Below are 65,592 nucleotides of genomic sequence, written 5' to 3' on the forward strand. Positions count from 1 at the left end.
GTTTCTGTTCTCAGATAAATTCAGCTCAACGTTTTCTTCAGACTGAAACAGTAGAGCTGGTCTGAGATCAGATATTGGTTCAAACCTTCCTGCTCAGCTGACCTGCAGCATTCTGGTTTCTTCTGAACCAAGAAGGTGAATTATTTAGCTCTTTACCACAGCTTGTTTTCTGCTAAACATATAAACTGATTATCTTTTTGTTACCCTGCAGCTGAGCTTTGAATCTGAAGATAACAGTTTATTTGTTTCACAAGATCAACTTTCGGCCGTCTTATTCAGATTAAAGTCTTCTTCACGTCTCTCAGAAGGTTTCAGGTGAGCTTGATCCACAACCAGAAGCTGTGAATGAGGTCAGGGCCGTGAGAAAACTGCAGCTGCTGCTTATTAAACATAAAACAAAGGAAGGGGTCTCTTCTGGTGAGAAATTTAAAGGCAAAAATAAAAAGAATCAAAATTTGTTTTCTTTCTGCTCAGTTTCATATCCAGACAAACCCAGAAAATAAAGCTGAAAGATGTAGATTCCTGCTTCTGAAAATCATCACAACCAAAACTGGTTATTAAAATATATAAATGTTTATTAAATGTATTCATAAAATATACAAAAAATAAATGAATCAATAAAACAGGAAAGTATGTTTAATATGTATAATAGAAAGGAAATAAATACATGACCAAAGAAATGCAATTCCAGCTTAAAATTTCAAAGCTGTAAAAAAACTTGGTTGAAATTTTGTTATAATTGACAACAAAGGTTTAAAACCTGGTTTTTAATCATAAATAAAGCTAAACTGATGCTATTTTTAAAGAAATCATTCATGTGAAAGATTAAAATTCCTGAAAACATTAAAACTGAACACGATCCTAAATATTGTGGAAATTCCTAAAGAAATGAAGTTCTGCTAGTTTAATCTGAATGAGACAGAAAATTAGGTAAAAGTTCTGTAAATTATTATTTACCGAACCATAATTATGTAAAGGTTGAAATCTGATTTACTGTCACTCAGTGGAACAAGTATTTGATCTACTCAGAACTGGGTGGAGAAACGCAGGACATGGCCCTGTCCATTGGCTCCTGAGCGTGAAAGTGTTATTGCATTGTTAGCAGAAAAATGACCTCAAGAATAATGCTTCCACCTCCATCCTTGACTGTGGAGATGGTGTGTTTCTGGTCAAACTGAACAGTTCTCTTCCTGTAAACTTGAGCTTGGTTTTGGTCTCATCTGACCAGAGCACTTTCTGCCAAAGCCTCCTTGGGTCACACCATCTAAAACAGGAAACCACTACCATATATGGATTATGAAGAGTTGTCTACAGTCTGGAGGTCACCCACAGTAATCCCAGAGCAGATAGTTTTCTTAGTGAATACATCTTTAATGGAAATATGTCGACAGGATGTCTAGAAGTTGGAAGATGCCAACTTTAGCATCATCAGTGGCTAACTGTTAGCCGGTTGCTGTATTCTTTATAACTGATGGAGGTTTCTTCTGTGCTTCTGTAACAGGTGTTAACAGGTGTACCCCCTTTTCCAAGTTTTGGCATCGTAAACCCAACATTTTCACTCTTTAGTCCAGTTTGTTTTCTGCCTCGTGCTTGCCTTTGTTTGTTTGTTTGTTTGTTTGTTTGTTTGTTTGTTTGTTTTACATATTTCTGTATTTTGACTTTTATTTAATTTGTTTTCCTGGACTTGTGGTTGATAATCTGTTGTTTTTTTTTTAAATGATCTCCTCAATAATGACTGTTGGGGGGGGGGGGGGGGGGCATACGTGCTGGACGTGCAGCTGATGCAACAATTGTTTGTTTGGACTGAAAGTAGGAGGAACAGGAGCAGGAGGAGGAGCAATATGCACACAAACTTATAAAAAGTCACCCAGAGGGAGGAGAGGAAAACAAACCCAGAGAAGAACCAGAACACGTCCAGACGGTCTGTGATTTCCCACCGTTTCTGAAGCATTCGAGGCGATCATGAGCCACGTCGACGTGAAGAACCTGAAGCTGTCCAAGTTTGAGGAGGAGCATTACGATGAGTATGACTGCTACAACCTGACAGACAAATATGCAGGTGAGGAGACGGGTTTCTTGTTTCTGCAGAACTTCACACGAATTATAACTAACGGTTTATCCCGTGCTTGTGTTGCAGAGGGTTCGGCCCGCAAAGGCAGAACCAAGAAGGAGGCTAGTGAGAACACGAACCGACAGAATCCTGCAGGACATGAGAGGAAAATCGTGGAAAAGCTGCAGAACAGCGAGAAAAAGGCCAAGGAGTGAACCCTGAGGTAGCGTTTCTACACCAAATAAATCTCAATAAACTGACTTTAAGTGGAATAAACCGACCCCGATGTACAAAGTGGTTTTTATATTAATGATCATTGAAGGTTGTGGGTTATAGAAGCTGAAATATTAACTGAAAAGAGTTGAAGCATTAATTTGACCCGCTTGTGACGAACATCTGGATCAGAACTCTGAGGACATAGGCGGGTCTGTTGTGACATTTGAGCCCTGCGCCTCCGTTCAGAACTCCTATAGGAATCTGCCGATTTAACCTCCGAGTTCCACTGAAGACTTTAATAATTAAGCAACGTTTTTTTTCTCTCAAACAATAATCTTTTTCCCTAATGCTAACACAAACATACAGATTTTAAAATGTTGTTTTTCAATTAAGTAAAGAAAATGTTTATTTGACTATTATATCAAATACTGGTGACTTAAAAACAACTGGGACTTTAAATGGACAGATGAGCAAGGAGATTTTGAGCATGAAAGTTTTAGGGTTGATTTCAGAGCAGAACCTGAGCTCTGGTTCTGTTGGTTATTTTCCCTTCCTCCACAGTGAAGTTGAGGCTGCCATGCTGCATCCAGACATATTAACCCTTTGAGATCTAAGATGCTCTAAATGTTCTGGTATTTTACAGAAAGTTTTTCTGAAATATTCAGATCACCCAAAAAGCTCCATCTTAAAACTTACTTTGAAACTTATTTACACATTATTTCTATAACTATAAGGTCTCTGAGGTTAAAAGCTTATCTTGATAAGAGGTTTCTGACCCGTTTGTGACAGTTTCATTCAGATTCACCACTTAAAAAGTCAGCGAAAGGCTCAGCAGACAGGTTTTGCTGTGCGTTATTAGATTTTCTCAACTTAACCAAATGTGTGTGTGTGTTTTAACCCAGGGCTGCTTGGATGGCTTTTCCCGGTGATGGACCACAGCCTCCTTGGCGACAGATTGAGACATGTGGATGGCAGGAGTTTATTGGAGCTCCTTTTGGGGCAGGTTTTAAATCTTTGCATGATGAGGAGCCTGCAGAGCCAGGCCTTCACCTTTTTGACGCCTGCAGGTGTTCAAGTGCTGACCTTTCTGTCGACTTGCACCAGAGTCCTGGCTCAGACCACAGCGGTGCAGCTGGGATGATGGGGTGGCAGCTTGGAGACTTTTTTTAATGCTCGTTTTTAATGTTTTATCATTAAAAAAAATTAAAAACAGTCTCTGTGTCTTCATTAGTTGCATCTAAAGTCTGCAGCAGCCATTTACTTTATATATTTTGTATCAATTACATATATAAAATAACCTGGTTGAGAATGTGTGTGTTCAAAATCTCAAACTTTAGTAAAGCCCTGCAGGGTGGCTTAGAGGCCACCAACATCTATAAATGCAGAGACTGAGTGATTATACCAGCTGGTGCACATCCATATGTGCACCTTCAAGGACTGTGCATATGTTCCCCAACCAAAACCCTGCTTTATTGGGGATATAAAACAATACCTTCAAGTCTGGAGTAGAGGGTGACACGGGTGTGGATTTTCTCTCCTGTCTCATCCCGCTTCCACAGAAAAATGTCTTGTCCCATCCTAATCCCAGGCCAGCATAACAAAAAAAATCCTGTCCCGTCCCACTCCTGGTAAATTGACTCCCACTCCCATCCCGCTCCCATTCAGAACGACTCCCACTCCTGTGCCACTCCCATTTTAGTTTTCTTCATTTAGTCTTTTGACAATTTGTTTCTTTGAAGGACCAGTTAGGTCCCTGTTTTTAGCTGTAGTAAAGGCCAGTTAAAGTAAAAAGAATAATAATGAAGAAATAATAAAATATTAAACAAGGAAACAGACCATGCCTATCTTAGTTGAATAAACAAAATGTACATAGTTGTATTTTACTTATTTATTAAGTGGTTGTTTCCTTTGAACAATGACATCATTTTTATGTTTCAAGTTGCTGAAATGAAAGAAAAATGTACCTAGTTAGAGAACTGTACTTGTTGAACAAAAGGCCAAAAAGGCATTACCTTCATAATTTAGAAACTGTACCTCAATGGTTCACAGCCCTGGTCCTCAGGGACCCCTTCCCTGCAGGTTTTAGATGTTTGTCTGCTCCAGAACCTGATTTACATTCTGACATGACCTCCTATACAGGCATCAAGAATGGAGAGTCAAACTGGACAAAATTAATACAATAAAATCATCATTAAATAAATAAATGTTGTGAATGTCCCATAAGTGAAGTAAATGTAACATGAAAGAAATGTAACATTAAATACACCCGTTTTGATATTTATTGAGTTTTATTTTGAAATCGGCCTTAAATAAAATTATCTTCAATCAGACTAAAAGACAGTTTTTATCCACAAGCTGTCAAACAAACTACTGAACTCTGGACCATAAAACTGCATGAAACCACATCTGTTATACTTTATTTCCTTATTACTGCTGCATGATGGGTACTTTTTTGTACACCATTAGTGTTTTTGTTTTTATCGTGATTTGAACGGTTCTTCTTATCCTAAACATTTAATCACATTGTTTACTGCGTGTTAACCTGCATATGACAAATAAACCATATCAATGACATATCAGTGTTTGTTTTATGAGCAGTTTATCATCTGTGCTGTTGCTCCAAAATGCTGAACGCAAAAGTATTGCGTGGAGACGCAAAATAAATAAATTTCCCCATGTCCCCTCACGGGCTTCCGTACCTTACCTCTTAAATCTTTAGCGCACATGGAGCAGTTTTGTTGGTCAGATGAGACTTGACACATGTTGGTACTTTTGGTTTGATGAATGAAGAGATGCAGGACTGATTTAATCCAGAATGTCCTTTAATCTCTGATGAACTTGATTACGACTAAACACGTTTTACAAGCAGCAGACTGCGTGTTAACATCAACTCTCCTGAAGTTCAGTAATATTTGCGACTTTCCTGTCAGCTCTATGAGTTTAATAGATAAGTCCTTATTTCTGACTTTACGTTACAAATCCAATTTTACCACGTCCAGTTCTCCACCTGCGTTTGCTCCCTCCATCCTGAACGCAGGTGGAAAACATCAACCAGAAGCACTGTTGGCTTGTGGGTCGTGTAGTTCATTTGACTCACATTATAGTATAGGCTTCTTGGAAAAAAATTACACAATGGCGGCGTCGATTCAGGTTTTTTTTTCTTAAAGTTTATAACAAAGTCTCAGTTTTACATTTCCAAGGACAATTGATCCTAGTTTATTTTCCCTCCTATTGATTAGCTCCCGCTCCCGTCTGCTCCAGTTCATGTTTTATCCTGTACCGTCCCAATCACGGGATCTTTACTGATGCTATCTCCCGTCCCGCGGGATTCCCGAAAAAATGTCAGCCTCTAGTCTGGAGACCAAGAGAGTCTGGTATGGGCTGCAGAAGGCCATCCTCCCAGAAACTTGAAAGTTAGTGCCTCAACCATAACATATGAATACATGGCAGGAAATTCAGTCTGTCATAAATTACAAAAGATCTATAACCAGAGATCTCCGAGAGGCTGAACACAGACCCACCTTCAAAAGCCTCTTGCAACCCCATGGACACTGCTTTACAGGTGACACATCCACAGGTCCTGAAGCCACTGAAGAAGTTGAACCCCCACAAGGTGGTGGTACCTAATGGAGTCTCTCCCAGAGTACTGAAGGCCTGTTGTGAACAACTAGCTGTGGTGTATGCTGATATCTTCAACCTGTCATTATTCCAGACTGCAGTCCCTTAGATATTCAAAATATCTACCATCATACCAGGCCTTAACAAAACTGACACATCCACCCTGAATGACTTTAGGCCAGTGGCACTCAGATCAGTAGCCATGAAGTGCCAAGAAAGAAAAATGTTTCTAGCACACATCAACCGTATTGTCCTGGACTCTGTTGTTGTTGAATTTTCTTATCAAAGTGGATAGAAGTTGACTCATAACAAGAGAAAATCCGGACTTTGTCTTTATAAGTTTTATTCAAAGGCATTCAGCGTTTGAAGACCCTGACACTGAGGTTAGTCAGTGAAACAGAGTCCTGATCAACATTTACACACAGTATTTATACCAGAACATGACAGTTTTATCTCAACTTAAAAGAGTCTGTGTTTTATGACCCCAGACCCTTCTCGGGTTCAGAGGTGACAAAGTTATCTGGGAACCCATCTGTCCTTCCCAACACATCATCCTAACTGTGGGTTTTAACCATTAAACTTCTGATAATGGCTTTTACAGCTTCCTCCTCTAACACAGATGTTCAGAGGAGTGAGGTAAACCAAAGGTCATACACTTTGGGACACTTACTGCAAGAATTTCCATTACACTCCCTTCTTCTGATTACAAGATAATCACAACTAAAGGAAAATTCTTCAAAACCATCACCCCTCTCAGCTAACAGATAATCCAAAGCCATTCTAGTTTGCAAACTCATCGTTCTAATAGCTTAGGCTCATTGAAGTATAAGTTGTGACTGTAGGTAGTAAATGAGCTAGATAACATACTCCAGACCAAGTAGCAGGCAGATACAGATATAATCTATTTCCACACATCCAACCCATGTTCTGAGGACATGAGAACCCATCTCTACTAGGAAAAGTAACAAGAATCCTGGTTAATTTACCTGCCATGCCATACAACTAACCTCCATCCGGTAAGGCTGTAAGATTAAGAATTAAGATTAACACAAAGGGATCTGGAGCCAAAGATTCTGAAATACTATAAGGATCAGTTCTGATAGGATATGACTCAAATTTATGTCTGTTGATTAAAGCACATAAAACAGATATAATAGTGTTGCAACCTTCTGTCTTTCCAAGGAAATAAGGTGTACTTTCCTCCAGTGTAATACAAATATCTGGATCTTTAATCGGATTTCTATTACCCCGAATTCTATAAAGAGTTCCCGTAGACGCACACGTTAAATTAATCTCACTAGAAAATCTACTAACATTTCTGCTTGCCCGTACAGTATAATTCCTCAGATTAGCCTTACATTGTCTTTGCTGTACCATTTCCCAAAATGAACACAAGAGTAATAAAAATACTTGCAATACCAATCATTAGCATCAGAACAGACCATCTTCCATATAGCTGCATCGTGACCTTGAAGTGGAATGTCCTTTCTTCTGGTACTGAAAGCAAACAGTTTTTTTCCAAAGAAAACAAATTATAAACACAACTCAAAAAAACAAAAATCCTGCTGTCTCTCCTGAGTGGCTTCAAGCTGCCCTGTTACCAGTCTGGTACAGGTGGGCGGTCGTAGGAAGCTCCTCTAGAAATATATTTAGAAACAGGAACTCTAACCTGCTGGAAGTTAAGCTTCCATAGTCCAACTAAACAACGGTGGAAATGAACACATTTCAAATTTGTACCATAATGATAAATATCAAGCAATAAACATGAAAGTTAGATAAAAACATCAGAGATTTCCTCCTCAGAGTCAGTCTCGCTGTCAAAGTGGGAGGAAAGAATCTCTCACTGTGGTGTGTGTGCAGTGAGGCAAATGACCTTATGATTTCTAACTTTCAGGCAATGCGATGGCCTTAAGTAGATTCTGAAATAACGTTGCACTGCCCAAGGGATTATTGTGCCCTTGTAAGAACAGTGTTCTTCAACTACCTCTTCAATCACTCGCCAGTGATCAGCTTACAGTTCTTTGTCTTGTGGTGGTCCGCTGTCCTCACACCTTTCAGCCGTGGATGATCCAGTTGGAAGATGACTTGTCTCCTGGAAGCCAGATGAAGCTGGAGGAGCTGGAGCTTTCCTGCAGCTTTCCTGGGTGACTAGTAGGATCTGATATGGGCCATTCCAGCACCTGGACTTCCTGTGTTTTCTCCTAAATTCTCTGACCAGAATCCAGTCGCCAGGAATAAAGGACTGGAGGGTGGAAGTGGCTGTTTCTGGTAATGCAGCCTTCACCGTCTGTGAAACTTGAGAAAACACAGTGGACAGGTTTTGACAGTAAAGCAACATCCTATCTTCACACTAAGATGTGGAAGAAAATGATCTTGGCAATAACCCCATGTCCAAATTAGGAGACCTGCCACACAGCACTTCAAAAGGACTGAGATTTACCTGTGTCCTTTGTCTCAATCTCATATAAGTGAGAACAATAGGTAGAGTCTTCACAACACTTGGCTAATTTTCAATTCAAAGTCCCATTCTCAAACCTAAGTGCTTAACTACATGAACTTCATCAAAACATCCAACAAAATCCAAAGAATTGATCTTCTGACTTCACCTGATATACTAGCAGTAACCATCAGCTAAATATTCTGAATATCAAAAATGTGACATGATGTTTGAGGAAGGTCTGATTACAGGTCAATATTTCCATAGTTTCAGAAAACCCAAAAAGAATTTCAAAAATGGTCTAATCTGTGGAGATGTAAAATTTCACAAAAGAATCAACACCATAATTTCAGAGAGGTTTTCATAATGTGGTCTTAGGGAGCTATGCACCATTTATAGAAACAAAGTACAACGTCTCTCTCGTATTGTCACTAAGTCCTCACTGGAGGTATGAGCTACCCTTTTTCCCATGAGTGCTAAAACTTTTGGAACCCCATGTTACTTTATTCTGACATTCCCCTCTTCTGATGCAGGGTCCAACCCATATTAGTGAACCTTAAACTGCAAAACTGTTAACATGAACCTACCTCAGAAACAAGCTGCTTCTTAACTCTCCTGAAAACTCAAAGTTTTAATCAATCTGGGATTTAGAAACATTATTCTAAACATCCATCCATCAACCATCCATCCATCCATCAACCATCAACCATCCATCCATCATCCATCCATCAACCATCCATCCACCCATCAACCATCCATCCATCCATCAACCATCAACCATCCATCCATCATCCATCCATCAACCATCCATCCACCCATCAACCATCCATCCATCCATCAACCATCCATCCATCATCCATCCATCAACCATCCATCCACCCATCAACCATCCATCCATCCATCAACCATCAACCATCCATCCATCCATCCATCCATCCATCAACCATCAACCATCCATCCATCCATCCATCCATCCATCCATCCATCCATCCATCCATCCATCCATCAACCATCCACCCATCCATCAACCATCCATCCATCCATCAACCATCAACCATCCATCCATCCATTCATCCATCCATCAACCATCCATCCACCCATCAACCATCCATCCATCCATCAACCATCCATCCATCCATCCATCCATCCATCCATCCATCCATCCATCAACCATCCATCCATCCATCCATCCATTTACCATCCATCCATCAACCATCCATCCATCCATCCATCCATCATCCATCCATCAACCATCCATCCACCCATCAACCATCAACCATCCATCCATCCATCCATCCATCCATCCATCCATCCATCAACCATCCATCCACCCATCAACCATCCATCCATCCATCAACCATCAACCATCCATCCATCCATCCATCCATCCATCCATCAACCATCCATCCACCCATCAACCATCCATCCATCCATCAACCATCAACCATCCATCCATCCATCCATCCATCCATCCATCCATCCATCAACCATCCATCCATCCATCCATCCATCCATCAACCATCCATCCATCAACCATCCATCCATCCATCCATCCATCATCCATCCATCAACCATCCATCCATCCATCAACCATCAACCATCCATCCATCCATCAACCATCAACCATCCACCCATCCATCAACCATCCATCCATCCATCAACCATCAACCATCCATCCATCCATTCATCCATCCATCAACCATCCATCCACCCATCAACCATCCATCCATCCATCAACCATCCATCCATCCATCCATCCATCCATCCATCCATCCATCCATCAACCATCCATCCATCCATCCATCCATTTACCATCCATCCATCAACCATCCATCCATCCATCCATCCATCATCCATCCATCAACCATCCATCCACCCATCAACCATCCATCCATCCATCAACCATCAACCATCCATCCATCAATCCATCAACCATCCATCCATCCATCAACCATCCATCAACCATCAACCATCCATCCATCAACCATCCATCAACCATCCATCCATCCATCAACCATCAACCATCCATCCATCAATCCATCAACCATCCATCCATCAATCCATCAACCATCCATCCATCCATCAACCATCCATCCATCCATCAACCATCAACCATCCATCCATCAATCCATCAACCATCCATCCATCCATCAACCATCAACCATCCATCCATCAACCATCAACCATCCATCCATCAACCATCAACCATCCATCCATCCATCCATCAACCATCCATCCATCCATCCATCAACCATCCATCCATCCATCCATCCATCATCCATCCATCAACCATCCATCCACCCATCAACCATCCATCCATCCATCAATTCATCAACCATCCTTCCATCCATCAACCATCCATCCATCCATCCATCAACCATCCATCCATCCATCCATCCATCAACCATCCATCCATCCATCCATCCATCCATCATCCATCCATCAACCATCCATCCACCCATCAACCATCAATCCATCCATCAATCCATCAACCATCCATCCATCCATCCATCCATCCATCAACCATCCATCCATCCATCCATCATCCATCCATCAACCATCCATCCACCCATCAACCATCCATCCACCCATCCATCCATCCATCAACCATCAACCATCCATCCACCCATCAACCATCCATCCATCCATCAACCATCCATCCATCCATCCATCCATCAACCATCCATCCATCAACCATCCATCCATCCATCCATCCATCATCCATCCATCAACCATCCATCCACCCATCAACCATCAACCATCCATCCATCCATCCATCCATCCATCCATCCATCCATCAACCATCCATCCATCCATCCATCCATCAACCATCCATCCATCAACCATCCATCCATCCATCCATCCATCATCCATCCATCAACCATCCATCCACCCATCAACCATCAACCATCCATCCATCCATCCATCCATCCATCCATCCATCCATCCATCAACCATCCATCCACCCATCAACCATCCATCCATCCATCAACCATCAACCATCCATCCATCCATCCATCCATCCATCCATCCATCCATCAACCATCCATCCATCCATCCATCCATCCATCAACCATCCATCCATCAACCATCCATCCATCCATCCATCCATCATCCATCCATCAACCATCCATCCATCCATCAACCATCAACCATCCATCCATCAATCCATCAACCATCCATCCATCCATCCATCCATCATCCATCCATCAACCATCCATCCACCCATCAACCATCCATCCATCCATCAACCATCAACCATCCATCCATCAATCCATCAACCATCCATCCATCCATCAACCATCCATCAACCATCAACCATCCATCCATCAACCATCCATCAACCATCCATCCATCCATCAACCATCAACCATCCATCCATCAATCCATCAACCATCCATCCATCAATCCATCAACCATCCATCCATCCATCAACCATCCATCCATCCATCAACCATCAACCATCCATCCATCAATCCATCAACCATCCATCCATCCATCAACCATCAACCATCCATCCATCAACCATCAACCATCCATCCATCAACCATCAACCATCCATCCATCCATCCATCAACCATCCATCCATCCATCCATCAACCATCCATCCATCCATCCATCCATCATCCATCCATCAACCATCCATCCACCCATCAACCATCCATCCATCCATCAATTCATCAACCATCCATCCATCCATCAACCATCCATCCATCCATCCATCAACCATCCATCCATCCATCCATCCATCAACCATCCATCCATCCATCCATCCATCCATCATCCATCCATCAACCATCCATCCACCCATCAACCATCCATCCATCCATCAATCCATCAACCATCCATCCATCCATCCATCCATCCATCAACCATCCATCCATCCATCCATCATCCATCCATCAACCATCCATCCACCCATCAACCATCCATCCACCCATCCATCCATCCATCAACCATCAACCATCCATCCATCAATCCATCAACCATCCATCCATCCATCCATCCATCCATCAACCATCCATCCATCCATCCATCATCCATCCATCAACCATCCATCCACCCATCAACCATCCATCCATCCATCAACCATCAACCATCCATCTATCAATCCATCAACCATCCATCCATCCATCCATCATCCATCCATCAACCATCCATCCACCCATCAACCATCCATCCATCCATCAACCATCAACCATCCATCCATCAATCCATCAACCATCCATCCATCCATCAACCATCCATCCATCCATCAACCATCCATCCATCCATCAACCATCAACCATCCATCCATCAATCCATCAACCATCCATCCATCAATCCATCAACCATCCATCCATCCATCAACCATCCATCCATCCATCAACCATGAACCATCCATCCATCAATCCATCAACCATCCATCCATCCATCAACCATCAACCATCCATCCATCAATCCATCAACCATCCATCCATCCATCAACCATCAACCATCCATCCATCAACCATCAACCATCCATCCGTCAACCATCAACCATCCATCCATCAACCATCAACCATCCATCCATCAATCCATCAACCATCCATCCATCCATCAACCATCAACCATCCATCCATCAACCATCAACCATCCATCCATCAATCCATCAACCATCCATCCATCCATCAACCATCAACCATCCATCCATCAATCCATCAACCATCCATCCATCCATCCATCCATCAACCATCCATCCATCCATCCATCCATCATCCATCCATCAACCATCCATCCACCCATCAACCATCCATCCATCAACCATCCATCCATCCATCAACCATCCATCAACCATCCATCCATCAACCATCCATCCATCCATCCATCCATCAACCATCCATCCATCCATCCATCATCCATCCATCAACCATCCATCCATCCATCAACCAACAATCCATCAACCATCCATCCATCCATCAACCATCCATCAACCATCCATCCATCAACCATCCATCCATCCATCATCCATCAACCATCCATCAACCATCCATCTATCAACCATCAATCAACCATCCATCAACCATCCATCCATCAACCATCCATCAACCATCCATCCATCCATCAAACATCCATCAACCATCCATCTATCAACCATCCATCAACCATCCATCCATCCATCAACCATCCATCCATCAACCATCCATCAACCATCCATCCATCCATCAACCATCCATCAACCATCCATCTATCAACCATCCATCAACCATCCATCCATTCATCAACCATCCATCCATTCATCAACCATTCATCAACCATCCATCCATCAACCATCCATCCATCCATCAACCATCCATCAACCATCCATCCATCCATCAACCATCCATCAACCATCCATCCATCCATCAACCATTCATCAACCATTCATCCATGCATCCAGCAATGTCTTTAATTCTGAGCTTTTATTGATTTATGCAGCTTTCTTTTTCCAGGATGTAACAATTATACATACAGGCTCAAATATATACATACGCCCCCCGCTAAAAGTCACGGTTGAAAATGAATCATAACTCAAAGCAAACCAGCATTAAGATCCAGGAACAGCCTTACCAAAACCAGAAGAAGAAAACATGTGAGAGAGGCTGCAGAGGGGCCTTCAGCAACATTAAAGCAATCACCTGTATGGTTACTTTGTCTGGTCTGTAGGGCAGCAGATCCTAAATGTTTTAGTCCATGCACGGCAGCCAGAACCTAGCCCTGAGAACTTGTGGGGTCACGTGAAGAGCCTGTCCAGACGTTCTCACTGTCTGACAGATTTGGATTGTTGTTTGAGTGTCATGATCTGCCTGTTAGGGTTTGCATTTGAGTTCCCTGCCTGTTTTCTCAACTACCCCAGTTTATTCTTGTGTTTAGATTGCCTTCTTGGGTTCCTGTGTTAAGATGTTTTAGTTTACAGGTCCTTCTCAAAATATTAGCATATTGTGATAAAGTTCATTATTTTCCATAATGTCATGATGAAAATTTAACATTCATATATTTTAGATTCATTGCACACTAACTGAAATATTTCAGGTCTTTTATTGTCTTAATACGGATGATTTTGGCATACAGCTCATGAAAACCCAAAATTCCTATCTCACAAAATTAGCATATAATTAAAAGGGTCTCTAAACGAGCTATGAACCTAATCATCTGAATCAACGAGTTAACTCTAAACACCTGCAAAAGATTCCTGAGGCCTTTAAAACTCCCAGCCTGGTTTATCACTCAAAACCCCAATCATGGGTAAGACTGCCGACCTGACTGCTGTCCAGAAGGCCACTATTGACACCCTCAAGCAAGAGGGTAAGACACAGAAAGACATTTCTGAACGAATAGGTTGTTCCCAGAGTGCTGTATCAAGGCACCTCAGTGCCAAAATGCCAGAAGTCCAGTGTCAAGTACCCACAGTCAGTGATGGTCTGGGGTGCCGTGTCAGCTGCTGGTGTTGGTCCACTGTGTTTTATCAAGGGCAGGGTCAATGCAGCTAGCTATCAGGAGATTTTGGAGCACTTCATGCTTCCATCTGCTGAAAAGCTTTATGGAGATGAAGATTTCATTTTTCAGCACGACCTGGCACCTGCTCACAGTGCCAAAACCACTGGTAAATGGTTTACTGACCATGGTATCACTGTGCTCAATAGGCCTGCCAACTCTCCTGACCTGAACCCCATAGAGAATCTGTGGGATATTGTGAAGAGAACGTTGAGAGACTCAAGACCCAACACTCTGGATGAGCTAAAGGCCGCTATCGAAGCATCCTGGGCCTCCATAAGACCTCAGCAGTGCCACAGGCTGATTGCCTCCATGCCACGCCGCACTGAAGCAGTCATTTCTGCAAAAGGATTCCCGACCAAGTATTGAGTGCATAACTGTACATGATTATTTGAAGGTTGACGTTTTTTGTGTTAAAAACACTTTTCTTTTATTGGTCGGATGAAATATGCTAATTTTGTGAGATAGGAATTTTGGGTTTTCATGAGCTGTATGCCAAAATCATCCGTATTAAGACAAAAAAAGACCTGAAATATTTCAGTTAGTGTGCAATGAATCTAAAATATATGAATGTTAAATTTTCATCATTACATTATGGAAAATAATGAACTTTATCACAATATGCTAATATTTTGAGAAGGACCTGTATGTGAAGGTGATTTCCTCTTCTGAAACAATCTATTGAAGACAAATCCAACAACAATGATGGGTAGACCCCAGCAATTTAAATACAAAGGCTTAATACAGGAATATATGATCACTGTGGGGAAGGTGGAACAATACAAGCTGTTTAATGAAATGTCAGAAATATGAGCAAGAAAGATTTCCGAGGAGAGATTTTGAAAAGATTAAAGAAAAGTTTAAATTTACCATCTTACCATAAAATGTTTAGGCAAATAGACGCGTTGCAACGAAACTAAGGCAGCAAACAATACAGATTCTAATACGATTTTTAAAAAACTACATTATTCAATAGAATTTAATGATAGTTTACATAGTAATACATGACGAAACACACTCCATACCAGTTGGTGGCGGTAATGCGCACCTTCATTTTTGCCAATAAACATTTGAAAAAGAAGAAGAAGAAGCGAAGTTGATGCTAATTTTGTGGCTCGTAAACACAGAAGTGACCCTGTTTGGTGAGCCTTTTTCTTAGCTTGCATCAAATAAACTGCAGATATATTTGTGTTATTATATTTTCACATTGAAATGATGTTTATTTAGAATCAGCGCAGGCGGGATTATTCAGGAGCCGCTAACCGCATCAACGGTTCTACGCTTTAAGTTTTCAACATTTACGACCTTTATTCGGCCTCTAAGTCCAGGACTGAGAGTAGAGTGGAGGCTTGGATGGATGTTGGGTCTGTGGCAGGAGACTCTAGAAGGTTAGCTGAGATGATGCAGTGGAGGAAGGTGGACAGATTGTGTGTTCAGAAGACCAGGTGGAAAGGCAGCAAGTCTAGGAGCTTAGGAGCAGGAGTCAAGCTGTTCCATCATGGTGGAGGAGAAGAGAAACGATGTAGGAGTTATCTTGAAGGAAGAGATTATCAGGAAGGTTCTGGAGGAGAGAACAGTGGTAGGATGTGTGCTAGAGCGAGGTCGATGAGGTGATGCAGAATATCTCCAGAGATGAGAGAGTGGTGGTTGGTGCAGATCTCAATGGACATGTTGGAGCAGGAGGCAGAGATGGTGAGGAAGTGATGGCAGGGTTGGTGTCCGGAACAGGAATCCAGAAGGACAGTTGGTGGTAGACATCTCAAAGAGGATGCAAGAGGCTGTAGTGAATACTTTCTTCTAGAAGAGACAGGAACACAGGACATGGCCTACAGGAGCAGAGGTAGGAGCACACAGGTGGATTTCATCTTGTGTAGAAGATGTCATCTGCTGGTAGTGGAAGGTGAGAGTGTTGCCAGACAGCACAGGATGGTGGTGTGTAGAATGACTGATGAGGAAGATGAAGAAGAGCAGAGGACAAAATGGTGGACGCTGGTAAAGGAAGAAGGTTCTGTGGTTTTCAAGGAGGAATTAGACAGGTTCTGGCCAGGAGGACCTTCCAGATGACTGGAGGTTTCATCTCCAGACTAAAATATGAAATTACTGTTTTCTTCAAACGTTTCTGTTTTTATCCTGAGAAAAAAACGAATAAATATTTTTATTAATGACTATTTCTATATGTATGCTCATAGTGACATCATTAATATTTGACCACCTAGTGTACAAAAGTATCTAGAAGTACTTTTACCTCAGTAGACTGGATGTTCTGGCTGTCTTCCTGTTGGAGAACTTTCTGGCTCCAGCTTCTCTAAGCATCATTTAGCTTCATTGTATCGTTTGGCGTCATTTCCAGTTCTGACCCGCTGATTCTCATCTGGACCAATTCTAGTTTTACTGCCTATAGTAATATAATGGAAGCAATGTGTTCTTTAATCCAGGCAGCGTTGTGTTCCTCTGTCCCTGAGCTTCACGTGGTTTTTGTTCAAATTAGAAAGAAGGTCCATGCTGTTTATGGACCAAAAACTGGTGAAAGTTCTTAGTTTTCATGCATTAAATGAATGACATCAGCTGTTCTAGTATTGGACCTGCTGAACACCAAACAGATGAGACCAGAGGAAGGTGTCAGATACTAGTGCTTAATCTGGTCCAGTGGTCCAGAAGAGCTGTTTGGTTCTGTCAGGATTTGAAGGAATCTGTCTCCACTGTAGAACAACCCAGGCCTGGTTGGACCAGAGCAAGCTGTTCTGTTTCCCATCTGATGTTAAGTTGGTATAAAAATGAATCCCTAATCTGTCTTCCACTCATTAATGTCAGAATGGTGACCTTTGACCTGCGTTGATTTTTACTCTGAACTGTGAGCAAAGATCTGCAAGATTATTGAAATCTTGGTATTTCTCTGTGATCCCAGAAGAAACATGTCGGCTGATACAAAGATCGCAGAGCTGCTCACTGAGCTCCATCAGCTCATCAAACAGACACAGGTGAGTTTAGTCAGCCAGGATCCTGCTCACCTGTCAGGTGTTTGGAGAACGAATGAACTCCATGTTTCCTGTTTCAGGAGGAGAGGTCTCGCAGCGAACACAATCTGCTCAACATCCAGAAGACACACGAGAGGATGCAGACAGAGAACAAGAGTCAGTCATACGTTTAACACACTTTTTACGTTTTTAACTCCACGGAACATAAAGTCAATTTGATCTGGGGATAAAGATGGAGACCATTAGGAAATAAATGAATGAATAAATAAATAAAAGGTGTTTCATTCATTCATTTCCTGTCAGTCCCTGATTTCTTTTCTGTTTTGTCTCGACTGTCAATCAACCAGAGTTGAGGTCTGTCCATTGCCAAATTTCAGGCGACACACATTCCAACTGAAGTTTTTCCCTCCCCCTAATTTTCCTATCCCTTCCCCAAACACGCCTTTGGAATGTGGTTTTCCATTATCATGGAGAAGATGTGGTCCTGAAGGAAGCAGATGTTGCTCTGCTGGACCTTTCGGCATCACAGAGGAGGAAATGATCCAAGCCCATATCATGATAAAACCTCCTACCTCACAGAGCCTGGCTGCAGGCTGGATGCTCCTTTTCCAACAAACATCTGGAGAACGTTCAGGATGTTCTGCTTTGTAGAGGGAGACACGTGTGGTTCTGTGAGGAACTTTGGTTTTTAATAACTTCAATAATTTTGATCCTCCTGATCTTTTGACATTCCTCCATCCTGCTGATTCCAAGTCATAAAGTTTCCTGGTCCCAACTTTTCTTGGAAAGTGTTGCCGCCTGAAAGGAGGGAAAATGAATTCTGTGGACCTGTGAGGTTCTGTGAGTTTTCATGCGAACAACAGGTGGAAACATCTCGTCAGTGTTTGTTCTTCTGTCTCCTTCAGCGTCTCCATATTACCGCACCAAACTGAGGGGCCTGTACACCACAGCTAAAGCAGACGCAGAGGCCGAATGCAGGTGATCTCATGTTCTTCTGTGAACACCTGATGATCTCCTGGATCCTTCCTGCTTTATTTCCTGTTTTCCTCTGTTTCCCTGCCTTTAGCATCCTGCGTCATGCTCTGGATAAAATAGCAGAAATCAAGTCTCTGCTGGAGGAGAGGAGGATCGGTAGGTTTGGAGGAATTCATCTCATTTTAAATTTCACGTCATTTTGTGTCTTTGCCTCAAGTGAAGTTTTGCTCTTCAGCTGCTAAGATGGCGGGAGTTTACAGCGACAGCGACCCTCCCAGGAAGACGATGAGACGCGGCGTCCTGATGACGCTGCTGCAGCAGTCGGCCATGACGCTCCCGCTTTGGATCGGCAAACCTGGAGAGAGGTACCTCCTCCAACACTTCATGATGGATCCTGGTACCTTCAGACTCTTGATCCAGCCCATAGTTCAGTTTTGTTCCTGCTGTGATCCAGATGTTCCTGTCATGTTTTAAAGAACTTCTGATGAAAAGGTTCCGTATTGAGTCCAGAACCCGATCATTTAGAACCTGATCATCTTATTCTATTATAAATTATATTTTTGTTGATTTCTATATATGAATATTTTCTCTGTTGCTGCTTCTTCTGAACTTGTGGAAATCCTCTCAGTCATTCTTCAGAAGAACTTCTAGACCCGATTCTTCTCTGATGATGACCACTTCCTGTAACTCTCAGCTTTTTTTCTCCAGATGTTCCAAAACAGTCTTCTGCTGCTGTCCATCCTTGTTCTCCCTGCAGACCTTCAGTCTGTCCTTCATGCTTTTCTTGGACAGAAGAAGCTTCTTTGTTCCCCTTGTTGTTTGCCTGCTGTGCTCTGAGATGCACCCTCCCTGCTTTTGGATTCAAGCTCTGCACTGGTGGCCCACTCAGGAGAAGCTGGTCATGAAGCTCTCAGCTTGGAGTTCTTGATGCTCCAGAAATCTGCTCCTCCTGGTGTAATGTTCTCAGCAGCAGTTTCCTGCTGAGGCTGTTTGGATGTAGTGATGATGCTGCAGCTTCTCTTTAGAGGGAACCTTTGCTAACAGAAGGAGACAAAGATCTCAGAACATCTGATCTGATGGAGTGATTTCATCTGGACTCTCCCCAGCTTCATCTGTTCTGTTTTTGTTGATGTTTGAGATCCTTCCTGCCTCTTTGTGGCTAAAATGTCTGCATTCTCTGGCAGCCCTCCTCCTCTGTGTGGAGCAATCTCGGCCAGCAGCGACTACGTGGCCAAGCAGGGCGACAAGGTGGCGGCGAGGGTGAAGGCCGTTGACGGAGACGAGCAGTGGATCCTGGCCGAGGTGGTCAGCTACAACCACTCCACCAACAAGTGAGGCCGAGGCTCGGTTCAGACAGAGAGGATGAAGATCCTTTAAACATCTGAGGTCCTGATGTTTCTGTTCTCTCTCTGCAGATATGAAGTAGACGACATCGATGAAGAAGGCAAGGAGTGAGTAGATGTTCTCTCTGACAAACTTTGTTCAGTTTCTGAAACTGTTGTAGCTGAGGAGCTGCTGGCGGGTTTTTGTGGTTCTGAAAACGGGACTAGAAGAATCTGGTTTTGTTTCGGTTAACAAACATCTTCTTTTAGAAAAAAACTCTCACAGGTTAGAAAGGAACGGAACCCAGAATGTGTTCCCAACTGGACCAGAAACTTAAAACCTGAAACAGTGGAGAAGCTCAGAGGAGCTGCTGCAGGCAGGAATGATCCAATCTGAGTGCAGACTCTGATTCTGGTTCCGGTTTCTATTAGGAGACACACTCTGAGCCGGCGGAGAATAATCCCTCTGCCTCAGTGGAAAGCCAACCCAGAGACGGACCCTGAGGCCCTGTTCAGTAAGGACCAGCTGGTTCTGGCCCTCTACCCACAGACCACCTGCTTCTACCGGGCCCTGATCCACACACCACCACACAGGGTGAGGTTCTCTGCTCGACTCCTAGAGTTTTATGTTGAAACCAAAGCTCCTGACTCCATATTTAAAAGGTTCTGTCCGGTTATGGGATATTTGTGGTAGTAAATGAAAGCTCCAGAACCCTGCAGAACTATTTCTGCTTCGTTTTTGTCATTGTGTTAAACATCAAACTCCACAGGGTCACTGGGATTTCTGTGACAGAACCAAGACAAAGTAGTCTATAACTGTAAAAATCTGAAAAGTGTGGCGTGCCATTTTTCAGCCTCCCTTTACTTTGACCTAAACATTAACTGGGAGAACGTGCAGACCAGACCAGGATTCAAACCCAGGACCTTCTGTCTGCCAGGCAGCAGTTCTACCAACAGCACCACTCTGAAGCCCATTCTGTGATTTTAATTTAAAATAATTAAAACATTTGTGGACTGTAACTAATTTCAGTTTTACAGTTTTGTGAAGCGTGGCATAAAGTTCAGAGGTCAGTGGTTTAGGTCGAAGCATCCTCATGTGTTACAATGGCCTAGTCAAAGTCCAGACTGAGCTTGAGCTGTTTTACAAAGAAGAGGTCAGTCTGTAGATGTTCAAAGCTGCAGTCAGAAGTTTCTGCAGATTATTGACTGAAGGGCTGAAAATGATCACATGCTGCACTTTTCAGGTTCTTATTAGTAAAAACGTTGAAGATCATAAATTATTCTCCATCCAGGTCAGAGGTCACAGATCTGCTCTGCTTTGTGCAGCTATAAATAAGCCTGCCTTTGTGTCGGTCTGTCACATAAAGTTCCAATAAAATACAAGAACGTTTGAGGTTGGAATGGGAATACTTCTTTAAGACGCTCTGGACCAGGGGGGCTCAAGTCCAGTCCTGGACATTTGTTGACCTGCAGATTTTTGGATGCATCTCTTCTCCAACACACCTGAATTCCTTTATCAGCATTCAGTCCTTCAGCTCTGCGGAGGCCTGGTACCAATCCATTCATCTGGTTCCGGTGTGTTGGAGCAGGGACGCATCGAAAAGCTGCAGGACGGTAGCTCCCCGGGACTGGACCTGGGTTCTGTGGAACTACAGAGGATGGGAGGTTCTAACTGCTACCCAACAGCAGCAGCTCAGTCGAGCCGTTTCCATGGCAACCAGCTTCCTGGTTTCACGTGAGATGAAAGTGTTTTTTGTGCTTTGACCCACTGAGCTCAGTTCTGATGATTCCAGGAGTCAAGGATGTGACAGAGAACCTTCTGTTCTTCTCCCGGTTCTGACTCTGAGTGGGAGTCTGATCCAACTGACCTCGGTGTGTGTGTGTTTGCAGCCTCAGGACGATTACTCGGTGCTGTTTGAGGACACATCGTACGCTGACGGCTACTCTCCTCCACTCAACGTGGCCCAGCGGTACGTGGTGGCCTGCAAGGAGAACAAGAAGAAGTGAGGAACGGCTGGAGACCGACTGAAGCCTTCATCTGCTGGATCAACCCATTTCTCTCTGCTCTGGTTGTTTCTGTGAGCATGTTGATTGATAAACTGAGTCCACTGGTCTAAGAATGTTCTGGTCAAACCTGAAACATTTTCATGGAGGATCGCCTGCTGGTCACAGGAGGAACTGCAGGAATGAGATCTTCATTGACGGCCCAAACTGTTTTATTTCCAGGTAGATTGTTGTTTTGTGGCATAAAGTTTCCTGATGAAACTGTTCATGTGTTTTCCTTTTAAAACAAACAGTAAAATAAAGGATGCATCAGCATGAGAGCAGAGGACGCTTTTAAGGAAGTAGGAAATCAAAAGCAAACTTTGCTTTTATGCGTTTCTAGGTTTCCATGGAAACAGTGATTTACACCACAGGATTTCTAGCAGGACATAAATTTACCTGGCATCTCCAGAAATTACAAAAACAGCTGAATGTTTCCTTAATTCAGTTCAAAAACTGAAACTTATGAAGAGTTTTAAAGGTTCTGAAGCAAAGCTCAAGAGTTCTGGTGAGATTCACCGAGTTTGGACTGCAGCTGGAGTTAGAACCCCAAGCTCCACCACACAGACGTATCGAGGACATGAAATAGAACTGTTGGTCCCAGTCCTGAAGCAATTCAATTCAGTTTATTTATATAACTTCAATTCACAACACACGTCGTCTCAAGGTTCTTCACAAAGTCAGGTTCATACATTCCAATTAATCGTAACCATTGAACAGTGCAGTCAGATTCAGTTATTTATTCAAATTGGATAAAAAGTTTTTCTATCTAAGGAAACCCAGCAGATTACATCCAGTCAGTGACTTGCAGCATTCACTCCTCCTGGATGAACATGTAGAGACAGTGGACAGTCACTGGCGTTGACTTTGCAGCAATCCCTCATACTGAGCATGCATGTAGCGACAGTGGAGAGGAAAAACTCCCTTTTAACAGGAAGAAACCTCCAGCAGAACCAGAACCAGGCTCAGTGTGAGCGGCCATCTGCCACGACCGACTGGAGGTTTGAGAGAACAGAGCAGAGACACAAAGAGAACAAAGAAGCACTGATCCAGGAGTACTTTCTATGGGAAGGAAAAGTAAATGTTAATGGATGTAGCTCCTTTAGTCGTTTCATCTAGAAAGAAAGAACAGATAAACTCTGAGCCAGTTTTCAAGGTTAGAGTCTGAAAGAGAGAACATAGAGTTAGTCACAGTAGAAGCTCAGTCAGTAGCCATGTCTAGGAGAGAGAAAGGGTTAAACACTGAAAGACAGGGTCATGTGGATCATTGGTAGAAGGTGAGCATTAAGTTGTTGCCCGCAGAAGCTTGGACGATGCCCCTCTCCAGAAAGGTGTCACTGGTAGACACAGAGTCAGGCCAGGTGTAGCTTCTAGAAAGAGAAAAGAGAGATCAAAGTTAAAAACTGAAATAACAGCAAACAATGCAAAACTGGAGAGTAGTGTGAGAATGTAGCGAAGAGGGTGAAAGTGGTCATTATGTCCTCCAGCAGCCTAAGCCTATAGCAGCATAACTACAGAGATAGCTCAGGATAAACTAAGCCACTCTAACTATAAGCTTTATCAAAAAGGAAAGTTTTAAGCCTAGCCTTAAAAGTAGACAGGGTGTCTGCCTCACGGACTAAAACTGGGAGCTGGTTCCACAGGAGAGGAGCCTGATAACTAAAGGATCTGCCTCCCATTCTACTTCTAGAGACTCTAGGAACCACCAGTAAACCTGCAGTCTGAGAACAAAGTGCTCTGTTAGGAACATATGGACCAATCAGATCTCTGATGTATGATGGAGCTAGATCATTAAGGGCTTTATATGTGAGGAGGAGAATTTTAAATTCTATTCTGGATTTAACAGGGAGCCAATGAAGGGAAGCTAAAATAGGAGAAATATGATCTCTCTTTTTAATTTTCATCAGAACTCTTGCTGCAGCATTTTGAATCAGCTGAAGGCTTTTAACTGCATTTTGTGGACATCCTGATAGTAAAGAATTACAATAGTCCAGCCTTGAAGTAACAAATGCATGGACTAGTTTTTCAGTGTCACTCCTGGACAGGATATTTCTAATTTTGGCAATGTTCTGGAGATGAAAGAAGGAAATCCTAGAAACCTGTTTAATATGGGATTTAAATGACATGTCCTAGTCAAAGATAACACCAAGGTTTTTTACTTTATTATCAGAGGTCAATTTAATACCATCCAGGTTAAGTGATTGACTAAGCAGTTTCTTTTTTAAAGACTCCGGTCCAAAGACGACAACTTCTGTCTTGTCTGAATTTAGAAGCAGAAAATTTAAAGTCATCCAAGTTTTTATATCTTCAAGACATGCTTGTAGTCTATTTAACTGGTTGGGCTCATCAGGATTTATGGATAAGTAAAGCTGAGTATCATCAGCGTAACAGTGAAAATGTATCCTATGCTGCCTGATAATTTGACCTATTGGAGGCATATATATAGTAAAGAGAATTGGCCCAAGTACTGAACCCTGTGGTACTCCACAATTAACCCTGGAGTTTAAAGATGATTTATCATTTACATGAACAAACTGGAATCTGTCAGACAGATAAGATTTAAACCAGCCTAGCGCTGTTCCCCTGATCCCTACAACATATTCCAGCCTTTTTAAGAGAATATTATGATCGACTGGATCAAATGCAGCACTGAGATCTAACAGAACCAGAACAGACACAAGTCCATTATCTGAGGCCATAAGAATATCATTAGTGACTTTCAGCAGAGCTGTTTCAGTGCTATGATGAGCTCTGAAACCTGACTGAAACTCTTCAAACAGGTCATTGCTGTATAAATGTTCACACATTTGATTAGCAACTATTTTCTCAAGAATTTTAGATAAGAATGGAAGATTGGATATAGGTCTGTAATTTATTAAATCATCTCGATCAAGTGAAGGTTTCTTAAGTAAAGGTTTAATTACAGCTAACTTAAAAGCCTGTGGTTCTGATCCATTTACTAAAGATAGATTAATCATATCTAAAATGGGGCTGGTAATCAGAGGGAACACTTCCTTAAATAATTTGGTTGGGATTGGGTCTAACATACAAGTTGAAGGTTTAGATGAAGCTAATATTTCTGGTAACTCAGGAAGCTCCACAGGATCAGAACAGTCCAAACACAAATCAGGTTCTACAGTTATTTCCAATGTTGTCTCACTAGATGAGGATGAAGTAATCATCTTCAGGAGTATGTCAAAGATTTTATTTTTAATAGAATCAATTTTATTTAAGAATAATCCCATAAAGTCATGACTGCTAAGAGCTAAGGGAATGGATGGTTCAACAGAGCTATGACTCTGTGTAAGTTTAGCAACTGTACTAAAGAGAAACCTAGGATTATTCTTGTTCTCTTCTATTAATGATGAGAAATAAGCTGTTCTAACTTGGTGAAGTGTCTTTTTATACAACAGTAGGTTATTTTTCCAGATTAAGTAGGAATCCTCTAGGTGTGTAGAGCGCCATTTTCTCTCCAATTTTCTAACATTGTGCTTTAAAGTACCACAGACACTGTCAGAAGTGTAGTTCCTGGGCTGAGGAGAAACGGAACCAGGCTGTTGAAATCAAGGTCCCCGAGTCTGGAGGAAGACTGGAGAAGAACAGAATCCACGTTGCTGGAAGTCCAGTGTGATGTTTCCACAATCAGTGATGATCATCTTCTGGTCCACTGGGTTTTCTCAAGTCCACAGTCACTGTGGCCATCTACCAGGACATTTTGGAGAACTCCATACTTAGGAGTTATCCAAAGGAGGACAGCAGGCAAGGAGGATAATACCCTCCTTGCCTGCTGATGGTGGTCAGAGGGCCCGGTGGCTCTGATTGTATGGCAGCCTCACTCCTGTCGGTGTGCCCCAGGGTAGCTGGCTCTCAGCCAGCAGCCATGGTGACACTCCAACCCTTCTCCTCTCTCTGTTGAAGAAGCCCAAGCACATCATCTGCACCCCCAGCCTTGGTGTCTATGAAGCAGAGAGCAGGCAGCAGGTTCTTGTCCAGCAGGTAAGAAGGTCTTAATGGAATGAGTCATTCAGATCCCAGTGGGATTCCGTCTCAGCAGACATAGATCTCTCTCTGGTGGATCAAAGATGACTTGTTGGTGTCGGTCTTGGAAGGTTCCCCAGATGGAGATAACGGATCAGGGTCTCTGTCAGAGTCCCACAGATGCAGCTCTTCTCTGAAGACTTCTAGAAAATTAGGTTTCAGTAGGATGAGAAGATTTCAGCAGTCCTACCAGAACGTCTGGACTGACCTCGAGAGTAAAGAAAATGCTGCATGGACTTCCCGAACACCTCAGCAGGTGGAAGCCAGCATCGTCAAACTCAAAAGAAGTCCCTAAAATATTTCACTGCGTCTAATAAAGTTACTGAAATAAAGTTACTTCTCGATAGCATTTTAATCTAGATAGATGAGCCTGTGTAGTCAGTCCCTGAAAGCAACACTCACCCGGGGAAGTCCCTGAAGTAGTCATAATCCTCGACAGTCCGTGAAGGCAGCACCGGCACGCAGAGGAGAAGCAAACATGGCGGACGCGGTGAGTGACATACGTCCTGCTACCTTTATCGCTTTTAAACCCTTTACAGATAAACCTAGTCCTTCTCAGGAGGCGCTGTCGAGATTAAATGAGACCCTCTAGAAGTTAGAGGATATAACTGGAGGCGGGAAGCTTTAGAAATGAGAGAAAACTGCTTAAATGGTGAAAATCTGAACGTTAGCGGCGCTAAAATGAGTCAGGGCTCTTCAAAATAAAAGTCAGTCTGTGGTTAACAGCTCAGTCAGCAGTAAAATCTGCTGCATTTATTTCATTTCTAACCAGCTGGTGTTTTTTGTCACTTTCTATCACGTTAAGATCATTTCAGACACATTTGATTTCTTAACGGTAAAAAGTTTGATCCATAGAAAGACTTACTTTGGATCCATGATCATTGAAGCAACTTCTAAAATAAAAGTGTTGTTGTTTAAACTCAGCTAAATGTAACCTGGTTGTTACTGTCAGGGTTTAAATAGAAATAAAAGTCACCATCCACCAATCAGAGCCCATCATGGTTCCTGATTAGCCGTCACGGTGTTGCTTTCTAAGCCAATTAGAAGCTGTTGTTGATCGAAAACCCACTGGAGATTTAACCAGAATTATCTCAAACAAAGAGCAACGATGAAACTAAGTACACCCCATTTCTCCTGTCCACTTATCTCTCAAACGTTGCCTCAGGTTCCTGCACAGCTCTCTGCAGGTCCAAGAACAGCATTCAGAACCAGATTGAACATTGGTTCTTTCAGCAGATCTGCTGATGTGTTTGGGATCATTCTTCTGTTGGTGACCCAGATTGGACCAAGCTTCAGCTGCTGGACTCCCCTTTAACTCAGAACCACTTTGGTCTACAAAGGAGTTCATGGTCCACTCAAAGACTGCAAGGTCCTGTAGCTCCAAAAAGCCCATATAATCACCCCTCCACCACCGTGCTTGGCAGCTGGATATTGAGAACTGTCCTGAATGTTTTCCACTTGGGATGGAGTTCAGGTAGTTTGGAGATGACCTTTTAATCCTTTCCAGATAGATAGAGTTGCTTCCTTAGGGTCTTCTCTTTAAAACGCAGCAGAATCAGGATAAAGCTGGATTTAACCACGGATAAAATTAGAACAAAAACCTGGAGAAACCTCAATAAAAGCTGGAGAGAAAAAGAATGGAATGTGGCCAAAAGCGAATAAAAATAGAATAAAAGCAGAATCAAATTCAATTACAATGAAACTGAGACAAAAAGGGGATATAATCTGGTTAAAAGCAGGAGGATATAAGGATAATGGGAGGAAACCTGATTAAAATGAAGTTGAAACCAAGATAATCTGGGAAAATCTCCATGAAATCAAAGCTAAACCAAGAGAAACAAGAATAAACCTCAAACTTAAAATACAATAAAATCAGGATGAAAGGATGAAAAAAAACCAAAACCTGTAAAATGTAACCTGAGTTAAATCAGTTTAACCAATAGAATTTCAGAATAAAATGTAAAAAAAATAAGAGCAAAAGGGTGAAAGCAGGAGATCAACACACACCGATCTGCTCCTGAGCAGCAAACTAGCAAAACTCCTGCAGTCCTGGAGGTTCTCACTCTGATGAGGACCAGCAGCTCCCAGCTGATACGGTCTAGTTAATCTCAGTGGAAGCTGCAGGTTGGATGCTGGAATTTGTTCTGGGTTGTTGAATCCTGCAGAGGATCTGAACTCTGACCTCCTCTGATTGGTGCTTCACCCCTCAGTGCAGCTCATGTCTCTGTTCTCAGGTGTCCAGCAGTGACCTTCAGGCTATGAAACCTCCATCCAAACGTAGACGCATCCTCAACCCTTCGGCGATCGTCCCCGTCCCCGTCTACTCCAGCAGGGTAGAGAAGATTCCTGCTCTGCCCTGTTTCTGACCTCTGAGAGCTTCTCCTGACAGATTCCTGCAGCTCTCATGATGTTTGTTTGTCCAGGTGAGCAGCAGCCTGCAGCTGAAGCCCACAGCAGCAATGTTCACTGAGAAGAACCGCTCAGGTAAGATCTGAGGAGCTGCAGTGATGCTGAGCAGCAGGTGCTCCATCTCTCTTAGCTGCGTGTTGTTTCCATCTCCAACCAGATGATGGTGCAGATGACAGCATGTGGGAGGAGTTTTCCTCACGAAAACCCCTGGTGCCGTTCGTTGAGCTCAGTGACTCTGAGGATGAATCAGAACCTCACCAGCACCAGTCAGGACCTTCAAAGAAACAAGTGTAAGTTGGAGAAGCATCTGGTTCCTCACATTCAGACACAGCATCTCAAAACTTCTCTGTTTGTTCCAGAGAAAACCCTCGCTGTCCTTCTCCTCCTCCACCTGTGAGTCCGGTCCAGAAACAGTCCAACAAGGCCAAACAGAAGATCAAGTAAGCCCAGTTCAAAGTGTCTGTGTCCTCTCTTGTCCCTGTCTGACCTCCACCCCCACCTGTCTCCCCCAGTGAGCTCAACAGGAAGCTCCGAGCCGTCAGCTCCACCCTGTCCCCGATGCCTCGGAACCGGAGGACCAGACAGTGCCGGACCCAGGCGTCACACCCAGATGATGACGATGATGATGTCATCTTCGTGAGCCCAATGTACAGCTCCGACTCGCTTCGTGAGATTCCCCTGAAGATCCGCTGCCGAACAGACGTTCACAAAGTTCTGGTTCTGCCGGTACGTTTGATCCCGTCTCCTCCAGTGAGATGTTTTCCTGCTGTTTTTCTTTTTCCGCTTTTTCAGACTCCATCTTCCCTGGTCCTGATGGGAACCAAGCGAGCGGGGAAGTTGTGGAACGAAGCTTTTCCATCCATGTATTCAGATTTTATTCCCGCCTCAGAATGGATCTCAGCAGGATTGAGGTCGGTGGTTTGGGAAGACCATTCCTGAAGCTTAATGTTAGCCTGCTTTATGCTCCAGAACCAGTTGGGATCTGTGTTTGGGATCATCATTCTCCTGGAACACCCCAATGGGTCCGAGTTTTAAGCATGGCGCTGATTGGACGTGAGGTCGAAGAATGTGGGAGTAGACCTGGTTCTTCATTGTTCTATCCAGTGCTCTGCACCAGCACCACTGAGAGCCCATCAGCCCCGCAGCATGAAGCTTCTGTCTGGATCAGCACCCCTCAGTCCTCAGTGATGTTAAACTGGCTTCAGAGTGAACTGAGGCACTAGTGTTCCCGCAGTTTCCAGTTGATGGCAGGTTGGAGCCATGGTGGTTCCCGGGTTGGTCCTGATCGTCCCACCCAGTGTCTTTTCATCTGTGGAGGACAGTTTGGGTCAGATGGTTGAAGCTTTGAGTGGCTCAGTTTGTTCCTGTTCTGTTTCAGTCAACTCGGCTCAGTGACGTTGTGAGTCAGCTGTCCATCATCCTGAAGGTCCCGCCCCCTCGCCTCCTCCTGCTGAAGGAGGAGCTGGAGCTTCCCACAGACTCCTCGGTTGGCCAGCTGGGCCTCAGCATCGCAGACATTATAGGTGAGTCACATGACCTCTGTAGGTTGTTGCTGGTTTCCTGTGTGGAACCAGTCTGAGGGTAGAAAGACCAAAGCTGCTGAAGCTTGGAGGGAGTTTTGATGTTAGAAGTGATGTTTGGTGTCTCTGAATTCTGCTGGTCCTGCTGTGGATACACACTGAGCTCTTGAAGATGATCATCCTGCAGGGATTTGGGTCTGATTCCCAGTTTCTGAGCTACATCTCCATATACTCCATGATTCCATACGCACAGAAACCAGCCGGACGCCTTCCTCCACCCAGACGTTCAGATCAATGATGACCTGACCCTGGAAATGCAGCTCCGTGGATGACCTCTGTAGTGACACCTAGAGGTTCTGCTGCAAAGCTGCTGATGTGAAAACAAGCTTAGTTCATTTATCTACGGGTTTGCAGTTCTGATTACAGGCAAGAACAAGGTTAACAACACTTATTTATTATATTCATCAGTAATTATGGGAGGAGGAGGAGACAGCCTCATCAGCTGGTTTTGGTTCTCAGAAGTGTGACCCGTCTTTAGGGTCCGAACTGTGTTCTGCCCGTATCTATTCAGCTGTTGACCCCACCAGGATGCCTAACTCCAGGAGGGGCCTAACAGGCCCGTCAGAACCAGCCATTCACAGATGTCTGATTTTAAACTTTAAACATAAGAATTCTGTATTTTCCCGCATCTCATTGAAGAACGTCTCCAACTCACTTCCCATTCAGTTCCTCCTCTTCCTGTGAGAAGACCTGATGGTGCAGCCAGGAGAATCACATGGGTTTGTTTACATGTGTTTCATATGTAAATGGAGGCGTGTCGAGGGAGGGTCTAGTAATCCCACATGTTGGCTCAGTTCCTCATTGATTAGGATGTAGGAAGGAAATACTCCTGGATCCAACAGTTCCCTTCATCTGGATCATCTGACAGCTTTTAGTAGCAAATCCACACAAGTATTCGTATACGAGGACCCTGGTTCCTCCAAACCTGTCCATCATCCGTCCATCTACGCCCCCTTCAAGGTGAAGAAAGCCTGGTTTCACTGATAAATTCCTCCTTTAACTTGAAGTCAGAAAGAAAACTTTACCACTATTAGCTGAATGTCAGCTTAAATGTTTTGTTTCAGACTCTTCCTGCAGGTTCCAGTAGGACATCTCCATGGTCTAGATGTCTTCTAGTGTATTAAGTTAATGTGGAGCTCTGCAGAGCTCTTCCTCCATGTGATGAAGTTCTGACGTAAGAATAGATCTCAGAGTTTCTTTCAGAGTGATGCATCTGTACATATAAGCAGTCTTTATCTCACATTAAAGCTCCTGTTAAACAGCTGCTGCGTTTAAATGAGTTGATGCTGGAAATGTTTCCAGAACACAAACTGGACCCAGCTGGAGCTGTTGGTCTGAACTGGTCCTTGAACCAGTCTCTGAACTGGTCCTTGTTCCAGTCTGAACTGGTCCTTGAACCAGTCTCTGAACTGGTCCTTGAACCAGTCTCTGAACTGGTCCTTGTTCCAGTCTGAACTGGTCCTTGAACCAGTCTCTGAACTGGTCCTTGTTCCAGTCTGAACTGGTCCTTGAACCAGTCTCTGAACTGGTCCTTGAACCAGTCTCTAAAGTGGTCTTTGAACCAGTCTCTAAAGTGGTCTTTGAACCAGTCTCTGAACTGGTCCTTGAACCAGTCTCTAAAGTGGTCTTTGAACCAGTCTCTAAAGTGGTCTTTGAACCAGTCTCTGAACTGGTCCTTGAACCAGTCTCTGAAGTGGTCTTTGAACCAGTCTCTGAAGTGGTCTTTGAACCAGTCTCTGAAGTGGTCTTTGAACCAGTCTCTGAACTGGTCCTTGTTCCAGTCTGAATTGGTCCTTGAACCAGTCTCTGAACTGGTCCTTGAACCAGTCTCTAAAGTGGTCTTTGAACCAGTCTCTGAACTGGTCCTTGAACCAGTCTCTGAAGTGGTCTTTGAACCAGTCTCTGAAGTGGTCTTTGAACCAGTCTCTAAAGTGGTCTTTGAACCAGTCTCTGAACTGGTCCTTGAACCAGTCTCTGAAGTGGTCTTTGAACCAGTCTCTGAAGTGGTCTTTGAACCAGTCTCTGAACTGGTCTTTGAACCAGTCTCTAAAGTGGTCTTTGAACCAGTCTCTGAACTGGTCCTTGAACCAGTCTCTGAAGTGGTCTTTGAACCAGTCTGAACTGGTCCTTGTTCCGGTCTGAACTGGTCTTTGAACCAGTCTCTAAAGTGGTCTTTGAACCAGTCTCTGAAGTGGTCTTTGAACCAGTCTCTAAAGTGGTCTTTGAACCAGTCTCTGAACTGGTCCTTGAACCAGTCTCTGAAGTGGTCTTTGAACCAGTCTGAACTGGTCCTTGTTCCGGTCTGAACTGGTCTTTGAACCAGTCTCTGAACTGGTCTTTGAACCAGTGTCTGAACTGGTCCTTGAACCAGTGTCTGAACTGGTCCTTGAACCAGTCTCTGAACTGGTCCTTGAACCAGTCTCTGAACTGGTCCGTGAACCAGTCTCTGAACTGGTCCGTGAACCAGTGTCTGAACTGGTCCGTGAACCAGTCTCTGAACTGGTCCTTGAACCAGTGTCTGAACTGGTTCTTGAACCAGTGTCTGAACTGGTCCTTGAACCAGTCTCTGAACTGGTCCTTGAACCAGTCTCTGAACTGGTCCTTGAACCAGTGTCTGAACTGGTCCTTGAACCAGTGTCTGAACTGGTCCTTGAACCAGTGTCTGAACTGGTCCTTGAGCCAGTGTCTGAACTGGTCCTTGAGCCAGTGTCTGAACTGGTCCTTGAACCAGTCTCTGAACTGGTCCTTGAACCAGTGTCTGAACTGGTCCTTGAACCAGTCTCTGAACTGGTCCTTGAACCAGTCTCTGAACTGGTCCTTGAACCAGTCTCTGAACTGGTCCTTGAACCAGTGTCTGAACTGGTCCTTGAACCAGTGTCTGAACTGGTCTTTGAACCAGTCTCTGAACTGGTCCTTGAACCAGTCTCTGAAGTGGTCTTTGAACCAGTCTTTGAACTGGTCCTTGAACCAGTGTCTGAACTGGTCCTTGAACCAGTCTCTGAACTGGTCCTTGAACCAGTGTCTGAACTGGTCCTTGAACCAGTCTCTGAACTGGTCCTTGAACCAGTCTCTGAACTGGTCTTTGAACCAGTGTCTGAACTGGTCCTTGAACCAGTGTCTGAACTGGTCCTTGAACCAGTGTCTGAACTGGTCCTTGAACCAGTGTCTGAACTGGTCCTTGAACCAGTGTCTGAACTGGTCCTTGAACCAGTCTCTGAACTGGTCCTTGGACCAGTCTCTGAACTGGTCTTTGAACCAGTGTCTGAACTGGTCTTTGAACCAGTGTCTGAACTGGTCCTTGAACCAGTCTCTGAACTGGTCTTTGAACCAGTCTGAACTGGTCCTTGTTCCGGTCTGAACTGTTCCTTGAACCAGTCTCTGAAGTGGTCTTTGAACCAGTCTGAACTGGTCCTTGTTCCGGTCTGAACTGGTCCTTGAACCAGTCTCTAAAGTGGTCTTTGAACCAGTCTGAACTGGTCTTTGAACCAGTCTGAACTGGTCTTTGAACCAGTCTGAACTGGTCCTTGTTCCGGTCTGAACTGGTCCTTGAACCAGTCTCTGAACTGGTCCTTGAACCAGTGTCTGAACTGGTCCTTGAACCAGTCTCTGAAGTGGTCTTTGAACCAGTCTGAACTGGTCCTTGTTCCGGTCTGAACTGGTCCTTGAACCAGTCTCTAAAGTGGTCTTTGAACCAGTCTGAACTGGTCCTTGTTCCGGTCTGAACTGGTCCTTGAACCAGTCTCTGAACTGGTCCTTGAACCAGTCTCTGAACTGGTCCTTGAACCAGTCTCTAAAGTGGTCTTTGAACCAGTGTCTGAACTGGTCTTTGAACCGGTCTGAACTGGTCCTCGATCTGGTCTGACTTGCTGTATCGGGCTCACCTGAACCCTCTGTGTGCCTCCTGAGCAGAATGCATCGTGACACCAGCAGAAGATCCCAGCAGCAGCATCACTGTGAAGCTGCAGAGCAAAGACAGAGACTCCTGCCAGGAGTTCTCCATCCACAGGGTTTGTAGCTCTTCATCCTCTCTCCTTCTTCTTCATCATCTTGTGCTTTAGCATCATAACAGAGTAATGCCTCCACTCTTCAACAGGAGGTGCCGCTGAGCTCCATCTTCTCCCAGTACCTGTCAAAACTACCTGCCAGGGCTCACAGGAAGGTCCGATTCCATTTTGACGGCTCCAAGGTGACGGGCTGCCAGACGCCGGCTCAGCTGGACCTGGAGGACGGAGACATCATTGAAGTTTGGACCTAAGAGCAAAAGCAGTGTCCCTGAGTTGGTTCTTCTGAACAGTTCTAGTACAGTTTTTCTGTAAGCAGGGTTCTGACTCTGAAGCTGCTTTTTCTTTGTTTGTAGTGATAATAAATGTAGTTATTGGGCCGGAGAAGACGGGTTCCGGTCTTTCTTCACATGTTTGGCCACAAAATAATTAGTTTGTGTTTGTGAATAAAGATTATTGACATTAAATGAACTGAATCTGTGGAAACTTTAGGAACAGAAACCAACGAGTAATTTCACCCAAGTCCTTACACCTCAACCTAATTGGTCAGCGACTGACTAAACTGGCCAATCAGAACAGAGATCATCCAGGGACTAACGGGTCATCTATAAATTTAACTGCCATCCTCTGTTTGATTTGATCTGACCCAGAACCGGTCAGTCAGGCAATCTGACCAGAACCACCTTATCTACCAACAACATCCCTCAGTTAAAGGAAACTTTCCAAGACCAGAACATCCACTCAGCCCTTGGTTGTAGCTCCTCTGGGTTCCTAACAGTTTAGCTTCTTTGAGGACTTCACTGGTGGAAAAGCAACCTTCATCAATCAGGGTCCAACATGTTCTGACCCAGCAGCTCTGCCGGTTTGTCACGCCCCAGGTCTCTCTGTAGGTTTCCAGCAGGACGGAGATCCAGACAGGTTGCTGCTCACATCATGCTTTGTTTCCTTAAGAGAAGTTGGAATGCTCTTCATTCAGAGGAAAGATGCATCTTCATCACCAGCAGCAGAAATACAGGGGTTGGAGAATGAAACTGAAACACCTGGTTTTAGACCACAATCATTTATTAGTATGGTGTAGGGCCTCCTTTTCAGAATCAGAAAAGCTTTATTGCCAAGTACGTTTTTGGACATACAAGGAATTTGTTTTGGCGTAGTCGGTGCAATACAATACAAATGAAACAGTATAAACATATCTACAATATAATATAAATATATGTGCACAGTTTTAAGTGAGTGAGAGTAAATGTAGAGCAGTATAAGATGCAAGAGCAATACAACAGTGCAGGTGATCATTGTGTAAGTAAAGCAGGAGTCCAAGCTGAGCGTTAATGTAACTCATAGAGTTACAGGTTACAGGTGTCCTGTCAGCAAAAAAAGGAGAGTGTCAGGGTGGTTTCTGGGCTTTGTTAACCAGGCTGGTGGCAGATGGGAAAAAACTGTTCTTGTGGCGTGAGGTTTTGGTCCGGATGGACCGCAGCCTCCTGCCAGAGGGGAGAGTCTCAAAGAGTCTGTGACCGGGGTGGGAGGGATCAGCCAGAATCTTCCCTGCCCGCTTCAGGGTCCTGGAGGTGTACAGTTCCTGGAGCGACAGTAGACTGCAGCCAATCACCTTCTCAGCAGACCGAATGACACGCTGCAGCCTGCCCTTATCCTTGGCTGTAGCAGCGGCGTACCAGATGGTGATGGAGGAGGTGAGGATGGACTCAATGATGGCTGTGTAGAAGTGCACCATCATAGTCTTTGGCAGGTTGAATTTCTTCAGCTGCCGCAGGAAGAACATCCTCTGCTGGGCTTTCTTGATGAGGGAGCTGATGTTTGGCTCCCACTTGAGATCCTGGGAGATGATGGTTCCCAGGAAGCGGAAAGATTCCACAGTGTCAATTGTGGAGTCACAGAGGGTGATGGGGGCAGGTGGGGCTGGGTTCTGCCTGAAGTTCACAACCATCTCCACTGTCTTTAGAGCGTTGAGCTCAAGGCTGTTCTGGTTGCACCAGTCCAACAGATGGTCCACCTCCCATCTGTACGCAGACTCGTCACCATCAGAGATGAGTCCGATCAGGGTGGTGTCGTCCGCAAACTTCAGAAGCTGGACAGACTGGTGACTGGAGGTGCAGCTGTTGGTGTACAGGGAGAAGAGCAGAGGAGAGAGAACACAGCCTTGGGGCTTTTGCAGCCAATACAGCATCAATTCGTCTTGGGAATGACATATACAAGTCCTGCACAGTGGTCAGAGGGATTTTAAGCCATTCTTCTTGCAGGATAGTGGCCAGGTCACTACGTGATACTGGTGGAGGAAAACGTTTCCTGACTCGCTCCTCCAAAACACCCCAAAGTGGCTCAATAATATTTAGATCTGGTGACTGTGCAGGCCATGGGAGATGTTCAACTTCACTTTCATGTTCATCAAACCAATCTTTCACCAGTCTTGCTGTGTGTATTGGTGCATTGTCATCCTGATACACGGCACCGCCTTCAGGATACAATGTTTAAACCATTGGATGCACATGGTCCTCAAGAATGGTTCGGTAGTCCTTGGCAGTGACGCGTCCATCTAGCGCAAGTATTGGGCCAAGGGAATGCCATGATATGGTAGCCCAAACCATCACTGATCCACCCCCATGCTTCACTCTGGGCATGCAACAGTCTGGGTGGTACACTTCTTTGGGGCTTCTCCACACCGTAACTCTCCTGGATGTGGGGAAAACAGTAAAGGTGGACTCATCAGAGAACAATACATGTTTCACATTGTCCACAGCCCAAGATTTGCACTCCTTGCACCATTGAAACCGACGTTTGGCATTGGCATGAGTGACCAAAGGTTTGGCTATAGCAGCCCAGCCGTGTATATTGACCCTGTGGAGCTCCTGACGGACAGTTCTGGTGGAAACAGGAGAGTTGAGGTGCACATTTAATTCTGCCGTGATTTGGGCAGCCGTGGTTTTATGTTTTTTGGATACAATCCAGGTTAGCACCTGAACATCTCTTTCAGACAGCTTCCTCTTGCGTCCACAGTTAATCCTGTTGGATGTGGTTCATCCTTCTTGGTGGTATGCTGACATTACCCTGGATACCGTGGCTCTTGATACATCACAAAGACTTGCTGTCTTGGTCACAGATGCGCCAGCAAGACGTGCACCAACAATTTGTCCTCTTTTGAACTCTGGTATGTCACCCATAATGTTGTGTGCATTTCAATATTTTGACCAAAACTGTGCTCTTACCCTGCTAATTGAACCTTCACACTCTGCTCTTACTGGTGCAATGTGCAATCAATGAAGACTGGCTACCAGGCTGGTCCAATTTATTCATGAAACCTCCCACACTAAAATGACAGGTGTTTCAGTTTTATTGTCCAACCTCTGTATGTTCTTACAATGAAACAGAAACATCAAAACCTCTCATTTCATGTTCCAAACATCCAGTGTTTGTACCTCTCCTAAAACCACATTGATACTGTGATAAATGTATTGGTACCATTAAGGCTTCTTTCCAGCGCTGTGGTCATTTCAAACTTTATTGTAAAGTTCCAGTAAGACGTGTTAAAAGGGAGTTTTTCCTCTCCACTGTCGCTACATGCATGCTCAGTATGAGGGATTGCTGCAAAGTCAACGCCAGCAACTGAACTGAACAATATTTTGTCTCAAGGCGCTTCACAAAATCCATTTAATCCAATCATCTAGATTTCAAGTCATTAATTAATGAATCCTAACTATCAAACAATCAGATTCAGTTATTTATTAAATTTGGATAAAAAGTTTTTCTATCTAAGGAAACCCAGCAGATTGCATCCAGTCAGTGACTTGCAGCATTCACTCCTCCTGGATGAGTGACTGCGAGTATTGTGAATTGGAGCTATATAAATAAAACTGAATTGAATTTTACTCACAGCTCTACCTATTACATCCGAAGCTATATTTGATGCCGCCGTTTTCAGATGGGGTTTTGCAATAGCAAATCATTTTTTTAATCGGGGGGGATACAAAGCGAAATTATTTAGAAAATAATGATCTGATTCCACGTCCGCACATGACCGGGGCCCCATAAAACCTGAGCAGATTATTGCCTGTTTGGCTTACATACTAATGTACAAAGCGATTAGGATCACATCTTTGCACTTAATGGGCCATTGCTTGGATCTGAAGGATGATACTGGTTGAAAGTGGAGTTTTACACTTGTTCTTCTATGTACAAAGTTCACAGAGTCTGTCTTAATCTGGCTGCTAATAGTTTGAAAATAACTTTTTGACAGGTTTGTAGTGAATAGTTTTATATCTTTGCCCAACAACGTTACCAAATCTCCCTTTGATGTTCACGACAGCCAGCAAAGATGAGAAACGTTTTCCGACTGTTTGATAATGAATGATGTCTGTAAAGATGAACAGATTATATAATCCTGTTAGGAGATCACAGGGGTAGGCGGAGGTTTGCTTGGACACGAGCCACCATTCATCAACTTTCACATCGAGTATGTAGGCCAGAGGTGAAGGCCTTCAAGGTGTATATTTCATATTGTTCTTCGCCAACAAAATGAAGACACTTGGTTATGTTGTTGAATGACATATCACAGCTCGAGTCACATTGCCATAGGGTTGGGAAAATGTGATCCCCAAGCTCTTTAGGTTGTTCATAATATCCTCCTCGACTGAATTTTACACGGACAGGTAATTCATCTTCCTCATACTCAATGGTACTCTTCATATTGTCATAAGTCGATTGTTGTTTAGAGTGATAACCGCCTTAAATGCGTTTTAAGTCATCCTCCTGATGCTCACTGGTATTCTTCACATCGTAATAAGCCGAGTGTAATGTTATAACAAGTGTATTGAATTTCACATAAACCAACCACCTACTCTATGCTACGTTCAATGGCCCTGGCCAGTTCGGTTGTGAAATTAGAAGTTGGGTTCTTTTTAAACACTTCTTTGCTAGCGTTCGAGGGAAGGGTGACGTTAAAACCATCATTCTCTACCTTGCGGTCCATGATGCTGTTTCAACTGTAAGCTTTAGCGCCGACCTCGTTCAAACTTCATCAAACCTGATCCAACTGTTGAATTTCTCGGACCAGTTTTTCCAGCGTACAAAAACCTGTTTGACACCCTTGACTGTGCGTCGGTTTGATATTTTTCGACTTGATACATCTTGTCGTTAAATAGTTTTGCTTTTTGAAGTTTCTCTGCGTAAAAAGAACCCTGGATAGGTTCTCTGTCCAAATCTTTGAGTTTGTGTACAGGAGGAGATCAGGGTATCGGCTCATACATGATAAACACTTCATCCGTAAAACTGTTCGGATTTTTTTGTCAAACGCACCACGTACCTTGGATATTATGACAAGATCCCCTTGTTTAAACGTTGTCACTGAGTCCCTGCAACATCTGTTGGAGGTAACATCGTACAGATTCTGCAACACTGGAAAGGCATTTTCTGAGGTCACTTCCATAGGGCTCATTAAAATGCTGAAGTGGTAGCTGGGGTTGTAGCTTCTTGCTAGGTTTTGCAGGACATCAATGTCCAGTAAGACATCAGGTCTCTAGATGACACACACCTGCTCTTTCACTGGTTTTAACTTGGATTTCTGAAGTGCTCAGCTGAACTCTGATTTTGTAAAAGGTACATTTATTTAGTAAATTATTGATGTTGTGACGCTGGTGGGTCAGATCCACCATGAGCTTTACTTGTCTGGGGTTTGAGTCCCAGTTTGCTGCACATCCTCCAGTTCTCTCTCCAGCCTCTTTCCTGTTAAATTCCTGGTCAATAAAGGTCACTAGTGCCTAAAAGGTATTTCCATCCTCCTCTAATATCTCTCTATTCTCTGACATTTATTTCTTCTCCTTTTCCCTCTACAGTAGTATTATCTGGACTACCATTTTTCATCTTTTACTGCAGTAATTGTAGCATCACTTGGATAAACATCTGCTCTTTTAATCCCATTCATTCTTCCTAAGATGATCCATACTTTGTTCATCTCTGTTTCTCTTCCTACTGATGATAAAGTAGACATTTTTCACACGTTGTGCTTGTAGCTCCACAGCTGTTATCATATGACATTCCATCAACAAAGATGATTTTTATTGTCCATTAACACTTTAATTACTTATCCATTTTGATCCTTATTAAGATAAGATAAGATTTTATTTGTCATGTTTCTAGAGAATAACAAAATTGCTGTGCTACCCTCAGTAATAAAATAAAAGCTTATATATGTTGCTGAATCTCAATTTGTCCTTAAGGTGCAGCAAATGGGTGTGAGTGTGTCTGCAGGGGGGCAGAGGAGATGGAAGGTGGACAGATGGATTTAACAGCTCTTGAGAAAAAGCTGTTCCCTAGTCGAGTGGTCGTAGTCTTTATACATCTGTATCGTTTCCCAGAATGCAATGGTACAAACAATTTGTATCTTGGGTGGGTGGGATCAACAGCAATACAACTGGCCTTCCTTTGCAGTCTGCCAGTGTAAATTGAGTCCAGGTTTGGTAACTGACCCCCCACAATCCACTGGGCAGTTTTCATCACCCAGGCCAAGTCATTTCTATCCTGGACTGTGCAGTGGCTGTACCACACGGTCATACTGAGGCAGAGGATGCTCTCAATCCCAGCTATATAGAAATTTTGGAGCAACTGAGCACGAAGTCCAATCCTTTTCAGTTTCCTGAAGAAGAAGAGTCTTTGTTGGGCCTTCCTCGTCAGAAAGAGGTGTTCAGTGACCAGGTCAGAGGTGATGTGGATACCCAGGAAGTTGATATTGTCCACATGCTCCACTATCTCCTGTCAAAATAAAGTGAGATCTTTCCATGTAATCCATGCAATATTTAGTAACTGCTCACAGTTAACTCCATAAAAACTACAATAAATATCCTTATGTGTAATCCATGCAATAATTATTAAAGCACACAGTTGAAGCAGTGAGGAGTAAAACAATCATTTGTAAAGCATGAATAAAAAGAATGAAGTGATGGTTTTGTAATTGTGTTTTAAAGTGAATGCTGAAAGCTGAAGAATGAAATGTGTAATACTGTGTAAAGTTTAAAACTGAGCAGATTAGGGAAAGAACTGGAGGATGACTAGGAGTGACGAGAGCCAGCTGCATGCTGACAGCGATGGGAGGATGTGACTACAGACCAGCGTGGCTATTTTTAGCATCTCCAAGGCTGAGAAACAGAATCAGTAGGTCTCAGTGACCATGACTAAAGTATTGAGCAATAATCAAGAAGCTGAGCTGAATAGGTTGCACAATAACTAAGAAACCTAATAAGGGCCTGACCGGTGAAGGCATCAAGCGCTATAAAAACAATGATGAGAGCAGAAACGGGGTTGTTTCCTCGCAGAAGACCAGCGAACAAGATCTGATGGAGAAAATAAGCTTAGATGGAAAAGGAACAGAGACACAGCCCCACTGATCAACTGCATTAATAAGAGGATCAACCCGTGAGCCCAGAAAGGACTGTTCCTCAAAATTAAGAATCTGATTTCATCTAAAGTCTTTTTATCCAGACAACAGAAGTGAACTTGATCAGTGAACAGCTGATTACTCTAAGTTTCAGGCTTCTGGAAGTCCTGAATCAACCTCATTTATGTCTCCGGGTTTCCTTCAACTCTTCAGCCTCTAGAAACTACTGTCTTCAGAGACATATAACAACAAAGATCCTGTTTAACCATCAAAGCCTGGAGCACTTAAAGGAAGAAAACTGAAGATTCCCTTCAAGAAACCACTAGTTGTTACCAGAAGAAACTTCTCCATCAGGTGGATGGATGAGCCTCCATCTTCAAAGCCTCTCCAAACTCACTGGTTTCAGCATCAGAGAAAGACAGGTTGAGTTGATTGATTTGTTTCTATTATTGAAATGATTTTGTGTTGCTGAATTGAAGCTGTTACTGACCCCTGCTAAATCGTTACTAATTAAAGAAAGCATAAAAAATTCTAGTTAAATCGTGGACATTCAATTATTTGAGTCACCGTATTGTTGGTTTTTCATTGGTGGTAAAAAGTCTTGTTGCCTGGTTCTAAGATATTTTAGGAGGTTTTTATAGGTTGCCTTAGTCAAGTTTGTTAAAACAGCGCCATTGGGGCTCATGCTGAGCTACTAAAATTAACCTAGCCCATATACCAAGAACCAGTTGTAAATTAGGGAATGAGCAGCTGTGAACAAAAGTGACTGTTGAAGGTGTGGATGACTGCAAGAGGCTACTCGGTCGTCCAGACCTCCAGTTGAAGAAGGGCGAGACTTTTGGATGAAGGCTGTCAGAGGCTAGGCGAGTCATTTCCTGACACCAGCTTAAACAGAACTTTCAGTAAACCTGCTTAGTAAGATCTTTCAGGTTTAGGGAAGTCCGGACCCGTTAAATGGAGAGCTGGATTGAACAATCCCTTTAGACATGGGGAAGTAGGAGGGAGGGGTTAGCTCATCGGGCAACAAAACTCCCCTTGAATGGTAACAGGTGCGTGCACTGTCTTCTTGGACCTCCTATAATCCACTATGACTTCCTTGGTCTTACTGGTGTTGAGCACCAGGTTGTTCAATGAACACCTCTGGGACAGGTCCTCTCTGTAGGTCTCATCATTGTTCTTTATCAGACCCACTACGGTGGTATCATCAGCAAACTTTAGGACCCTGTTAGAGGAGTGGATGGCTGTGCAGTCGAGGGTGAACAGTGTGAAGAGAGCTGGACTAAGCACACAACCCAGAGTGGATGATGTTCGGTTCCCTATTCTCAACACCTGAGGTCGGTTGGTGAGAAAGTCCCAGATCCAAAGACACATTGATGATGAAAGTCCCAGGTCATGTAGCTTCACTATCAGCTTCTCCTGGATGATGGTATTAAATGCTGAACTGAAGTCGACAAATAACATCCTAAGTGTCAGGATGCTTGTTGGAATAATTGTATATAGTTTTTATCTTATATTTTCTCCTATTTATTAACTTGACTATTTGATTTTATAACCTTTCATGATGTTTGTGTGAGTAAAGATGTGATGAGTTTGTCTGCAGGCAAAGATCATAAATGGAGCTGAGAAAGAAGCAGTCGCAGTTGAGGAGGTCATAAAGATGAAGGCTGATTGCGCTGAACAGAAGACACTGATCCTAAGATGGAGGAGACAGTGGAAGTGTGTTGTTAAAAGATAATGGTGTTTATAACTTGTTTACGATGCAGCTGTTTTTCCCATCCTTTAGAGAGCAACGTTCTTTATAATTAGGGACCCCCGAAAGATAATAAAAAGAGAGGGTCGGACAGATGGTTTTCAGAGCGGGAGGAGATTTGTAACTGAAAGCACATCTCTGTCTGTTCTCCTCGCTGCGAGTAAATAAACTAATTCTTTGTCTTTTTCTTCTTTTTGTGATGTTATAAGTATTTTAGGTTGTTTAAACCTGACAATGCTGCAGCTGTGTCAGGGCTGTATGTAGTGCAATGGAGACAGCACCTCTGTGGACCGGTTCCTCCTATAGGCAAACTGATGCTTGTCCAGGCCAGCAGGAAGGCTATCCTTGATGTGCTTCAGAATGATCTTCTCAAAGCATTTCATTATGACTGGGGTTAGTGCGACTGGGCGGTAATCATTCAAATCAGTCACAGCAGATCTCTTTGGTAAAGGCACAATGATGGAGGACTTAAGGCAGACAGGGACAGATTGAAAATGTCTAAAAAGACCCCTGCCAGCTGATCAACACATGACCTCAGAGTCCTTCCTGACACCTTGTCCTGTCCTGCGGCTTTGTTGAGGTTAATTTTCTTCAGAGAATAAGTCACCTGGTTGAGCTGTAGAATTAGAGGCTGATATTGTTCCTCTAGTTTAACAGGTGCATTATTTTCTCTGCTGCTAGGGATGTCTAGAAAAAAAACAGTTCAATGTTTTAGGAGGAGAGGGATCATCACTGATCTGCTGCCTGCTGCTCTTGTAGTCTGCCATAGTCTTGAGTCCTCTCCACATGTTCTGTGGGTCATTGGTGTTGTAAATATGAATCTGAGAATATTATTTAATATTAATATTTTACAAAATAATATTCCGGTCTGTTAAGGATTGTCCTGTGAATACCAGCCCCATTACGGCGATGGTATTAGAACAGAATAGAAAGGTGTGAGACGAGCTCTAACATTATTGAACAGCATAAACTCTGTACATATATGGAATAAATTCACACAATTTCTTAAAATACAAGAATTTATGAACAAAAATAAGTCAACTCAAAGTCAAACATATTTCAATCAATAAACTCTTTACTTTGCTAAAACAATCCAACTAAACTACCAAGCAGAATTAAAGAATAATGACAACTAATGGACTATGTACAATATAAACAAGTTGATTAAAGATGATTAGAAATTATGACCAAAAGAGTGATGCAACATTACCATGCAATGTTTATGTTTGAGAACCAAGGATTATCTTGAAGAATCTGGAAATGAAGTTAAGTTAGTCTTGGAACCAACTTAGAAAATAATCAGCAACCTTTAGACAACCATTCACAATGTAAGATCAGATAAAATATTATTTTAATAAAATAATGTTTTAAATAATGATCTGCTGAATAAAACCAACCTCCTGGATGACTAATTCTCAACGGTGTCTAATTAACTGCCTTCATTTATTAAAATAATATTTGAAGAAATATTTTGAGTATTTTGGAAAAGAGCCAAATCTTTCTGGAGAAATGGGTTTAATGGTGTTTACTTAGTTATCAACTTTAGTAAATGATGTTCAGGGATTATTATTCACTAGCTTGAAAACTAACAACCTTTCTGTTGACTAGCCTTGATGCTAGCACACGTGTTCTTACCGGCTGGCCGTTGGGCTAACAAAGAAGCTAGCTAAAGTGCTAAGCTAGAGATAGCTTAGCGCCAGAATCAACACATACCTTTAAAATACCAGGTTAATAAAAGGGTTAAAATGCATAAGCGCTGACGGCGCGTTATGAGCAATGTTCTGGTTAAAACCACCCTTTAAATAAAGTTTATCTTAGCTTTAAAACATACAAAGAACCCGAACCGGCCTCGGTGCTACAGGTAGCCTGCTAGCACCAAGATAGCCGAGTTCCACAAAACAAACTTCATAACATGAAAACGTTTAGATCATTTCATCCTAAACCAATCTGTTAATCTGCCCAAAACCCAACCTCTGAAGCTGTTGAGGGAATGTCGTCCCAAGGCGAAGTTTGAAGAAGATATCCGTCGTGAACAAAGAGTTAGCTTCCCGCTAACTTCCTCAGTTTCTCCCGATCAGAAGGTGACCAGCTGTTCGTTACCGTAAACACGGTTGCGGCCGTCGTCTTTCCTCCAGACTCGGCTTGTCGAAACAGCTTCTCTCGGAACACCGTTTGCTTCTGCGGGGCCTCGAAGAGAAAATGTAAGCAACTCTTACACCTTAATTTCTCCGTTCATGAATGAAAATACCGGATATACAGACAGTATTTCATTCTACTTAACTTTTGCATATGATCGGTCCTTGGATCCAGTTGAATTTATGTCCTTTTGCCAGCAAAAGACATTCAGCGCGCTGTGTTCCCTCCTGACCCGATGGTCATCGGTGTGGAAGAGAAAGACTTGTGGAAAGGTGGGGCTTTTATTTGGGTATTGGCGCCACAGGAAGTCCGCAGTTACCCCATTTCCTGGCTGTGCTGGAAGAAGGTTAATGCACTTTATTTTGAAAGGTTCCAGGAAAGTATGTACCGGAGTTTTAGTGTTGAACACCCATGGCTGTGTGGTCCCAACATTGGTATTGAACTGTACCTCAATGCGTCTCCTGTACTTCTGCTTTGCCAGTTGTATTCCTTTTTTCAGCTCTCTTCGGGCATTACTGTAAGCCAGCCTGTCAGATGACCTGTAGGCAGCATCACGGGCTCTGAGCAGCGTCAGTACAGCTGATGTGTAGCCCTCGAGATCTGATCTCTCTTTGAAAACCTCCCATTGAGTGATCTCGAAGCAGTCCCAGAGCGATGAGGTGGCCTCCTCAGTCCAGACCTGAACAGTTTTGATGATGGGCTTTGATCTGCAGGTCAGGGGTCTGACAGGGATGAGTTGAGCAGTGATGTGGTCAGACAGGCCCAGATGTGGACCAGCAGCAGCCTCGAATGCCCCTTTGATGTTGCAATAGACCTGATCCAGGATATTTTTATCTCTCGTTGGAAAATTTATGAATTTGGGGAATTTGGGGAGAACAGTCTTGAGTTCTGCGTGATTAAAACCTCCACCCACTATCACAACTGCCTCAGGGTGAGCGTTCATCTGTCTGCTTATCAGGCAGCAGAGCTCCTCCAGAGCCATCTTAGTATTAGCTTTTGGTGGGTATAGACAGCAACGATCAGAATGGAGCAGAACTCTACCAGCTTGAACGATCTGCACTTTACCACCAAATATTCCAGGTCAGGTGAGCAAAATGTTCCAATGGTTTTAGTGGCTATGCACCAGGAGTTGTGTACATACAAGGCCAGACATCCACCTTTACTCTTGGCTGATGCTGCAGTTCTGTCTGCCCGGAACAAAATGCGCTCCTCAAGCTCCATAGCAGCATCAGGGATGTTGTTATCCAGCCATGTTTCAGTGACAATCATAGCACAGCCGTTTATCCTTCGGGAGGCGATTCGTACACAAATCCCATCTAGTTTGTTGACGAGAGACCTGACGTTAGCGATGAAAAGGTTGGGCAGAGCCGGTCTGTGTGGTTTTGCTCGTAACCTAGCGTGTATGCCGCTCCGTTTGCCCCATTTTTGTTTGGGTTATCTTTTCTGTCTCTTGGGCCACAGAGGTGTAACAGTAAAAACCTCCTCTAACCGTCGTAGCTCTGGTGGGATAAAATCCCGCTTTAGAAATACAAATTGGGAAGTCTGATCCTTAATTTTCAGTAGTTCTTCCCTGCTGCACTGTTTTAGTGCTTCAGCTGTCTGACCAGATAACAAAAAACAGACCAAAAACATTAAAAACATAAAAAAATAAGAAAATAACGGAGAGCTTTGAGCCGCTGCGTGTTTACCTGCCGCCATCATGAGCCGCATTAAGACACTTTTCCATGTAAATGACGAAAGTTCATATAGAAGCCTTTTAAAGTTGACCTTCCTTTTCCAAACTTCTACAACTATATATTCAAACTGGTTCCTTCTCCTAAAAGCCTGAGCTGACTCCCTCCTTTAAACCGCTATAATCTTAGCCGTCATCAGTCCAGTCCAGTCAGGAACCAGTTCCAGGAAACCACTAGCTCGCCTCCACACCGCCAACCCTACTTCCTCCTGCCTGCCATGTCCTTCTTCCACCCAGCCTCCCAGGCTCCTCAGCCAGCCTGAACTTTTTCTTTTTAATTGAAGGAGGTTCATTTAGCATTATTAAGGCATATCAGTAATGACATATACAACATCTCTCCATAGGGCACATTTAAGCATAAATGAAAGCAGATCCAACAACACAAAAATAAAATAAAATACAGGGAACAAATCAAATACAAAAGTAATGATGTTATGACCTGTGCAAGTCCATTAGGGGTGAATGTCGCATATTCTTCATATGCTACCAGAAGGTGATTTTCCAGAAGAGACTTTTGAAGACATAAATTGGCTTTATTTTCCTTCATTTGGAAGTTTTCTATAATTTTGCTAGGATAATCAGGTTGTTTACAATCTAGTCAGACTTTCTGTTTTCCAAATTAATACCAAATATAATATGATTTCTTGTGAAGGGAGTGATCTGGAGTCTTGTTGATAACCAGTCCAGCATGTCCTCCAAAAAGTCCCAGAGTAGGCCTTCATATTGTGGAAAAACACATGATCGGTCCTTTCCATGTCCGTTTCACAGACAGCAGTTATGATCAATGCCAAAAACTCGTTGGATGGATAAAATTACTCAGAACTTAGAAATGGATTGCTTTTATTTTATGTCTTACAGGTAAGAAATATATTTGGTTCTAATGTTTGATTTAGAAAAAAGTTGCTTGATAGTTTGTGTTTGATTGTAATTCGGGTACGTTGAAGAAGCTTATCTAGAAAATGACTGATGTAAAATGTAGTTAAATCAGTTTTATTTGAGGGAGAATCGGAGTGTTAACCTTTTCACAGCATCGGGAAGCTTTAATTACCTCATTAAATGACGCTTGTCTGCAGACAATATTATATTTTAAGCAAAGGTCGAGGCTAGCCAGTCAGTGGTCATGGTCAATAAGCAGGAGTGTAATAAAGCACATATTTTTCAGCCAGACAGGAGCCAGTCTACCTTAATCGATCCCGTCATGTGACTCGCTGATCAAGTCATGTGACTCGCTGATCAAGTCATGTGAGCCTCAGAGCGGAAGTTGGCTCAGCTGGATGATGGCGGCGGTGAAGAAGTGTCATTTCTGAGCAGTTCGGTGGAAATCTTTTAGATTTTAAGTCTAATTCCCCTTTTCTTTGAGTCTCCTGACAAGTTTTAACTGTAAACGGACAACATGGCTTCTATGTAAGTTTTATAACTTTCAGTTGGAAGATTTGAAATCGGCAGCAGAAGGAGCCAGAGAGAGTCGTCCTGATTCACCCCAACAGGTAAACAACACCGGGAGGGGTCGGGGGTTCTGGGATGGTTCTGTTTCTGTTTGTTCCTGTTTCATGGTACTGGTGCCGAATTAAGAAGGGAACCTGAAAAATGTTTTACGTTTCGTTTAACTCAATAAAAAATCAACTTTCCGACTTCTGCGAAGCAAAGAAAAGAAAATTGGCTGAAATTTGAGTGGAGTTTGTTGCGTTGAAAAGCAGCAGCTGTTTGGCTGGAGGTCTGAAATCCTGCAGTGTGGAGATCGAAAAGAAGTTTCCGTTGATTATTTTTGTTTTAAAATAATCCGAATTTTACACAACAAATATGGATCAAATCTCTGTTTGATTCTTTCAATGTTTCTCAAAATCCTTCATTTTCTTTTTGCAATTTGAGTTTTTTTAATATCGTTTGTTTAGAAATATTCAGTGTAAAATAATCAGAAATCAGAAGTGTGTTCCTGCTATGGAGCAGTAGTAGTATCGTATTGTAGTGTCAGCAGCATACATGTAGAAACTATTAATAATCTTATTTATTAAAGATTCCAAACAGCCAACAAGTGAAAAGGTCTTTTAAAGATGAAACCTGGTAGTCCTCATCTCTCTGTTTGAAACTAAGGAAGTGTTGCTTTTTCTGGATATGCAAACACCTGGACGTACCTGCTTTGAGTAACCAGTATTTGTTTGTTGCACTGAGTTTAGGAAACACACGGTCTGGTAACCTTCACTTCTACAGAACTGTAGAGTTGTCATTTTTCTCTCTGTAGTTCACATTAACTGGGAGTTTGGTTCCTCTTCTTGTTAAAAACCAGTTTAACATCCAGAGTCACATGGCTGTGCTTTCACTCCACTTTATCCGCTTCATCATCATCTTCTTATCTGCTCATATGAAGCTCTGCAGCAGCAGCAGACCCGGTGCGGTTCAGATGAAGGAGGTTCTACAGAAACAGGATAGACAGGATTTTTCCGTATCGCAGCTCTGATTGTTGATTTCTCTTTCAGTTTTTGTGTTGGGAACATTTTATAGAATCTCCATCAAGTGTAATAAAATATCTTGGGTTCCTCAGCTGCCGCCATGCCTCTGGGTGAGCACATGTCGGACTCGGCGCCGTTCTTCTCCTCCGACAACGAGACCGAGCCTCTGGAGGGAGGGGCTGAGAGGCAGCGGGAGGAAGAGGAGTCAGCCAGCGGGGTGTCCAGGGTCCGAGCGCTGCTGACCGTCTTCATCCTCTGTTACATCAACCTGCTCAACTACATGGACCGCTTCACCGTGGCAGGTACAGAGTCCATCAACAGCTTCTCCACACAAACATTTTATTTCCACGCATTTTTCATTAATTTACAGGCTGTGCAGAACCAATAAATCAAAACCTGAACGTTTCTGGAGTGAGGCTGAGCAATGAAGCCAATAAAAAAACCTGAAAGTCGCTTCCACAGAGAGGAAGATCATTCCCAAGAGGAAAACATCTCAGCCAGCTGGAGATGATGTCCCAGCAGATTCAGTCCAAGGTGTGAAGCTCAGAAAAATGACCAGAAAGCCAAGAGCTCCATCTCTGACTCTACAGACCTCAATTACCAGGTTAAAGGTCATGACACTGAACCAGTATGGCTGTTTGAAAGAGGTGAAGGAGAAAGGTTCTTCTATCTAAAAACAGGATGACAGCAGGTCTGAGGTCATAAAGCTGCATCTTGATGAAGACCAGGACTTCTGGGACGACATCCGATGGTCAAGCACGGTAGTGGAGGGCTGATTATATGGGCTTGTTTTGCAGCCACAGGTCCAGGCCATGAGGAAACTGAGTGAACCATGATCTCCTCTAGAGATGAGTCAAATCAGTCCGACAGCTGAACCTTGGCCCAAACGGGTCACTAAGAGAACAGTGATCCCAAACACATCAGGAATCAGACCCAGAATCTGATTCCTCTGAATACAGACGACCAGCAACTCTGCTCTAACAAAACTGGCTCCCAACATCAAGTCCGGGTCCACAGGTCCTGGTCTCCCTGTTTGGGTTTAGGTCTCAGGATGTGCAGATGATCCACAGTGAGCTTCTCTGTTCTAGCAGGTAAAGGTGTGAAGAACAGATGGATGGAGTTGCTTCTCTGTAGACTCCAGACAGCCAGGAAAGGTTAATCTGGAAACATTTAAAGAACTTGACCACAAGTCAAAGTTTTCTTACTTTTATTTTTGACTTTCTACGAGTTTCGGATGGATTTAACAAAATCCAAACTAATTTTGACTTAAAGAAGATGCTAAAGAAGGATAATATGGATCAGACGTCCTGTAGGAGGTAGAATCCTCGGCTTTAATATGCTGAGGTCAGAACCAAATGAAAGTTCAGATTAAACTAGTTTCTTCGTTGTTCTTGTGGAACATGTCAGCAGTTTGTTTCTTCCTGTCAATAACCCTGATTGTTGTTCCTCCAGGAGTCCTTCCTGACATCGAGAGCTACTTCAACATTGGTGATGGGAAATCTGGCTTATTGCAAACAGGTGAGAACACTTTACTGATACCAGAACAAAGTGGATCTTGATGAGTGGGCCCGCCTGCAGTCAGGCTCTGGTCCGAGAGAAAGCAGGTCTTTATCTGAGTCCTGACTCAGCAGGAACTGGGTTCTGACCCAGATTTAAATATTCAATTCAGTTTATTTATAGAGCGCCAATTCACAACACATGTCGTCTCAAGGTTCTTCACAACAGTCAGGTTCATACATTCCTATTAATCGTAATCATTGAACAGTTCAGTCAGATTCAGTTATTTATTCAAATTGGATAAAAAGTTTTTCTATCTAAGGAAACCCAGCAGATTGCATCCAGTCAGTGACTTGCAGCATTCACTCCTCCTGGATGAGCATGTAGAGACAGTGGACAGTCACTGGTGTTGACTTTGCAGCAATCCCTCATACTGAGCATGCATGTAGCGACAGTGGAGAGGAAAAACTCCCTTTTAACAGGAAGAAACCTCCAGCAGAACCAGAACCAGGCTCAGTGTGAGCGGCCATCTGCCACGACCGACTGGGGGTTTGAGAGAACAGAGCAGAGACACAAAGAGAACAAAGAAGCACTGATCCAGGAGTACTTTCTATGGGAAGGAAAAGTAAATGTTAATGGATGTAGCTCCTTTAGTGGTTTCATCTAGAAAGAAAGAACAGATAAACTCTGAGCCAGTTTTCAAGGTTAGAGTCTGAAAGAGAGAACATAGAGTTAGTTACAGTAGAAGCTCAGTCAGTATCCATGTCTAGGAGAGAGAAAGGGTTAAACACTAAAAGACAGGGTCATGTGGATCATCTGTAGAAGGTGAGCATTAAGTTGTTGCCAGCAGAAGCTTGGATGATGACCCTCTCCAGAAAGGTGTCACAGGTAGACACAGAGTCAGGCCAGGTGTAGCTTCTAGGAAGAGAAAAGAGAGAACAAAGTTAAAAGCTGAAATAACAGCAAATAATACAAAACTGGAGAGTAGTATGAGAATGTAACGAAGAGGAGGAAAGTGGTCATTATGTCCTCCAGCAGTCTAAGCCTATAGCAGCATAACTACAGAGATAGCTCAGGATAAACTAAGCCACTCTAACTATAAGCTTTATCAAAAAGGAAAGTTTTAAGCCTAGCCTTAAAAGTAGACAGGGTGTCTGCCTCACGGACTAAAACTGGGAGCTGGTTCCACAGGAGAGGAGCCTGATAACTAAAGGATCTGCCTCCCATTCTACTTCTAGAGACTCTAGGAACCACCAGTAAACCTGCAGTCTGAGAACAAAGTGCTCTGTTAGGAACATATGGAACAATCAGATCTCTGATGTATGATGGAGCTAGATCATTAAGGGCTTTATATGTGAGGAGGAGAATTTTAAATTCTATTCTGGATTTAACAGGGAGCCAATGAAGGGAAGCTAAAATAGGAGAAATATGATCTCTCTTTTTAATTTTCATCAGAACTCTTGCTGCAGCATTTTGAATCAGCTGAAGGCTTTTAACTGCATTTTGTGGACATCCTGATAGTAAAGAATTACAATAGTCCAGCCTTGAAGTAACAAATGCATGGACTAGTTTTTCAGCGTCACTCCTGGACAGGATATTTCTAATTTTGGCAATGTTCTGGAGATGAAAGAAGGAAATCCTAGAAACCTGTTTAATATGGGATTTAAATGACATGTCCTAGTCAAAGTTAACACCAAGGTTTTTTACTTTATTATCAGAGGTCAATTTAATGCCATCCAGGTTAAGTGATTGACTAAGCAGTTTCTTTTTTAAAGACTCCGGTCCAAAGACGACAACTTCTGTCTTGTCTGAATTTAGAAGCAGAAAATTTAAAGTCATCCAAGTTTTTATATCTTCAAGACATGCTTGTAGTCTATCTAACTGGTTGGGTTCATCAGGATTTATGGATAAGTAAAGCTGAGTATCATCAGCGTAACAGTGAAAATTTATCCTATGCTGCCTGATAATTTGACCTATTGGAAGCATATATATAGTGAAGAGAATTGGCCCAAGTACTGAACCCTGTGGTACTCCACAATTAACCCTGGAGTTTAAAGATGATTTATCATTTACATGAACAAACTGGAATCTGTCAGACAGATAAGATTTAAACCAGCCTAGCGCTGTTCCCCTGATCCCTACAGCATATTCCAGCCTTTCTAAGAGAATATTATGATTGACTGGATCAAATGCAGCACTGAGATCTAACAGAACCAGAACAGACACAAGTCCATTATCTGAGACCATAAGAATATCATTAGTGACTTTCAGCAGAGCTGTTTCAGTGCTATGATGAGTTCTGAAACCTGACTGAAACTCTTCAAACAGGTCATTGCTGTATAAATGTTCACACATTTTATTAGCAACTATTTTCTCAAGAATTTTAGATAAGAATGGAAGATTGGATATAGGTCTGTAATTTATTAAATCATCTCGATCAAGTGAAGGTTTCTTAAGTAAAGGTTTAATTACAGCTAACTTAAAAGCCTGTGGTTCTGATCCATTTACTAAAGATAGATTAATCATATCTAAAATGGGGCTGGTAATCAGAGGGAACACTTCCTTAAATAATTTGGTTGGGATTGGGTCTAACATACAAGTTGAAGGTTTAGATGAAGCTAATATTTCTGATAACTCAGGAAGCTCCACAGGATCAGAACAGTCCAAACACAGATCAGGTTCTACAGTTATTTCCAATGTTGTCTCACTAGATGAGGATGAAGTAATCATCTTCAGGAGTATGTCAAAGATTTTATTTTTAATAGAATTAATTTTATTTAAGAAGAATCCCATAAAGTCATGACTGCTGAGAGCTAAGGGAATGGATGGCTCAACAGAGCTATGACTCTGTGTAAGTTTAGCAACTGTACTAAAGAGAAACCTAGGATTATTCTTGTTCTCTTCTATTAATGATGAGAAATAAGCTGTTCTAGCTTGGCGAAGTGTCTTTTTATACAACAGTAGGTTATTTTTCTAGATTAAGTAGGAATCCTCTAGGTGTGTAGAGCGACATTTTCTCTCCAATTTTCTAACATTGTGCTTTAAAGTACGCAGCTCTGAATTAAACCAAGGAGCTAGCCTCCTATTAATGATTACCTTCTTTTTCAAGGGGGCTGCATTGTCTAATGCATCACGCAATGATGAAGAAACACTATGAACAAGAGAATCAATTTGTGAAGGGGCAGAAACAAAATTATTGCCCTCCACTGTGCTTTTCAGTGATAATGAGGAAATTAAAAGTGGAACAGATTCTTTAAAGGTTGTTACAGCATCGATTTTTATGAGATTTTCCTGATTTCCTCCTTTTAGATTATATTTTAATCTGTTCAGTTTTGGCCGTGGGTGAGACACTGTCTTAATAGGGTAATGGGTGGGTAGCAGTACAGAAGCTGCAGAGAGGAGTGTTAAACTACGACCCTACTTCCTGGTCTGAACCCTGGGTTGTCAGAGGTTTGGAGAACTCATAAATTCGGTCAGATTCCTAGAAAGAAGAGCTGCTCCATCCAAAGTGGGATGGATGCCGTCTCTCTGGATCAGACCAGGTTTTCCCCAAAATGTTCGCCTGTTATCAATATAACCCACTTTGTTTTCTGGACACCACCTAGACAGCCAGCAGTGGAATGACAGCATGCGGCTAAACATGTCGTTACTGGTCCGATCGGGGAGGGAACCAGAGAAATATGTGAAGCGTGTCTTTCATACAGAACCTCCTGAGCTGTGAGAAGTCAGAGATTTTCTGCTATCCAGTTCCAGGTCTGGAGAACCTAGTAGAGCTGCACGATATTAGGAGAACATTTCATTAGGATATTATCTCTTGAGTATCGCTCCGAACCACATCGATTCTGATGATTCTCTTCACATTTTAGCTGGCGCTCTCCACTAACTTCAGCTTCTCAGCCATTACACAGAACCATCAGTCCACTGGGCCTCAGAGATCAGCACACACTGATAAGTCCTGACCCGGGTATGCAGCTCTAGAATCAGAACCGAATGCAGTAGTTTTCCTCTGGATGTGACGCTAACTTGTTGTTCAACGGGATCTTGGTTTTGAACTCAATAATTTCTCCTCCCATCTAACGAACTACGTGATTGGTCTCCTGCTGCTATCCTGGTCCAGATGGTACCAGAGTGGCCTCCAGATAAGAAGAGCTGTCTCTAATTAAGCCTAATTAGTTTCTAATGAAACCTCCAGACTTTTGCAGGAAGCACCTTCAGTGATGGAAATGGTTCCGATGGAGATATCTGATGTAAGCTCTGCTGCTGGAGATCATCCTCTGCTTTCTGTGTTTCTCTGGACAGTTTTTATCTGCAGCTACATGATCCTGGCTCCTGTATTTGGTTACCTTGGTGACAGGTACAACAGGAAGTACATCATGTGTGGCGGCATCACGTTCTGGTCCGTGGTGACGCTCACCAGCTCCTACACGCCCAAACAGGTGAGTCAAGCTTTCAGAGAGCAGGTGTGTTGAAGCATCTGTAGAGCCGCACAGAGACCGGGCTCACACTGGACCCGGTCGGGTTTGCTACAGTGAAGCAGGTTTTTCTGATGGTTCCTTGATCTTCCTCTCACACCTCTGGGAAGCTGTGGTGGACCCAAAGCTCATCCTGCTGCCTAACTATGCGTTTGTGTCTGGCTGCAGCATTTCTGGGCCCTGCTGCTGACCCGAGGTCTGGTCGGGGTGGGCGAGGCCAGCTACTCCACCATCGCTCCCACCATCATCGCCGACCTCTACGTCAAAGAGAAGAGGACCTGCATGCTGTCCATCTTCTACTTCGCCATCCCAGTGGGCAGGTCGGTCTCCTCCAGATCCGCCCTCAGAGACGAGACAGAAACGGTTAAAAATGTCCAAAACACCGAAGCTCTCCGGGTTAATATTAATGCCATCATCATTATTATTGTTATTATTATTGGATCTTCATTGTTCCATGAGAACCCAGTAGTCCAGTGCTGTTATTATTATTTAGTGTTCATTTATTTTCATGGTATTATTAGAAGTTATTATTAATAATAACTACGATGTGATAACCCGGATGTTTGACTTTCTGACCTGTTGGTGCAGGAAAAGAGGCTCAAAACATGTTTTTGATTGAAAATCATCTAAAAAGATGTGCCAGAAATGCTCTGGATTTTATTGACTTGTGTCCTCATGATTTCCTCCTCTGACCTGGAATCGGGCCGTTTCTCCTCCTGCCAGCGGTCTGGGATACATCGTAGGATCTCAGGTCAGCGTCGTAGCGAAGGACTGGCACTGGGCTCTGCGAGTGACCCCGGCGCTTGGTCTGATCGCCGTCCTGCTGCTGCTCTTCGTGGTCCAGGAGCCGAAGCGAGGAGCCGTGGAGGCTCGGGCGGAGCTGCACCAGACAAGCTGGGTGACCGACCTGCAGGCGCTCAGCAGGAAGTAGGTGACCTAACATTTAAGAACTCTCAGGTCATTCTGTCTCATTGTGCTGACCCGGTCTGTTCTCCATGCAGCTGCAGCTTTGTCCTCTCTACCTTCGGCTTCACGGCCGTGGCGTTTGTGACGGGCTCTCTGGCTCTCTGGGCCCCGACGTTCCTCTTCAGAGCTGCTATCTTCACTGGGAAAAAGGCTCCCTGTGTGGACGAGGCCCACTGCGCCTCCTCAGAGAGGTGTCTGATCTGATCTGGTCAGAACTGATCCAACACCTATCAGTTCTGCAGGAAAACTGACCGTGGTCCTTTTTCCTCCACAGCCTGATCTTTGGCATCATCACCGTTATCACAGGCATGCTGGGCGTCTTCAGCGGCGTGCAGGTGAGTCGGCAACTGAGGAAGAAGACGCCCCGAGCTGACCCGTTGGTGTGTGCCGCCGGCCTGCTCCTCTCGGCTCCATTCCTCTTCCTGGCCATCGTGTTCGCTCAGGGAAGCACCGTCGCCACATACGTGAGTTCATCTAAAACCAAACCCACGGCGACCTTCAGATGTGGGTGAAGGTTTCCACACAGCTGTCCATGAAGCAGGGATGTGTTGAGGTCAACCTTTAATGTGACAGATATCCAAAGTACTGGACAACATGTGGTTGAATGTTCTCCTGAACCGGTCAAAAGAAACTGGACAGATAGGCTGCCGAGCAGGCAACAGGTTCTCTGAAGAACTGCAGGACTGGTCCAGTTTCTGTACGTGCTTGGGATAAGGAGGAGGGTTGTTCTCCAGAAAATATCCAGGCCCAAGACCTCCTAGCTGATTCTATTATGGTCTGATAAAGCCAAATTGGACCTTTTGGGTCAGACTTCCAGAGGAGTACCAGCCCCACAGCGCAACACCGCAGCAGTGGCAGCATCATCCTGTAGAGATATGTCTCTTTAAAGTGGATCATCTTAGGAACCGGTCCAAATCCCAGTTATTTTTGGCCCAAACGTTGAAGCGTCTGCTGGAAAGCTGAGGATGAGGAGAGATTTTATTTCTCAGAATTTCAGTGAGTCCAAGACGACTTTCAGGTCCATGAGGACAAAAGATTTCTGAAACAGCCGAGCCAGAGTCCAGAACTAAATCTGACAGAATATCTGTGGGCTCACCTGAAGAGGGTTGAGGGCAGGAGATGACCTCACAGTCTGAGAGATCTGGAGAACGTTTGGAGACAGAGTGGTTTCGTTCAGAATGAAAGTCACCCAGAAGGTTCTCCAGCAAGGTGTTAGCTAAAGACTGAGCTCCTCAGGTAGAGGGTTGCAGCACCTCCAGGGATATCTGACACATTAAAGGTTATTTCTCATGTTTCCATCACAGGGGTCTGGATCCGGTTCTGTTTACCAAAACAGACCATCTGGTCTTCATCAGGCCCGTCTGGGACACTCTGGAGGTCTATCCCAACAAGAAGTCCTCTGCTGAAGCAGAGTTAAAACTCTTCAATACATTTACAAACACCTCCAACATCAGAGGCCAAGGGAGAACGTCTGGTTGGTTTTTTCACACACATCCTGAGAACCATTTCTCTTCTCTGTGTCCTCAGGCCTTTATTTTCTTCGGGGAGACCTTCCTGTCCATGAACTGGGCCATCGTGGCTGATATCCTGCTGGTGAGAACCTTAAATCTAATGTTGGTATATTTCCTGAAGTGTTTTATTAGGAACTATAGAACATCTAACCAGACCAAAGCTTGTTTAGTTTCCCTCAAAGAAACCAGACCTTTCTTTGAACCTTCTCAAGATCTTTAATAGATCTTTGTAATTCAGGACTGGACTGTATCATCTGTAGAACCTTTGGTCCAGAGAAATTTAAAAGACGTTTTGTCTGCTTGGAAGGAAAATGCTGATTCCAGTTTTTAGCTCCATCTCTGTGTGTTCAGTACGTGGTGGTCCCGACCCGCCGCTCCACGGCTGAAGCTCTGCAGATCGTCATCTCTCACCTGCTGGGAGACGCTGGAAGTCCATACATGATTGGCGTGGTACGTTCCCAACAAACATCCACACACCTTCATCCCAAACATGAAACATTCCCACGCTGAACAAACAAGTTAAACAGACCTGAAGCTCAGCAGTGATGAAGCTTCAAAATAAGAGCATAGATAAATCATAAACTTACCAAACCCAGGTCTGATTACTGCCAGACCTGTAGAATCAACAAATCACCTAAACAGAACCTTTCTGAAGTAGGCTAAAAGATCTCAGAAAGCAACCCATCATCTAAAGAACTTCAAGAACCGATGAGAAACAAAGTATCTGATATCATTCAGTCTGGAAATGGTTCCAGAGCCGTTTCTAAGACTTCTGGGCTCCAGAAAACCTCAGTGAGAACCATCGTCCACACATGGAGAACACATGGAACAGTGGAGAACCTTCCCAGGAGAGGCCGACCTAGCAGAATGACTCCAAGAGCTCATCAACGACTCACCCAGGAGGTCCCAGAAGAACCCAGAACAACATCTAAAGGTCCGCAGGCCTCACTGCCTCAGTTAAGGTCAGAGGTCATTATTCAACACCAGGAAAGAGAGACTGGGCAGAGATGGCCTCCATGGGAGAGTTCCAAGGCCAAAACCACTGCTGACCCAAAAGAACACAAAGGCCCGTCTCACATTTACCAAAAACATCCTGATGATCCTAAAGACTTTTAGGAAAATATTTTGTGGACTGACGAGAGAAGAGTGGACCTTTTGTAGAAGGTGTAGGTCTGGTTGCATCTGGTGTTAAACTAACACAGGGGTTCAAATCCAGAACATCATGGCTACAGTTAAACATGGTGGTGCTGGTGTGATGTCTGGACTGCTTTGCTGCTTCAGGACCTGGACGACCAGCCGTAATTGATGGAACCATGAGTTCTGATCTCTAGCAGAAAATCCTGCAGGACAATGTCCCACCATCAGTTTGTGACCTTATATTCAAGATCACTTGGGTTCTACAGCAGCATGCAAAACACACCAGCAAGTCCACCTCTGAATGGCTAAAAAAAGAGGATTTTGAAGTGGCCTAGTCAAAGTCTAGACTTTAATCTGATAGAGATGCTGTAGCCTGACCTTAAACAGGTTCTTCATGCTGCAGTACCCTTCAGTGTGTCTGAATTAAACAGTTCTGCAAAGCAGAGCGGGTCAAAGTTCCTGGACGATGTTGTTGAAGATGCACTAAACCCAAACGGTTCTGAATATTCCACCGGGTCAGACTAAACTGTGATTGTGGAAAAACTGGAAAATGGATCAAAATGATAAGTGGGTCAGGTAAAGTCCAACTTTCTGTAACCCGGTTAAACATTGAAGCGTGGTTCTGATGGAACAGATGACTGAACTGTGCTAAATATTCCTGTTTTTGAATCTGGACTTCAGCTTCAGATGTTCTCACCAGCTTCCATCTTCCCGTTTTCTTCCCAGCTATCCGACAATCTGAGGAAGACCGACTCGTTCCTCTGGCAGTTTCGTTCTCTGCAGCTCTCTCTGATGCTCTGCTCCTTCATCGCCGTGGTGGGCGGGGCTTTTTTTCTCGCCACCGCCCTTTTTATCGAGAGTGACCGCAGTCGGGCGGAGAACTACGTCCCCATAGGTGAGGCCTGCCTGCTGGCTTGAAGTCACCACAAGTAGAATCTTCAGTTGTTGACCAGAACTGGATCTCCTGAATAAACTGATCGTTGTCCTCTCGTTTCCCAGCTGACGAGCCGATCGTCGTACCGAAAAGTGGGCGGTCCACTCACGTGCCGGTGTCCAGTGTGCTGATTTGAAGCTCCTCCTCCTTCAGCTGATTGGACGATCTACAGAAAAGCTGTTTAATTTTTTTAAATAAATAGGAGTTCCTTTTATAAACTTGAACCTTCTCAGTTGGGTTGCCTAGGAGACGGAACCAGGAGCGGCCCGGTTTACTGGTTTCATGAGCAGCTGATCTCGGACCAGAACCTCCAGAAACCGCCAGCTTTGTTTTCCAACTTTCTGAGTCTCGCAGTCTAAGAAGCAGGTTTGTGGATGTTGTAGCTACTTTTCATAACCGAGACAGAAGAAAGTTCTGACCCAGTTTGGGATGTTCCCAGGGATTTGGAGCGAGAACTGTATCCAGTCTGCAGGTCGGCTGCAGCACATTTCAGCTTTTTAATTCATGTTTGATTTCAGACTCGTTTTTGTCAAATAATAAATTAAATGTTCAGATGCTTGTCTGTTATTCTGCAGAAACCCTCATGTCAAAGTTAAAAACATCTTTATTTCTTTTATTCCTCCATAGTGGGTCGTGGGGGAGCTGGTGCCTCTCCAGCAGTCTATGGGTGAGAGGTGGGGTCCACTCTGGACAGGTCGCCAGTCCATTGCAGGACAACACAGAGACACACAACCTCGCACACACTCCAGATTCACACCTAAGGGCAACAGAGAAAGACCAATTAACCTAACATGTTATGCCTTTTTTGGATTGTGAGAGGAAGCCAGAGTACCTGGTGAGAACCCACGCATGCACGGGGAGAACATGCAAACTCGATGCAGAAAGACCCCCGGCCGGGAGTCGAACCCAGGACCTTCTTGCTGCAAGGCACCAGGGCCACCAACTGCGCCACTCTGCAGCCCTATCTTTATTGCTATCATTTCAAATTAGATTTATTTAAAAACCCAATAATAGTTTTCATACTTTAAACACAGTAAACCTTAAATATTGTAAAACAATTCTTCCAAAATGATCTTGATTGTATTAATTTGCTCTCCAGCAAACCCTGAATCCAATAAAATTAAATCTGTTTTTATTCATTCTAAAAATAATTTATCTTTGTTACACTAAGAATTAGTGCATTAAGTAACCCCGGTTTACAATTATTACAAAATAAAATCCTTCATAGAGGACCCTCTACAGGTCTATTTGATTACAATGCAAAGGCAATATACCTGACAACTACATCCAGGACCTATGGTGATGTACACCTGTCCAGAGGTTCTGGTGCCGGATATGTGAAGAATTATCAAAGTGTCTGAGATGTAATATTTCACCTTCCCCCTCACTTTGCTTGTGGGGCAACTTAGATGATTCAATTCAATTCAGTTTTATTCATATAGCGCCAGTTCACAACACATGTCGTCTCAAGGTTCTTCACAACAGTCAGGTTCAATCATTCTAATTAATCGTAACCATTGAACAGTTCAGTCAGATTCAGTTATTTATTTAAATTGGATAAAAAGTTTTTCTATCTAAGGAAACCCAGCAGATTGCATCCAGTCAGTGACTTGCAGCATTCACTCCTCCTGGATGAGCATGTAGAGACAGTGGACAGTCACTGGTGTTGACTTTGCAGCAATCCCTCATACTGAGCATGCATGTAGCGACAGTGGAGAGGAAAAACTCCCTTTTAACAGGAAGAAACCTCCAGCAGAACCAGAACCAGGCTCAGTGTGAGCGGCCATCTGCCACGACCGACTGGAGGTTTGAGAGAACAGAGCAGAGACACAAAAAGAACAAAGAAGCACTGATCCAGGAGTCCTTTCTATGGGAAGGAAAAGTAAATGTTAATGGATGTAGCTCCTTTAGTCGTTTCATCTAGAAAGAAAGAACAGATAAACTCTGATCCAGTTTTCAAGGTTAGAGTCTGAAAGAGAGAACATAGAGTTAGTTACAGTAGAAGCTCAGTCAGTAGCCATGTCTAGGAGAGAGAAAGGGTTAAACACTGAAAGACAGGGCTATGTGGATCATCTGTAGAAGGTGAGCATTAAGTTGTTGCCAGCAGAAGCTTAGGGGCATTGTCCAAGCTTCTGCTGGCAAATAATGCAAAATTGGAGAGTAGTATGAGAAAGTAGTAGAGTGAGTGAAAGTGGTCATTATGTCCTCCAGCAGCCTAAGCCTATAGCAGCATAACTACAGAGATAGCTCAGGATAAACTAAGCCACTCTAACTATAAGCTTTATCCAAAAGGAAAGTTTTAAGCCTAGCCTTAAAAGTAGACAGGGTGTCTGCCTCACGGACTAAAACTGGGAGCTGGTTCCACAGGAGAGGAGCCTGATAACTAAAGGATCTGCCTCCCATTCTACTTCTAGAGACTCTAGGAACCACCAGTAAACCTGCAGTCTGAGAACAAAGTGCTCTGTTAGGAACATATGGACCAATCAGATCTCTGATGTATGATGGAGCTAGATCATTAAGGGCTTTATGTGTGAGGAGGAGAATTTTAAATTATATTCTGGATTTAACAGGGAGCCAATGAAGGGAAGCTAAAATAGGAGAAATATGATCTCTCTTTTTAATTTTCATCAGAACTCTTGATGCAGCATTTTGAATCAGCTGAAGGCTTTTAACTGCCTTTTGTGGACATCCTGATAGTAAAGAATTACAATAGTCCAGCCTTGAAGTAACAAATGCATGGACTAGTTTTTCAGCGTCACTCCTGGACAGGATATTTCTAATTTTGGCAATGTTCTGGAGATGAAAGAAGGAAATCCTAGAAACCTGTTTAATATGGGATTTAAATGACATGTCCTAGTCAAAGTTAACACCAAGGTATTTTTACTTTATTATCAGAGGTCAATTTAATGCCATCCAGGTTAAGTGATTGACTAAGCTGTTTCTTTTTTAAAGACTCCGGTCCAAAGACGACAACTTCTGTCTTGTCTGAATTTAGAAGCAAAAAATTTAACATCATCCAAGTTTTTATATCTTCAAGACATGCTTGTAGTCTATCTAACTGGTTGGGTTCATCAGGATTTATGGATAAGTAAAGCTGAGTATCATCAGCGTAACAGTGAAAATTTATCCCATGGTGCCTAATAATTTGACCTATTGGAAGCATATATATAGTGAAGAGAATTGGCCCAAGTACTGAACCCTGTGGTACTCCACCATTAACCCTGGAGTTTAAAGATGATTTATCATTTACATGAACAAACTGGAATCTGTCAGACAGATAAGATTTAAACCAACCTAGCGCTGTTCCCTTGATCCCTACAGCATATTCCAGCCTTTCTAAGAGAATATTATGATCGACTGGATCAAATGCAGCACTGAGATCTAACAGAACCAGAACAGACACAAGTCCATTATCTGAGGCCATAAGAATATCATTAGTGACTTTCAGCAGAGCTGTTTCAGTGCTATGATGAGCTCTGAAACCTGACTGAAACTCTTCAAACAGGTCATTGCTGTATAAATGTTCACACATTTGATTAGCAACTATTTTCTCAAGGATTTTAGATAAGAATAGAAGATTGGATATAGGTCTGTAATTTATTAAATCATCTCGATCAAGCGAAGGTTTCTTAAGTAAAGGTTTAATTACAGCTAACTTAAAAGCCTGTGGTTCTGATCCATTTACTAAAGATAGATTAATCATATCTAAAATGGGGCTGGTAATCAGAGGGAACACTTCCTTAAATAATTTGGTTGGGATTGGGTCTAACATACAAGTTGAAGGTTTAGATGAAGCTAATATTTCTGATAACTCAGGAAGCTCCACAGGATCAAAACAGTCCAAACACAGATCAGGTTCTACGGTTATTTCCAATGTTGTCTCACCTGCTGAGGATGACGTAATCATCATCAGGAGTATGTCAAAGATTTTATTTTTAATAGAATCAATTTTATTTAAGAAGAATCCCATAAAGTCATGGATGCTAAGAGCTAAGGGAATGGATGGCTCAACAGAGCTATGACTCTGTGTAAGTTTAGCAACTGTACTAAAGAGAAACCTAGGATTATTCTTGTTCTCTTCTATTAATGATGAGAAATAAGCTGTTCTAGCTTGGAGAAGTGTCTTTTTATACAACAGTAGGTTATTTTTCCAGATTAAGTAGGAATCCTCTAGGTGTGTAGAGCGCCATTTTCTCTCCAATTTTCTAACATTGTGCTTTAAAGTACGCAGCTCTGAATTAAACCAAGGAGCTAGCCTCCTATGAATAATTACCTTCTTTTTCAAGGGGGCTGCATTGTCTAATGCATCACGCAATGGTGAAGAAACACTATGAACAAAAGAATCAATTTGTGAAGGGGAAGAAACAAAATTATTGCCCTCCACTGTGTTTTTCAGTGATAATGAGGAAATTAAAAGTGGAACAGATTCTTTAAAGTTTATTACAGCATCATCTGATAATGATCTACTATAATGAAATTTTCTTTCAGGTGTGGAGTACTCGGTTAAATTAAACTCAAAGGTTATTAAGAAATGGTCAGACAGGACCGGGTTATGAGAGAATATTGTTATATCTTTACACTCAATGCCATATGTCAGCACAAGGTCCAGAGAATGAAGACAAAGGTGGGTAGGTTTGTTAATGTTTTGAGCAAAGCCAATTGAGTCTAAGATAGCATTAAACGCTATATTTAGGCTATCACTTTCAGTGTCAACATGAATGTTAAAATCCCCCACTATAATAACTTTATCTGTATTTAACACTAAATCAGATAAAAGGTCTGAAAACTGATCTAAAAATTGAGAGTAAGGACCTGGTGGACGGTACAAAACAACAACCAGAAGTGGTTTTAGTGCTTTGCAATTTGGATGAGGAAAACTAAGGATTAAATATTCAAAAGAGTTGTAGCTATTGATTGGTCTGGGACTAATCAATAAATTGGACTGAAAGATGGTTGCTACTCCTCCTCCTCACCCAGTATTTCGAGGAATGTGAAAATTTAAATAATTAGTAGGAGTTGACTCATTTATAGTAACATAATCCTCTTGCTGCAGCCAGGTTTCTGTGAGGCAAAGTAAATCAAACTGATTGTCACAAATCAGGTCACTAACTAACAATGTCTTCGAAGAGAGAGATCTTATGTTCAGTAAGCCGCATTTAATTGTTTTATTTTTCTTTTTATTCTGAGTTGTGTTTATTTTTATTAGATTTTCCTGATTTCCTCCTTTTAGATTATTTTTAAATTTATTCAATTTTGGCCGTGGGCGAGACACTGTCTTAATAGGGTAATGGGTGGGTAGCAGTACAGAAGCTGCAGAGAGGAGTGTTAAACTACGACCCTGCTTCCTGGTCTGAACCCTGGGTTGTCAGAGGTTTGGAGAACTAATAAATTCGGCCAGATTCCTAGAAAGAAGAGCTGCTCCATCCAAAGTGGGATGGATGCCGTCTCTCTGGATCAGACCAGGTTTTCCCCA

At 43.1% G+C, this 65,592-nt stretch overlaps 4 protein-coding genes across 4 annotated transcripts; all 4 read left to right on the forward strand.

Moving 5' to 3' along the window:
- Window positions 1-1,876: 1,876 nt before the first annotated feature.
- Window positions 1,877-3,478, forward strand: LOC124863176 (nuclear protein 1-like). The gene is made up of 3 exons (XM_047357444.1): window positions 1,877-2,059; window positions 2,138-2,273; window positions 3,169-3,478. Exons 1-2 carry the CDS (start codon window positions 1,963-1,965, stop codon window positions 2,263-2,265), a joined length of 225 nt encoding a protein of 74 aa, XP_047213400.1. The 5' UTR covers window positions 1,877-1,962; the 3' UTR covers window positions 2,266-2,273; window positions 3,169-3,478.
- Window positions 3,479-15,853: 12,375 nt separating this feature from the next.
- On the forward strand, window positions 15,854-22,353 carry LOC124862538 (SAGA-associated factor 29). Its single transcript, XM_047356513.1, has 10 exons — window positions 15,854-15,955; window positions 17,719-17,791; window positions 17,869-17,944; window positions 18,694-18,766; window positions 18,855-18,919; window positions 18,999-19,128; window positions 19,948-20,094; window positions 20,179-20,214; window positions 20,518-20,680; window positions 21,976-22,353. The coding sequence occupies exons 2-10, from the start codon at window positions 17,726-17,728 to the stop codon at window positions 22,090-22,092; spliced, it is 873 nt and encodes a 290-aa protein (XP_047212469.1). The 5' UTR covers window positions 15,854-15,955; window positions 17,719-17,725; the 3' UTR covers window positions 22,093-22,353.
- Window positions 22,354-26,545: 4,192 nt separating this feature from the next.
- LOC124862254 (NFATC2-interacting protein-like) lies at window positions 26,546-34,623 on the forward strand. The gene is made up of 9 exons (XM_047356072.1): window positions 26,546-26,656; window positions 28,401-28,499; window positions 28,590-28,650; window positions 28,733-28,865; window positions 28,935-29,015; window positions 29,088-29,301; window positions 29,954-30,098; window positions 34,065-34,162; window positions 34,249-34,623. Exons 1-9 carry the CDS (start codon window positions 26,645-26,647, stop codon window positions 34,408-34,410), a joined length of 1,005 nt encoding a protein of 334 aa, XP_047212028.1. The 5' UTR covers window positions 26,546-26,644; the 3' UTR covers window positions 34,411-34,623.
- Window positions 34,624-48,401: 13,778 nt separating this feature from the next.
- LOC124862241 (protein spinster homolog 1-like) lies at window positions 48,402-60,673 on the forward strand. Its single transcript, XM_047356059.1, has 12 exons — window positions 48,402-48,642; window positions 49,695-49,904; window positions 51,055-51,120; window positions 55,399-55,535; window positions 55,740-55,891; window positions 56,295-56,498; window positions 56,573-56,728; window positions 56,812-57,001; window positions 58,065-58,130; window positions 58,400-58,498; window positions 59,912-60,080; window positions 60,185-60,673. The coding sequence occupies exons 2-12, from the start codon at window positions 49,703-49,705 to the stop codon at window positions 60,253-60,255; spliced, it is 1,512 nt and encodes a 503-aa protein (XP_047212015.1). The 5' UTR covers window positions 48,402-48,642; window positions 49,695-49,702; the 3' UTR covers window positions 60,256-60,673.
- The last annotated feature ends 4,919 nt before the right edge of the window (window positions 60,674-65,592 follow it).

Source organism: Girardinichthys multiradiatus, chromosome X (genome assembly GCF_021462225.1).
Source record: "Girardinichthys multiradiatus isolate DD_20200921_A chromosome X, DD_fGirMul_XY1, whole genome shotgun sequence".
NCBI classification, from domain to species: domain Eukaryota; kingdom Metazoa; phylum Chordata; class Actinopteri; order Cyprinodontiformes; family Goodeidae; genus Girardinichthys; species Girardinichthys multiradiatus.

What these genes read in the sequence shown, in the direction of transcription:
- LOC124863176 (XM_047357444.1), top strand. Translation starts at nt 1,963, where the DNA reads ATGAGCCACGTCGACGTGAAGAACCTGAAGCTGTCCAAGTTTGAGGAG. An exon ending in CCTGACAGACAAATATGCAG is followed by an intron (nt 2,060 to 2,137) that starts GTGAGGAGACGG and finishes CTTGTGTTGCAG; the next exon opens with AGGGTTCGGCCCGCAAAGGC.
- LOC124862538 (XM_047356513.1), top strand. Translation starts at nt 17,726, where the DNA reads ATGTCGGCTGATACAAAGATCGCAGAGCTGCTCACTGAGCTCCATCAG. An exon ending in GATGCAGACAGAGAACAAGA is followed by an intron (nt 17,945 to 18,693) that starts GTCAGTCATACG and finishes TGTCTCCTTCAG; the next exon opens with CGTCTCCATATTACCGCACC. An exon ending in GACGCAGAGGCCGAATGCAG is followed by an intron (nt 18,767 to 18,854) that starts GTGATCTCATGT and finishes CCCTGCCTTTAG; the next exon opens with CATCCTGCGTCATGCTCTGG.
- LOC124862254 (XM_047356072.1), top strand. An exon ending in CACTGAGAAGAACCGCTCAG is followed by an intron (nt 28,651 to 28,732) that starts GTAAGATCTGAG and finishes ATCTCCAACCAG; the next exon opens with ATGATGGTGCAGATGACAGC. An exon ending in AGGAGTTCTCCATCCACAGG is followed by an intron (nt 34,163 to 34,248) that starts GTTTGTAGCTCT and finishes ACTCTTCAACAG; the next exon opens with GAGGTGCCGCTGAGCTCCAT.
- LOC124862241 (XM_047356059.1), top strand. Translation starts at nt 49,703, where the DNA reads ATGCCTCTGGGTGAGCACATGTCGGACTCGGCGCCGTTCTTCTCCTCC. An exon ending in TTCGCCATCCCAGTGGGCAG is followed by an intron (nt 55,892 to 56,294) that starts GTCGGTCTCCTC and finishes TCCTCCTGCCAG; the next exon opens with CGGTCTGGGATACATCGTAG. An exon ending in TCGTGGCTGATATCCTGCTG is followed by an intron (nt 58,131 to 58,399) that starts GTGAGAACCTTA and finishes CTGTGTGTTCAG; the next exon opens with TACGTGGTGGTCCCGACCCG.